A 72,089-nucleotide genomic window follows, 5' to 3' on the forward strand; every position below is an offset into this window, starting at 1 on the left:
AGTTTTGAGTGTTTTCTAGAACTTGTAGATCTCTTTTGAAGATTTTTTTTTTTTTTTTTTTTTTGTAGTTTTGAGTTTTGAAAAGGGAAAGGGATTTATTGTGAGCATTAATTAGTAGTCTCATTTTGAGTTCTCATTGAAAAAGACAAAAAGATTTTCTTTTCATTTACATGTTGAAAGAAAGAATTGCATTCTCAAACTCTTTCTTTTAGCTACATTTTCATTGAAAGAAAAACAAATTTCTTATCATTTTAGGTGCATTTTTAGTGTTTGGAGTCGAGTCTTCATACCATCAAAGTTTCATCTCCATACCTATTGACTTAAAGAACAACCCATAAAAGAAATGCTTAATTAAAATTGATCTAGTAATCTTTTTTATTTCTAGGGCTCTTATCACCAAAATAGCTCAGGCTAGTATCTTGGAGTAGGGAGTAATTAACTCTCCAAGATAGTTAAAACAAACAAGTAGCTACATCTTGCAGTAGGAAATAAATCCAATTGTAATTGATACATTCTGGGAAGCTTTTCTTAAAGGAGTCAATAACGAGATCATGTCCGAACCTTTGAGACAATCAAGTCTATTTCATTGGGAAAGATAGAAGATTTCCACATATTATAAATGGTAAACCTCAAATTAACTATTTTCGAGGAGCCCGGGGTCACTTGTTGGTAAACCTTGGATTGATCATGTTGAGGAGCCTTCAAGGGGATTAAGCTTTGTTACTCTGCCCTTGCGCGTAGATCGGATCGTAGACTGTTCCCCCAGTTGTATTTGTTGTTGTTGGTAACCTTAGTGTCCATAAACTTAAGATTATTTCCTAAGGTGACGGTGAAGGACGAGTCTCACTGTACCTGGAAAAAACGTCGACTAGACTCACTTGGACTCTCTGGGGGGTTCTCTTCACTCGAGTTGGTTTTGTGAAGAAACTTGTGCCAGTCTGTTTCATTAAGCAGGTTGTCGGGGTAACTGTTCCAACTGCCCTTTCTGTATTAGACTTCTACGACGTTGGATTTCATCACCAATTAAATTTTTAGTACAGAAAGTTACTGTTTGTGTGTGGTTTGAACTCTTAGATTTTTTAGGTGTGTGATTCAGTTGTTTGTTTCTTTAGAGACTTTAGGTGGTTATATTGAAATTTTCTTTGTTTGAGTGTGATTATTTTCATCCTACACCAAGAGGTTATTATCCTTCATCGATCATGTCACAACGGTCATCTATGTTTTCCCAATCACCGGAAACATTTTTATACAGCGGTCCTTTTGTTCCTTCAGGGTACCAGTCACTCTCTGGTACTTTTTCAGGAGCAACTCCTCGACCAACTGAACATCAGTTATCACCTTGTAGTAATGGAACTAAAACGTTGAACGTAGAGCAAATTCTTATGATGTCTGGTAGTATTCCAAATCCTCACCTCATGGTAGTCAATTACCGCCTGGGGGGCAAGCTCAAGGTAGCCAGTTACTGCCTGGGGGGCAAGCTCAAGGTAGTCAGTTACTACCTGGGGGCAACCTCAAGGATAGTACATACCTTCAGGACAGTACATACCCCAAGGTCAACCCCAGACTTAGTATACTCCTTAGGATGCTTATCAACCCCAGAATCAGTACATGCCTCAGGGTTATCAACCTCAAGTTCAGTACCCGATTCAAGGTTTCCAACCGCCTTCTGGTCAATCATTTTTATAAGGAGCTGGAAATGTACCACTTAATTATCAGCCCTACATTCAACCAGGTTACAGTCCTCCATATGCACAACCTTTTATGGGTCCATACCCGGGAATGAATATGGTGTGGGATCCATCTCAAACTCAACAAACTATGCAACCTAATGTGCAGTTGTCTAATTAACCTGGACAACCTTTGGTTTCTGGTCCAACCCAGCAACCTGTCCAACATATTGTTCAAACTCCTACACCTGGTTTAGTTCAGCAACCTGGGCCTAGCTCACCTCAAACTCTGCCTCAAACTACTGCTGCAACTACTGCAGCTTCTGTTCAACCTACCACACCTGTTTCTGGAGTATCTGTAGCTCCGGTTTCTACTATCCCTGCATCAGTGCAAACTCCTCAAGTCTCTGTGCCACAGTTAGGTCCTACAGTTCAGACCTCAGTCCAGATTCCTGCAAGACAAGCTGGTCCAAGTACGATTGCTGCAAGTCAATCGCAATTCACTTATCAACCGTACTAGGGACAGTATCAATTTGGTCCTACTATACAAAACCCAGTTTATTAGTATCAACCGTACCCTGGCTATACTTATCAATAGCCTCAACAACCTCGGTTTGGTCCGGTTAATCCTGGTTTTCCAGGAGGTTATAACATTCCTAATGGAAATCCGGTTCCAGGTTATCCTAGATATCCTCCTCCTGGGGCTGGTCTTGTTACTCAAGGTTTTCATGACCCTAACCATCAGTTATCATTTATCGCAACTTTGGATTTACCTGATTTTTCGCGCCTTACGAACGATCCGATTTACTATCTTCCGTATTGGCTGCCAATGCCTAATAAGTTGCCCAGTGATATCCTGAAATTCGAGGGTAAGTCAGGGGAGGATCCGTCAAATCATGTTATGACTTATCACCTTTGGTGTGCATCTAATTCTATCATTGATGATTCAATTCAATTGCATCTTTTTCAATGAACTCTTATTGGTCTTGCCACCAAATGGTACATTGAGTTACCACGAGGCTCTTTTTATAATTTCAGTCAGTTAGCCACTTCTTTCTCAACTCATTTTCAGTTGCCTGTCAGATACGACAATGGCACGGAACTGTTAACTTCACTAAAACAATCGATGTCCACACATATTTCTGATCATATTCATGAATGGCAATGTAGAAGGCGTTTGGTGAAAGTTTTCATTCTGGATCAAATTTTAGCGGAATGGTTTGTTAAATCATTGTTACCTAAAATCACTGAAGATGTAGCTAAGGTAGGAGTTGTCACTGAAGAGCAAGTCATTGCTCAGGCTCAGTACCTTAACCTCGTTTATACGCAGTCAGGTACTTTACACGAAAAAATCCCTGATCTTCCAAAAACTACAACTCCTTCAAGGTCTCATGTTGCTGATGGTATGATTGATTCAATTAGTACTAAAACCAAGAAGAAATCTTCAAAGAATTCTTCTCCTACAATAACTTTACCTAATTCCCCGAAAGGAGATTCTTTCGCTGAGGTTTCTTCCAACATCCATGTCATAGATTCATCTACGACCAAATCCGGTAGTAAAGAGAAGGGGAAGAACAAAAACAATCAAAATTCAAAAGATAAAACGAATAAAAATGAATCTGCTGATGAAAAACGAAAGCCTTGCTATCCTTGTTTCATTTGCGACGAGGATCATTTTACTAAAGAATGCCCACATCGAGCAGAGTTTTCGAAATCCGTTAAAGATTCTCAAACGCTTGCTGTCTTGAAGGATCCTTTTCCTACTCAAGATGGTAAGATGGTTGCTTCTTCCTCGAATACCACAGAAGAACCCATTATGATGATGTCTCATGTCAGGATTGCGACGCGATCGCAAGATTATGATAGTAAAAATCATGTTGGTGGTAAAGAAGCAGAATCTTCTAATTCAAACACATCAACTATAGATCCTCCTGGTTCCGGTCCACTACAGATCGAGAAACCTAACCCTGACTTAGTAATCAAACCGCCTGCTAAAGGTATATTTTGGAAATGAGCTTTCCATCCACATGCGAGAGCTGCCCAGAATTATAACATTATTGAATATTTAGCTATTTCCCCTTCAGCAATGCTAGCTTTGGAAGTGCTGCAATCGTACCCAGCACAGCGTAAATTACTATTGTTTGCTATAGGAGCTGTCGATATTCAGGATTCGAACCTAATAATCTTCGATTTAAAGAATAATACACCCCGCCTACCTCATCAAATGGCTTTCCAGATTCCAGTTTTAGTCAAAAACAGACCTTGCTTTCGGACTATGATTGATGAAGGGGCTTCTATGTGTATTATGTTGATCCAGTGTTGCAGATCGCTCGGTTTTCCCACACTCAATCAGTCTTCGACAATTCTAAAGGCTTTTGATGGCCGAGGGTTCCATCCTTTTGGTATTTTGCAGGATTTACCTATAGGGGTCGAAGGTAAAACCGTAAATCTAGATGTGGAAGTGGTTGATACCCCTCTAGATTACAACCTTCTACTAGGTCGCAGTTGGTCTTATGCTATGACTGTTATTGTTTCATCGGTCCTTCAGCTTATAAAGTTTCTTCATAACAAAAAGATTGTTACTATAGACCAACTAACTCATTTTCCATCCGACCCAGCCTCTACAGATAGTTTTCAGCACATTAGTAAAACGATTATCCCTTACAAAGATGTTGGCGTAGGTTTGACTAAAGATTTTGGTTTACTGGGAACTTTTTCCTTCCCTCCTCCTAACATATCGCCTTCTATTGCAAATATTCATATGATTTCATCGAATATTGTTACTTCTGATGATCCTCAAATCGTACCTTCTGATTATGAGGTGGATTCACTTGATGGCGCGATGCCTTTGAGTCCCTTTGAAATTGCATATCAAGTTGTACAATCATTTTCTGATTCCTGACCTGTCTCGAGGATAGTTTTTTCCTGTATCGACCTCGTTAAAAAATGAAACCGAGTGTTTGGAGCATAGTTCCTTGTCTTGTGTCAAGCTCGTTTAAAAAATGAAACAAGGATGGTCGAGGATAGTTTCTTCCTATATCAACCTTGTTAAAAAATGAAACCAGGAGCTTCGAGGATAGTTTGTTCCTTCTTCAACCTCGTTAAAAAATGAAACCAGGTGTCTTGAGGATAGTTTGTTCCTATGTCAACCTCGTTAAAAAATGAAACTGGGTATCTGGAGCATAGTTCCTTGTCTTATGTCAAGCTCGTTAAAAAATGAAACAAGGAGTCGAGAGAATAGTTCCTTATCTTGTGTCAAGCTCGTTAAAAAATGTATCAAGGGTTTTGAGCATAGTTCCTTGTCTTGTGTCAAGCTCGTTAAAAAATTAAACAAGGAGTTTTGAGGATAGTTCTTTTCATGTGTCAACCTCATTAAAAAATGAAACAACTCCCTTTCCAAATCGAGTCTTTGAGTCTTTCCAAGATCTCGAAAGTGAACTTTCATTCCATCCACCTTGTTGAATGCAATGAAGCTTGGGGGGCATGTACCTCGATTTGAGTCATTATGCTGGGGGCATGCGAACTTATAACAAGCATAGTTTTTCGTTTCAAGCTTGTTTAAACATGAAACTGAATACAAGAAAAGTTCTCTATGGTTCAAGCTTGTGTAAAAATGAACCCATACCTGATTTACATCTCGTGATCGCCATTTTCATCCGCTAAATTCTGCTAGATGAGCCTTGGTTGTTTTCATTCCATCGCCACCATCTCTTTGGCTGATCATATGCTTTCACTTGGTTGTTTTTCCTTTCCTGAGGGACCGCAACGATGAGTAGTTTTATTTGCCAGCTCCTTAACCATTACATGTTTCAAGCAATTCCACCATTGGCGGAACCAGTTGCTACCCTTTATACCAATCGTTCCTCTAGGACGAGTCTTCTTTAAGATCTTTTCTGACTCGTAAAATATGAAAAGATTGCTGAGTTTTTCCCTTTTTTAACTCGTTAAACGGAATTAAAAGGGCGGTCCACTTACAGCTCTTTTCTGATTGTATAAACATGAAAAGATCGTCGGAATTTTATCGTTTCAAGTTCGATACTGGTTATAAAATGACATGTCTTCGATCACTTTTTTACTTTTTCAGATCATAGCCACTAATTATGAAAAGTAATCCTTGATCGTAATGGTCAAGCGATTCTCTCGAGTATTATTTATACTTTTTCGGGCTCGAGGGACACAAATTTACGAAAAAGGACCCCCCCTCTGGAGTTTTCTTTTTCGTGTCTTTTTCAAACTCTCTAAACATGAAAAAGACTCCGAATTTTACCTATGTCAGACTCGTTAAACCCTGACGACATTGGATTCGTCACCATGACGAGACTAGAGTCCTCTTTAAACCCTTTTCAGACTCGTTAAATATGAAAATATTATCGAGCGCTTGTCCCTTCCAGCTCGTTAAAGTATTGGAAATGTCATCCCTTTTGTATTATTTTATCCTTTTTCAGACTTGAGGGATTATTTTTCGAAAAAGTACCCCCACGGAGTTTTCTTAAGTTTTTCTTCTGACTCCCTAAAATTGAAAAACACCGAGTTTTTCCTATACTGGACTCGTTAAAATTTAACAGTAAAGGACCTGTTCAATTTTAAACAGGAACGAACCACTCCTTCTTAGGGTTCAAATTTTAAACTGAGTTGGACTCATTCAAAGGATGAGCTTATAAACAAGCAAATTTTGTCCTCCTCAAGCTTGTCAAAAAATAAAGAGGTACTTGTGAGAAATGGTGGGGGAAAAGAGAGAAAAATGAACCTGTTTGTTACACTTTGTGTTTTAGAAAAGTCGTTAACCACTCTTGAACACGACACTTTTTGTTCACCTGGGTTGGGAAAATCCTTTGCTTAATAATTAATCAAACCACATTGAAAGTCTTCAGCTAGTTTCTGGGTATTAGCTTTGGGTCAATTGTCACCAAACCATCTTCAGTATCGTTATGTGTTCAAGAGGTCAGTTCAAATTAACCATTCATTTGCAAAATATCTGTCATCCATTTTGACCATCCCTGAGTCAGTCCTTGCCAATATATTTCTTTAAAACTTGATCTATGATTTCGTGTTGTGGGCTTGCCTACGATAGATTGCTTTCTATCGACTTGAGCTCATTATCTAGAAACATGATCTAGAAATTGTCAGTACCTTGAAATCAGCATGCCCTAATGGCAGATTTCTCGCGTTCGACAATAGGTTGCATCATTGACCTTCGATCAAAGGATTCTATGACATGTTCGACTTCAGCTCATTTATTCACATTTCATGGATTGTACTGGGTACTTTGAGAGCCATTGACATTACTGGTGGTTTCTCTCACACTTGTTAACAGTTCACATCATTGACTGGTAATCAAGTGGTTTCTACCATGTTCGATTTCGACACATTCATTCACATGGATAGAATCGTACTAGTTCGAGAAGCAGAAATCAAGACCCTGGATCTAGTTTCTACCATCCAGGCTACGAGGAATTTTGTTATTCATTATACAATGGACTATTCATAAACAGATGGCTGCACCCATACCGTGTCTACACATCTCTATACTCTTGATGTATTACAAAATCTTTCCTGTATCAGAACAGTTTAGTCAGTTTTCTAATCAGTTTTGATCTGAGTATCGGAATGCCTACCTCAGCGATGGTATGTTCACATATATATATTTTGCATTGAATGTTTTTACAGGTTCCGATTGGGGTGTCCATAGGATGATCCTTGAAATGATAAAGTACTTCACTCTTCATAGATGACAAACTGTATCTTCATCTATTATAGACTTTGCACTTTAGGGGGCAATCTGTTGCACTAAAAATTGTCACCTTGACATTCTACAATCTGTGTGAGTCCATTACCGCTCATACTTTCCTCCTTTGCAAGTCTTAAGCCTCAGTTCCTCATATCAAGCCTTGAAAATAAGAGAAAGCCCTCAAAAGTCTCTATAACTCTGGTTTCACATTTTCTCTTTGCATTACCTACGGTCCCGCACATAATGGTCATGTCCCGTGCGCACCTGACCGCTCTGTCTCTGTGTGATGGGTGCGGAACCCTGTCAAAGTTAAAAATGCACGAGTATATTCTAAAAACTCACTTTCAGTCATTTCTAAAAGCTTCTGGAAGGAATCTTGAGGTGGCAAGTTCGGTCTCTTAAGGTTCATGCATCCCATACCTTAAGTAGCTAACCCCTTGATGTGAGGAGCTTATCCCTTTGAAGAAGGATTCTATCCCTTCATAGGTGGACCTATAACCTCCTCCTCTGCACTATAAAATGAAGCATTGGGCTGGTTACCGGGGAGGTTAAAACGCTAAATATTTTTGAGGTGAAATTCTGATGGAACTTAGTCTTCTTAGTTGAGTTTTTATGAGGAGAGATTACATACCTCTAAAATCTCATTTGGAGGAGTGCAAGGCTTGTCAAAGTAACGGAAATTCATGTTTCGGACCCCAGGAAGAGCTTATTCAACATCAAGGCTGAAAAGGTTGTAAGTTTCTTCTACTTCAAAGTTAATACAAATAAGTTTGTTTTTCTCAATAAGCTTTTGGTTTATGGTTTATTTTATGGATTCCTTGATCACCATAATAGACATGATTTATGATATCTGTTATGCAGGTGCTATTTGATGTTTGCTTGTTTGTGATTGCAGGTTCTCAAAGGTAACTCTTTCAAATGATTGGAGGATGGCTACTATGAACAAGCGTTGGATCTAAGGTAGGATCTTAACACCTCTATAATATTTGTTTATAAATCGCATATGTCTAGAGAAAGATAGATTTGTTTGTCTGCTTGTTGCTAGACTATCTTCTGATACTAGGGAGATCGGTCTTGTCCACAAGATCGATTTATCCGGCCAACACCCATACTCTATGGGTGGGATGTGTGTCGGGGCATCAACAGGAGAAGGTAAACCACACATCCTGCTCATATGCCATAGGATAAGGCGAACCGCTCATCCTATGCATATGTCAGTCATAGGGGAAAGTGAACCACTCAACCTACATACATGTGCCCGGGTAGGGGAAGGTGAACCACTCACCTTACACACATGTCAACCATAATGGGGTATCGTAGGGGAAGGTGAACCACTCACCTTGTATCCAACGCACTGCTAGGGGAAGGTGAACCACTTACTCTATGGACGCTCATAGCTAGCTCCAAGAAGTACCCCATGCCCCCAGGAGTTCCCAGAGCTCTATGTTCAACTCATACAGGACCCTCATAGGAGGGTCATTCCACGACTCCAAGTATTTCTTGAAAGGTTAAGAATTCGACCTTCTCGAGAGGCTTTGTGAAAATGTCTGCAACCTAGCCACCTGTCCTGATGTTCCCTATTGTCCCATATCCCGGATAAAGTGGCGCCTAATATCAATGTGCTTGGAGTGGTTGTGGAACACAAGATTCTCTAATAGACATATCCCACTCTAATTATCGTAGAAGATCATAGTGGTATCTATCACATGCTCAAATATCTCACTGAAGAGCTTCCTTGTTATGAAACCAGCTCAAGAAAAGATAGAAAAGATAGATCAACGCCTTAGAATTCAGCCTCTTCGAGGGGGCAACCTCCTTTACATTACATAAATGAACAATTCTTGGATGATAAAAATGACAAAACCTCCTTTCTATATATAGGAGTCTAAGGAGTCACAATATAATCCAGCCGACCTAACAATAATAATATAAAGCCACAAAAATAACAATAGAGGCATTCTATGGGGCACATAAATAACAACATGGGGGTAATAGGGGCACAACAATATAAATAAGGGGTATAACTACAATAGTAATGGGGTAATCACTTGTATTATAGGGACCCAACATGCCCCTCTCCTTCAAAAAAGTGTTGTCCTCAACGCTTGAGTAGTTCTAGATACTTCTGCATAAAATTCTCATCCTCCCATGTGGAATCTTCAGCAGATAAGTTCTTCCACTTGATAAGATACTCTGAAATTGATCGATTTCGTAGCTGTCGAGTTCTTGTTTATGTGACTGCTTCCGGTTCCAATATAATTTTTCCTTCCTCGTCAAGTTCTGGCAATATTGTTTGAACTGGGAGCTTGTCGCCTATAACCTTCTTTAAACATGAAACATGGAAAACTGGGTGCAATCAAGAAGCTGCAGGAAGCTCCAATTTGTATGCCATAGTACCAATCTTTTGCAACACCTTGTACGGACCATAATACTTTGGTGATAATTTATTATCCTTCTTAGCTTGCTTTAGGGACATTTGCTTATATGGTTGTAGTCGTAGGAATACCTAATCACCTACATCAAAACTTCTTTCACTGCGATGTTGATCTGCCTGTTGTTTCATTCTATTTTGTGCCAACACGAGGTTATCCTTTAAGAGTTGGAGGACTTGTTGTTGATGTTCGATGTGATGTTCCACTGCTTGAACCTTAGAATTTTCTCTTAAATATGATGTGATGGATGGTGGTTGATACCTATAAAGTGCCATAAATGGGGTCATTTTTGTTGCTATATGGAAGGAAGTGTTATACCACCATTCAGCTAGAGGAAACCATTTGACCTGTCGTGTCTGTTTATCAGATACAAAGCAACGAAGATATCCTTCCAAACATTTGTTTACTATCTCAGTTTGCCCATCAGATTGAGGATGATAAGATGAGCTATGAGCTAACTGAGTACCAAGACAAGAAAATAATTATGTCCAAAAATTTCCAGTGAAAATGGGATCTCTGTCACTTACAATAATCTTTGGGTTTCCATGTAGCTTTTGAATTGTTTCCATAAATGCAGTAGAAACTGTATTGGCTTTAAATGGATGTGATATTGCACAAAAGTGTGCATACTTGGTAAGTTTGTCAACTACCACCATGATGACACTCTTTCCCTCAGACTTGGGTAAACCTGTGATAAAATCCATTGAAACCTCCTCCCAACGTTGGCTTGGAATGGATAAAGGTTGTAATAGACCCGGTGTCTTAATTGTTTCAACTTTATTTTGTTGGCAAACCAAACATTCCGCCACAAACTTTTGAATATCTGATTTAAGGCCATCCCAAAAAAATTCCTTCTTAACCCTGTGGTGAGTTTTAAAAATCCTGAGTGCCCTCCTAAGGGAGAAGTGTGCAATTCCATAAGAATATTTTGTTTTAGCTGGGAATTCTTACAGAGGTATAAGCGATCTTTGTACCATAATGAATCATTTTGCCAGCTAAATGTATCAGACGTACTGGAATCTTGTTGTAGCTTTCGAATAAGTGCCCACACTTCTTCATCATTCTTCCATTCCTCCCTTGCTTCGTTTATCCAATCTAGTTGGATAATGGCGCACAACAATGCTTCCACATCCTCATCCTTTCTTGAGAGTGCATCTGCCACCACATTTTGCTTCCCTTTTTTGTAGATGATTTCAAAGTCATAACCCAACATCTTTGTGACCCACTTTTGTTGCTCTTCAGAGGATAATCTTTGTTCTAAAAAGTATTTAAGGCTATCATGATCCGTTTTTAACTTGAAGTGTCTTCCCATTAGGTAGGGTCGCCATTTCTTAAGTGCATGGAGTATTGCCAACATTTCCTTCTCATAAATAGCTTTGTTTAAAAACTTTCCCTTGATTGGACGACTTTCAAAAGCAATGGGTCTTTCATCTTGCATTAGAACAACACCAATTCCATTTCCTGAAGCATCACATTCCACAATAAAGGTTTTTGTGAAGTCCGGTGTAGCTAAGACCGGTGCTTGGCACATTGCCTCTTTAAGATGTTCAAAGGCCTTTGTTGCTTCCAGAGTCCATGAAAATGCATCTTTCTTCAATAATGTTATTAGAGGTGCTGCTATTCTCCCATAATTCTTAACAAACTTGCGATAATAACCTGTCAACCCAAGAAATCCTCGCAGATGCTTTATGGATGTGGGGATTTTCCATTCCTTAATGGCTTTAATTTTGCTAGGGTCTACCTTAACTCCTTCATGAGATACAATATGACCCAAATATTCCACCTCCTGGACTCCAAAGAAACATTTGGATCTTTTTGCATATAATTGTTTCTCCTCCAATAGTTGTAGCACCCTATCAACATGTTCAACATGATCCTTCCAAGACTTGCTGTAGATTAGTATATCATCAAAAAATACTAACACAAATTTTCTAAGGAATGGTTTGAAAATTGAATTCATCAAACCTTGAAATGTTGAAGGTGCATTAGTAAGGCCAAAAGGCATGACCAAAAATTCATAATGACCCTCATGAGTTCTAAATGCCGTTTTTGGAATGTTTTCAATCTTCATTCTGATTTGATGATATCCCAAACGAAGATCCAACTTGGTGAAGTAAATTGATCCATGTAATTCATCCACTAATTCATCAATGACAGGAATGGGGAACTTATCTTTAATAGTGAGCTTGTTGAGCTCCCTATAATCCGGACACATGCGCCATGATCCATCCTTCTTGTGCACCAATACTACTGGAGTAGAAAAAGAATTTTGACTTGGTTGAATTATACCAGCCTCTAACATTTCTGCAACCATACGTTTAATTTCACTTTTTGGACATAGGGATATCTGTACGGCCTGATGTTTGGAGGAACACTTCCTGGAATCAGATGAATAGCATGATCATGATCACGCATAGGTGGGAGACCTTTGGGAGTCTCAAATACCTTGGAATGATTGTCCAAGACTTTTTGGAGATCTGGAGAAATAGATGATTCCGATGTGGAAACATCTAGCGAACATAATTGTGCAATTACACCTCTTTGCTCCTTTTTTAGAAGCTTTGTCATACCATTAGAGCTGATTATCTTTCCTGGTTTCCCTGCAATACCCCTTAATTCAACTTCCTTTCCTTCCATAGAAAATTTGATGAAAAGTTCTTGAAAATTAAAAGTTATTGTACCCAAGGATTGTAGCCATTGGACTCCTAATACAACATCAGCACCTCCCATTGGAATGGAAAGCATTGGGCTAGTCAATACATATTCTCCCATGGATAGCTTGATATTATGGCACCTTCCAGAGCAATTTATTGTTCCTCCATTTGCAATCATCACTTGACACTCTGGTGCTGGATATAGGAAGCAATTCAATTCTTTTGCTACCCTACAATGAATAAAATTGTGGGTGCTTCCTGAATCAATCAACACTATTACCTTTTTCTTCTTGATTTGTCCTTCTATCTTGATGGTTTGAGGAGTGGTAATTCCCGCCAATGCATTACAAGATATGGTCGGATTTATTTGTTCTTCATCTAGGCTTTGTTCCTGGAGTATATCTTCTTCTTTTGACCTTTCTTGCTCCTTTTCTTCTTCCTCTTCACAATCTATGTAGAATAATTTCTTCTCAGCACACTTATGACCTTTAGTGTATTTGTTATCACAACTGTAACAAAGCCCTTTTGCTCTTTTTTCTTCCAATTGTTGTGGTGTCAACCTTATAGGTTGTGGAAGACTAGGGGCAACAACACTTCCGTCTTTATAATTGTGAGTGGTATGCTTTCTGGTTGCCATAATTTTGCTTTCCATTTTTCTTGCTAACCTGAATGCCTTCTCTAATGAATCAGGTTCCCAAAGGCGAACATCATGTTGGATATTATCCTTTAAAGACCCTATGAACACATAAATCCTATGCTCCTCTGGAATATCTTTTACCCTTATGTTCAATTTTTGGAACTCCTCAATGTGCTCCATTACTGAACCCTTTTGTTTGAGACTTATCAATTGGCCAAAAAAAGTGTTGCTTTTTGTATCTTCATAATGTGCTATCAATTCTTTTGTAAAAATTGCCCAAGTGATAAATTGTTTACGAGAGCAAAGCCATTGATACCATACAAACTGATTTGGTTCCAAATATACAGTTTCCGTACGTACCTTTTGTGTGTTTTGCACATTATTGAGATCGAAGAACTGCTCCATCTGTAATATTCATGTGGCAGGATCATTGCCATCAAACTTCCTCATATCGATTTTTGGAATATGGTGGGTCTTCGATCCAACATTAGAGTCTATGGAATCATGATTAACATTACTTTTGTTCACATCATGAGTTTCCTTTACAACCTTTTCACCATTAGTAAGTATTTCTTGTAGAAAATTTCTCAAATCTGTCTTCAAATCTGCCATGTCTGTCTTCAAATCATCCATGTCTCTCTTCAAATCTGTCTTCGAATCATCCATCTTAGCTTCCATGCCCTTTATCTTAGATTCCACACCATTTATCTTAGATTCCACGCCATTTATCTTAGCTTCTGTTAGCTTTTGTGAGCGTGACTTTTGTTGCACTTGTTCTTGTAATTTTGATATATCATGTAGCATTTCTTCCTCTTCTTCATGAGTCATGCTAGAGCTTTCAGGTTCCTTACTAGGTGTTTGCATTTTCTTTCCTCGGGGCATCAGTTACCGATAATAATGCTTTACTATGCCCTTTGAATTCCGTTAAACCAAGCTTACACGAAAATTTAAAAAAAACTACACACCTTTTTTCACTTTATAGAAGCCAGATATTGAATCTGATGTATCTCTGCAATTTCGAATCATCTAGTTCTGAAATTGTGACCTGTAGTAGCCTTCTACGTCCTCTTTCCTATTGTTATTATTCTGATACCAAATGTTATGAAACCAGCTCAAGAAAAGATAGAAAAGATAGATCAACGCCTTAGAATTCAACCTCTTCGAGGGGGCAACCTCCTTTACATTACATAAATGAACAATTCTTGGATGATAAAAATGACAAAACCTCATTTCTATATATAGGAGTCTAAGGAGTCACAATATAATCTAGCCGACCTAACAATAATAATATAAAGCCACAAAAATAACAATAGAGGGATTCTATGGGGTACAGAAATAACAACATGGGGGTAATAGGGGCACAACAATATAAATAAGGGGTATAACTACAATAGTAATGGGGTAATCACTAGTATTATAGGGACCCAACATTCCTCAACCAAACTGCTTCACAACAGGCCATACTCGCAGCAATGTATTCGGCCTCGGCGGTGCTTAGTGCAACCGATTGTTGCTTCCTACTCATCCAAGATATAGAAGCAAACCCCAAAGAGAAGCAGCACCCAGATGTGCTCTTACAATTCACCACACTGCCAACCCAATCAACATCTGTATATCCATGTAGCCTCAAATTCCCGACAATGTATCTCAGTCCATAGTGTATTGTGCCTTGGAGATATCTTAAGAGATTCTTAGCAGCGATCTAATGAATGTGATGAGGCTCGACCATATATTGATTGAACGTGTTCACAACGAAGCATATGTGAGGATGGGAGTTGACCAAGAACATCAGCCCCCCCCCACAAGTTGACGATACTCGGTAGGTTTCGCCAATTCAGGCCCAACAACACTTCCACAAAGATTCTCAAAGTTGAGTTCCATTGGAGTAGTCACGGACTTGCTGTCCACCATCCCACATCTCTTAAGTAGCTTCACAATATATTTTCCTTGAGAAAGGAAAATCTCACCTCCCTTTTGCCAGACCTCCAACCCTATAAAATAATGCATCAATCCTGGGTCCTTCATCTCGAACTCGGAAGCCAACTCCCTCTTGCATTGATGAATGAGAGGGTCATCATCCGTCAGAAATAGATCATCCACATAAAGGACCAGAATGAGAGTTCTGTCCTTTTCAACCATGAAGTATAGGTTCGGGTCAGCATCGCTTCTTGTAAATACCAACTTCATAAGATAGCTATCGATCCTCTCATACCAAGCCCTAGGGGCTTGCTTCAAACCATATATGGATTTCTTCAACCTGCATACATGTGTCTCACGATATTGAACCTCAAACCCCTAGGGTTGTTCCACATACACTTCCTCAAGTGAACCATGTAAGAAGGAAATTTTGACATCCATTTGATGAAGATTCCATCCGTGTGAGGTAGTAAGGGCTATGATCGAACAGATGGTGGTATATCGGGTAATTGGTGCAAATATCTCATCATAGTCTACTCCTTCCTTTTGAAAGAAGCCTCGAGCTACAAATCTGGCCTTGAATTTGTCAACACTCCCATAAGTTCCATGTTTGATATTGTAGAGCCATTTCGAAGTGACCACTGACTTGTCCTTGGGTCTAGGAACCACATCCCAGACATCATTCTTCATGATCGACTCATATTCCTCGTTCATTGCATCCTTCCAAACTTGTTGCTTTACGGCTTCTTCGAATGTACAAAGCTCAAAATGTACAAGGGTACTCATGGTAGCTAAGTACCCTCGGTACCTATTCGACTTCTTGCATTCATGAAATGTCCCTCTCAGTGAAATATGTTTCTCAACATCTTCAAGAGTATCTTTGAGCCATAAAGGCCTTTTTCTTTAAGTAGTGGGTTCACTATGAGGTGGATCAATGGGATCCATCGGACCTTCAACACTGAGCATCAGTTCATCGGATGAAGGTTCATCCTACTGTTCTACACCAACATCATCATTGTCCCTACTTGGAATAGGAAGATCTCGAATCTTTCTGTTATGAAGCCAGCTCACAAAAAGATAGAAAAGATAGATCAACACCTTAGAATTCAGCCTCTTTGAGGGGGCAACCTCCTTTACATTACACAAATGAACAATTCTTAGATGATACAAATGACAAGACCTCCTTTCTATATATAGGAGTCTAAGGGGTCATAATATAATCAGAGTCAACAAAACAATAATAATGTAAGGGCACAATAATAACAACAGTGGGCTTCTATGGGGCACAATAGTAACAATATGGGGACTACATGGGTACAACAATATAATAAGGGGGTTGTACTAATAACAATAAGGGGTTACAGTAGTAGTATAGGGGCCTAACATGCCCCTCTCCTTTAAAAAGTGTTGTCCTCAATGCTTGAGTAGTTCTTGATGCTTCTGTATAAACTTCGTGCCCTCCCATGTGGAATCTTCAATAGGTAAGTTCTTCCACTTGATGAGATACTCTAAAATTGATCGATTTCGTAGCTGCCGGGTTCTTGTTTCTGTGACTGCTCCAGGTTCCAATATGATTTTTCCTTCCTCTTCAAGTTCTGACCATATTGTTTGAATTGGGATCTTTTGCAAATTTGAATGAGTGGCCACACTTCTTCGTCCTTCTTCCATTCATCCCTTGCTTCGTTTATCCAATCTGGTTGGATAATAGAAATAACACAAAACAATGCTTCCACATCCTCATCCTTTCTTGAGAGTGCATCTGCAACAAAATTTTGCTTCCCTTTTCTATAGATGATGTCAAAGTCATGACTCAACATATTTGTGACCCATTTTTTATGTTCTTCTAAAGATAATATTTGTTCTAAAAAGTATTTAAGACTATCATGATCCATTTTTACCTTGAAATGTCTTCCCATTGGGTAAGGTCGCCATTTCTTAAGTGCATGTAGTATTGCCAACATTTCCTTCTCGTAAATAGCTTGCTTGAGATGTAGCCGTAAAAATACCCAATGACTACATCAAAACATTTTTCACTGCGATGTTGATCTACCTGTTTTTTCATTCGATTCTGCACCAAAGTGGCATTATCCTTTAAAAGTTGGAGAACTTGTTGTTGATGATCGATGTGATCTTTCATTGCTTGAACCTTTTTCTTCTTGATATGTCCTTCTATCTTTAGATTTTAAAGAGTGGTAATTTCTTCCAATGCTTTACAAGATATGGTCGAATTCATTTCTTGATGTTTGATGTGATCTTTCACTTCTTGAGAACTTTTCTTATTGATATGTCCTTCTATCTTGATAGTTTGAGGAGTGGTAATTTTTTCCAATGCTTTACAAGATATGGCCGGATTCATTTCTTGATGCTCGATGTGATCCTTCACTTCTTGAACACTTTTTTCTTGATATGTCCTTCTATCTGGATAGTTTGAGGAGTGGTAATTCCAGCCAATGCATTACAAGATATGGTTGGATCCATTTCTTCTTTCTTGATGTGATCTTTCACTTCTTGAACCTTTTTCTTCTTGATATGTCCTTCTATCTTGAGAGTTTGAGGAGTGGTAATTCTTGCCAATGCTTTAGAAGATATGGTCAGATTCATTTCTTCTTTCTCTGGGGCTGGGTCATGGCGTATATCCTCTTCTTTTGATGTTTCTTGATCCTTTTCTTCCTCCTCTTCATACTCTATGTAAAATAATTTCTTCTCAGCACACATATGACTTTTAGTGCATTTTCTATCACAATTGTAACAAAGCCCTTTTTCTCTTTTTTTCTTCCAATTGTTGTGGTGTAACCCTTGTAGGTTGTGGAAGGCTAGGAGAAACAATACTTCCATATTTATAGTTGTGAGGGGCAAAATTCCTTATTGCCATAAGTTTTCTTTCCACTTTGTAACAAAACCTTTTTTCTCTTTTTCTTCCAATTGATGTGGTGTTGCTCTTTGTATTCTCATAATGTGCTATAATTTCCTCCGTGAAAATTGACCACGTAACAAGTTGTTTACGAGAACAAAGCCCTTTATACCGTAAAAATTGATCTTGTTCTAAATATGAAAATGCAATACATACCTTTTGTAATAGTGGTACACCATGTAGATCAAAATATTTATCCATCTGTAGTATCCAATTTACCAGATCCTTGCCATCAAACTTCCTCATCTTGTTTTTTCTTGATTTTAGGAGCTCGATCTTGAAATCACTGTAACTTTGTACTTTTGGATCTTTAAGTTCTGAAATTGCGACCTGCAGTAGCCCTCTGCGTCCTCTTTCCAATGCCACCTGTCTGATCGAATTTAGATTCTCCAAGAAAGAGTTATGCATAATCTCCTAATATGACCTGATTATATACCTTTTCAGAGGATCGAACTTGTATGAACTGCCACGTGTCACTATTTTGACCTTAGGATCTGAAAAATATACATAGGAAACTACAGTCCGTCGTCTTTCTGTAACTTCTTACGAAATTTCGATCTGATGCTCAAAACACAAGTTATGACTATTTTCCCCAGGTCACCTATTTGGAATGTAATTCGGGAGTCTACAAAAAGGCCAACTTCCCCAGATCATATCTTCACAAATATAGCACGAAAAGCTCTAAAATTCGGACCCGCGGTTTAGAACGATTTCAGTCCAAATGGGTTTTATTTTTAGCGTCTAAAACGTCACAAAAAATAAGTTATAACAAAAATTCCACGATGACCTGTTTGGAGCAGCGAAACCTTAGAATTCAAAGCTCTGATACCAAATGTTATGAAACCAACTCACAAAAAGATAGAAAAGATAGATCAACGCCTTAGAATTAAGCCTCTTCGAGGGGACAACCTCCTTTACATTACACAAATGAACAATTATTAGATGATACAAATGACAAGACCTCCTTTCTATATATAGGAGTCTAAGGGGTCATAATATAATCAGAGCCGACATAACAATAATAATGTAAGGGCACAATAATAACAATAGTGGGCTTCTATGGGGCACAATAGTAACAATACGGGGACTACATGGGTACAACAATATAATAAGGGGGTTGTACTAATAACAATAAGGGGTTACACTAGTAATATAGGGGCCTAACACTTTCTAAGAGCAGAATCTTCATCGAAAGTAACATCATGACTTAGTTCCACTTCCCTTTGACCAAGCACATAGATTCGATATGCCTTTGAAGTTTCACTGTAGCCCACAAATGTTCCTTTCTTCCCAAATGCATCTAGTTTGTTTCTTTTCTCTTTTGGCACATGAAAGTATATGGGACAACCAAAAATTCTAAAATGAGAAACATTAGTTTTCTTACTAGTGAATACTTCTTCGGGTGCCTTGAAGTCCAAAACTTGATGTGGGCATTGATTTTGGACATACACAACGGTGTTGGCAGCTTCCCCCCATAAGAACTTCATAAGACCTTGATCATGAAGCATAGCTCGAGTAGCTTCTATGGTAGTACAATTCTTCCTTTTGGCAACACCATTTTGTTCAGGAGTATATGTGGTTGTAGTCTCCCTCTTAATGCCAAATTCTCTACAATAGTCTTTGAATTCATTTGACTCATATTCGGTCCCATTATCGGTCCTCAGTATTTTGATATTCTGCCCTGTTTAATTCTTGATCAAGGCTTTGAAGGAACAAAACCATTCGAATACTTCACCCTTCTTCTTTAAGAAATAGATCCATGTCTTGTGAGAGAAGTCATAAAAAACATAACATAATACAAATATCCACCCAAAGATGTCATGGGCAACATACCTGATAGATCAGAATGGACCAATTGAAGAATATTAGTGGTTTGAGTCTCACTTGAGGGGAATGGTCCCCTTGTATGTTTTCCAGCTTCACATCCCTAACAAACACCTTCATGGTTTAAGTGGAATTAGAGCATCCCTGTGACCATCTTCCTTACATTGGGTAAGGCTTTGAAATGAAGGTGAGAAAATCTCTGGTGCCATAATTCAGATTGAAGAGAGATGTCACAAATCATTGCTCCCAACAGACTTCCTCCAACCTGATAGAAACCTTCAACCCTGAATCCAAGAGTGAATGCATCTCTTGGGTTCCTTTGCCAAAGAAGAACCTTACCATTAATGAATGTCACCTTGAAACCCTTATCTTCCATTGCAGAAATAGAAACCAAGTTCTTTTTCAGATCAAGTACATATACCACTTCTTGCAAATGAAGAGTTTGACCTTGATTTAAATGAAGAGTAGCAATCCAAATTCCTTTCAAGGGATAAGTGGCATTATCCCCAACTATAATTTCCATATTTGTCTTCTTTTCAACCAATTTAGAGAGGGATTCCTTGTACCCAATGAAGTGCCTTGAGGCACCACTATCAATCAACCAATGGTCCAATGTATTTGGAGGACAGGCGATGGAGAGGGCAGAAATAAGAACAAATTCTTTTTGCTTTGCAATATTAACTTCATCATACCTGGAGTTTCTCAACTTCTTGGGAGGACGACCACCTCCATTTTGAGCAGCAGGAGCATTCCTCTTTCCTTTGTTATTGAACCTGTTGTTCCTTTGATTGCCATTTCTTTTGAAGTTTGTTGTTATTATTGTCACCGTCTCTTGGAGTATCCTTCTTGTGAGGACATTCTCTAGCGAAGTGGCCAAACCTGTTACAATTGAAGCACCTTCCTTTTCTCCCTTCTTTGAATCCCAACTTGAACCTTTGTCCTTGATTCCTTGGACCAACATTGTTCCTTCGCTTAGAATTAGCAGAGAAGGCGGTAGGATTGTTTCCATTTGAGGGCTTATCTCTTTCCATCATCCTTATTTCTTCTTGAGTGCATCTAGCCAATAGTTCATCAAATCCCAAAATCCTATCATTGTTGAGAATGGTAGTGTTGAACACAACCCAATCCCTTGTAAGGCCCCCAAGTGCAATAAGAGATAGCTCTCGATCACTAGTGACTTCACCAATAGATAGGAGATAATTCTTGATCTCGGTAATCCTAATGAAGTAGGATTCGATGGATTCTCCTCTATCCATCTTGATATCTTTCAGATTGTTCTTGAGAAAGAGAATTTGATTTGCATTGTTTACTTTGAACATACCGACAAACTTTTCATACATCTCCTTAGATGTTTCCAAATCAGAAATATAGGCAACCAAAGGCTTATGAATAGGATCAACAATAATATTCTTAGCTTTAACCTCACCTTTCTTGTACTTAGTTTGTTCAACATCAGATGCATTTGAAGGAGGCTCTGCTATTCTCCCTTTGACATAGTCCATGGCATCATTCTCTTCTAATGTCAAATCCAAAGTCATCTTCCATGCATGATAGTCGGATTTGTCCTTGAGCTTGTCCTCGGATTTGAAGAAAGATGTAGCCGTCATTGGGACTAGTTCCAAGTCCTTGTCTAACAACTTTCTTTAGTGATTGGTTTGTTTCACTCTTTCTTGGGCTTTGTCTTCACCTGAACTCTGATTCCATGTTAAATTTAGATAACAATGGTATGTTATATGCTTAAGACAATTCACTTCAATGTTCCTTTAGCAACCCAATGACAAATTCCAATTATATCCAGTAACAATCACATTAAATTATACACATTGACAATAAATGCATATATAACATAAAATCATATGCAGAAGACAAGCCAAGACAAGAGGAAACAAGATGTGGTGGATGCCAGGGACATACCCCAATGTGGGGAAACCATTTGATCAAATATTCTTATTATTCTTCAATAGTTCAGCAGAGAGAGAGAGAGTACAAATATCATAAATACAAGCCCAAAATAGATCTTCCAAATCAACAGTCTGATCCGAACTTAAACAGGAACGCAACAAATTACAGAGATAACCATAAACACAGATATGCAGCGGAAATAATACTTCATTTCATTAATGTAAAATACTGAAATATTCTTACAAACAGTAATGGAAATAAACTAGCTAGGGCGATGGTAGCTTATCTCTAAGCAGACATGTGGTGGCTACATGCCTCTGAACTGTCTTACAATGAGGCTAAAGGGCCTTTTTATTATTGAACAATAAGAGAAAACCCTAAACAACCAAAACCCTAACCCAAGGAGATGTAACACCAAGATTTTGTGGGCCCCGTTGGGGTGAGTTGGACAACCAACTTCCCGGGGTCACGAATTGGTCATATTATCTCCGTTTGACGAGCATGATAGCCCATTAGAAAGATCTCTCAGAGGACTACGACAGAAAAGACGAATTTTTAATAGAAAATTCGCTGGCGATGCTATAATTAAGGAAAATAAAAAACTGAAAGAAGCACTGGTAGGGCTCCAAGTGGAATTAGCAGGTGGCCACCAATATCCACCTGGATCACAGTCAATGCAGCCCTAACTTGAAAGTCAACAGTGGTCAAAGATGCCCCAAATCAACCTCTAATAAACTCGGTCAAAAATAGAATAGTACAACCTCTGGAGAGGGTCAAAGTCAACCCAAAACATATCGGTCAACCAAAACAATCCTTGCTGTAATTTCTACGGTCATATAGAAAGTCAAAGATGCAGTCAACGTGGTCAAACTGTCCCCAATCACCTTGATTTGCGTGCCAAAGAATGCGGCCTAAAAAGATCGATGTTCTAACAAAAAAAACAGAAGTCAACGCTTGGTCAAAGTACCAAAGTCAATGCTGGTCAATGCTACCCTAATCAAAGAAAATTTCGGCCTCCTAAAATTTGCCTTCCTTCCACACATGCGAAGACGAGAGAGCCTCCAATTGTACGAACCAATCAAGAGAGGAGAGAGAAGATGATATGACAAGATCGGTGAGTGTCCAAATGAGAGAAGGGTCACTCCTATTTATACAATTTGTTGAGGGTGAGAAGACACATCTATTGGGCTTCATGAGCCTACATTTGACTGAGGCCGACCTTGACAATTTTTCCATGAGAAGAATAAATTCAAAATTCCATTTCTTCTTGTCAGAATGAGATGATATTTATATCATAATTGAACCTCTCCGAAAGAGGAATCCAATGCAATAATCATCTCCATCATATGAGCTGTCCTAAGGTGGAAGTTGGTCCTAGTTGCCAATTTTAACAGGAGTGCTCAAGGAGGTATTTTGAATTGCCCATATCAATTAAGAGATGCAAGGTGAATACGATACTTTGATAAAGGGGAGGTTTTAGGTCATTTATTATGTACATGTGTAATGTTAAAAAAGATTGCAATGCAAAATTAAAATGCTAAATGTTAATGCAAAGAAAAAAAGAATGGTAAGAGCTACAAGTACTTGGAAAATTGAATTTCTTCCTTTACCTCCAATGTTATTTAACCTATAAGCATTTATCACGATAAATAACATATTTAGGGTAGGCAATAACTCATGGAAAGAATGAAACTACCTATAAAACTTCACAAAAAAGGTTCAATGTTGTTAAAAAACATAATTTGGAAGGAGTTGTGGGGGTTATGGTTTTGATAGTGGTGTGATCAAGATGAAGATTTAATTCTTGAAGGCATTGTTGCTTTGTAAATATTGATAAATGCTTGTATTCTTAGTGCATTTGCATCTTGCCATTGGTATGCATGTATAATGGTCTTGGTGATGAATATCATACTTGGTACATGCACAAATGTCAAACTTGGTGCTTCAACTGTGAAGTGTACATATAGAATGTTGAGTATGCATGCATGGGATGTTGGGCGTGCATGCGAGTGTTAAAGTGTGCATGTAGGGTGTCAAATGTACGTTGAGGTGCCAAGGTATGCATGCAAGATATTGACTATGCATGTGGGACATTGAATGCACACACATGGCATTGAGAGCATATGTTTGTGCTGAAATGCATGTGCACAGGATTTTGGGAGCAGACACACATGGTGTTTTGTGTGCCAGACACTTTTAAAAATTTAAAGCCTTATTCGTTAACCTTGTTTGTCAATATCAATGAATGGTCACTAGAGACATTACCCCTTAACTCCACAAAAATGAGTACAAATTAAAGATAATATTGTTAAATGAGATTAATGTTAGAATATTATGTTTAACAAAAAAAAATATACATACTTTTTATTTATTTATTTTTATTATTTGTGAATTAATTGTTAATTGAGGTTTCAATGAACCATGAGAAATACCTTATCTTTGTTTATAAGCTAGAAAGTTGGGTTCTAAATTACTTATAAATTTAAATAAATAAAAAGCATCTATATCTTTTTGTGTTAAAAATAATATTCTACGCATCAATCTCTTCCAACAATATTATCCTCCATTCTTATTCATTTTTGTAAGATTTAAACCCAAATAAAAAAGACCAACATTATTCCTTTCCAACATGGAAACTAAACATAATTAAAATATACATTAAATATGCATAACCATAACAATACTCAAACCAACACATTTCGAATAATATTTCACTTTACAAAAAAATAAAACGTTAAAAAGGAAAGAAAGGTTCAACCCCATTTCTTCTGGGATAAGCTTAGCTCCCAACATGTTTTGAGTGGTCTAGCGCTGAAGTTCAATATAGCACCATGGTCCAAACTAATCTAATGAAGTTTACTTTCTAAAATATTTCATGTGTTGTAACTTTGTACGAGTTGGAGTTCAGTACGACACTCTCTCCATGTATTTTTACAAAAAGATTAATTTAAACTATATATTTTAACGTTGGGTTAATTACAATTTACTATGAATTTTTAAAATAAATTTCATCATCAATTCTTGGTTTTGAAGTTAAAATATTAATTTTTAATGGTTATTTAATAATTAATTTTTATCAATTTTGTGAAAAAATCAAAAGGATTATGTATTTTTTGTTTTTCCAAAAAAGTGGAAACATAAAAGCATTTCATTTTAGAATGTGGGGCTTTAGAAAGTTATGCAGATATGCTAGATATGCTGACAACTAGCGAGAGGGATAATCTACTTAGCAAGGGGTTTGTGGAAACATAAAAGCATTTCATTTTAGAATATGGGGCCTTCAAAGACAACATGGAAAGTTATGTATGTTTACGGCGAGCTCTTGGGGTTTGTCGAAAAGTTGGGAACATTTATTGTGAGGCTTCACAAAAAAAAGGGCCGAATACATCAAGAAGATAAAGAAACAATCTGTCTCATAAACTATTTTTAGTATAATAGACGTTAACATTCTTTCTAATTTAATATATATAATAATGTGAATAGTTATATTTAATTAAAAAATATAAATTTTCTAACTCCACACTTAAAATAAAAATATTAAATAAATAAATAAATTATATTTAAACCCTAAACCTCCACTTTACCAAACACGTGGAAAAATGGATGCCAACGACTGAACCACTCTGGGGCATCTGGTCGGTGTCAAACTGCTATCCATCCACGAGAAGGGTTCATTCAGGCCCGCTTTTCTATATTCCGCATTAACAATTAAAAATTGAAAGGGCTTTAAATTCAGTGGAATCGTAAAAAGGAATATGACTTTCCAAGGTTAATTCGAGAAAACTTCTGGAACAGGGTTTCGATTCGCTACCCGTTTAGCGTCCAAGTATTTCCTCAATCCACGGCATCTTATTCTGCCCTTCACAGAATATTCGATCACCGTCCTGCTCCACTAAAACCCTAACGGAGTTACGGTCTTCAACCAAAAGCCTACTCCACCGAGCAAAGTCATCCTTTTGTTTGTCTCAGGCCGCCGGGGTCATTCTTTTATCTTAGTTCTCGCGTGCCTTGCCTGAGCTGCGAGAGTCCGTGATTTGAAGGTTTCAGAGGTCTGCAGCTTGAATCCCTTCTGTGCCGTTCTGCTTTGGCGGGTAAGTGTTCTGCCTTTTTTCAAGATCTTTAATTCGAGCTAAGCTTTTGTGTTTTCTGTTCTGCACGCGTACAGAACGAGGTCGAACGCTTATTTACAGCCGTTTCCATGTGAAGATTTCTTATTTCACAGTCTGGTTGTTCGACAAGGGGCGGGGCTGTGGTCATTGCTGTCGATTGCTTTCATCATCCTTTTTATGTATTTAATTATCTTATATTGCATCACCGGGTTCTGATAAAGCCGCAGTAACCTTTTCATTCTTTTTGCTCTAATCTTTAAGGAAATCGTGATCGTGCCTTAATGGGTTTATATTCATTTATGATCTCCAATCATTTTTTTTAATAACCGCGAGTATTCTTCGGTAGCTGCTGCCCCAGGGGGGTTTTGGAGCCGATGTTTTCAGGATCCGACCAGAATAGTGGTTTAGGTTTTTTTTTGTTTGTTTGTGTGGTTCCTTTATAATCTTCTAATCTTCTGTTTATTTATTTATTTGTAATTCCCTGTTAAAGAAGACACCTATCCATTATTAAAGTATTTGATAGTCTTAATCTCACTTCATTAAGCCGAGCGTAATATTGTCGGTTGCGTGTATTTAGTTATCCTGAAGATAACGATTAGATATATTTGTTTAAATCTTCTATCCCTGCAGATTTGCTGTTCCCCCGAGCCCATTCATATGGAGATTGGTTTTGATGCCACTTAAGATTTATATTTTTAAAATTTTTGATGGATTTTGTAATCCAATATTTGCATATCTGTCTTTTCTTGTTCGATTCATGTTTCTTATCGTTCACTTCTATGTTGTGGTGGCTTTGAAACCAGATTATGCATCTATGCCACTTCTGATTTTGTATTTTTGATGGATCCTTTAACCCAATAGTTCATATGTTTGTTTTTCCTTATTGGATTCATGTCTCTTATCGTTCACTTCTATTTGATTGGGGTCAAATATTGGGTTAGGACATTAGTTTTTAAATGGTGGTGGCCTTGAAACGGGATTATGCATCTAGTTCCGATCAGAAATGATGATCTCTGGCACCTCTTTTGACGAGCTTTGACAATTTTCCCATTTTTTGTCCTTTCAGTGATACACCCGTTTCTTATTCCCTTGCCTTTAAATCAATTGTTAGCTCATTTGCCCTTTCCTCTCTTTCAGAACAATAATTGCCTGAAATAGAAAGCTACAAATGACAATTTAAAACATCTCTGGGAGGTCTGACACCTTTTGGATTGTTCTGTAACTGTTAGAATTCCCGTTAGAATTTCCTAGTGCCTTCGAACCTTCAAACACCAACATTCAATTAGAAAACATGGCAATTTTTCCCAGAGGTATGACTGAGATTCTTCCCTTTGTGGGATCTAAGGTTCACAGCTATTTTTATCATAGTTAATGCCGACGACTGTAGAAACCTCTATGAATATCCATTCATAATATAATGAGATATCCTCCATTTCCCAGGATTCCAGAAAGGGTCAATGGTTATCTGTCTCTGTTGTTCTTTTCCTGATGCACTTCAATGGATTTATTTTTCTTCTGCCCTACGATAGCATCTCGGTTTAGATCAAGCTGTCAAAGGATATTCTCCATCTTCTCCTGATTCGGATCCACCTGTTTTCCTTTCAGTTCTGAATAGGATGAGATGCACTCCCTTTCAGGTTTGTTTTCCTCTGTCCTTCTACAGCTTTCTATTTAGATCATTCTGTCGCTTGTCTTGTAGGTCCAAAAAGAATGACTCTTTATTGGCATTGAAGCCCTCTTCCTTTTGACTCCGGGAGATACTTGATTACTTTCGTTTAAATATGCTGCTTATATTGGAGTACTCTGTTTTGTGGATATCTTTTTTGGTTTCTGCCTCATTATTTCTGCCAATAGACCATCCTCATCTTTCCCATATCCTCAAAGATTTATCACAGATTGAGAATTGTATTGTATTCTGTTTTTTGGTGATATATTTCTTCCTCTTCCCCTAGAATCAATATTGTTGCCTGTGATGATCGTTCTTTCTGCACCTAGTTAATGATTCTCCTCTTTCTCTTGCTTGACACTGCTCCTCCTTACTGCAATTGCTTTTCAAACTTAAGACTCACTGAAATTGGGTTCTTTCTGCACCTAGTAAATTATTTTCCTATTCTGCTTCTCCTTACCCTTGTTGCTGTAAAAATGCTACTTCCTAAAATTTTAAACTTGTGCTTTCTGCCTGGAATTTCTGCTCACCCTCATTCTTCTTCATTTGTTCCGAGTCACAGACCAAATGGTATATATTGAAGTCATTTGCAACTAACTTCAACCGGATGCTGATTGTGAAGAGAACCACCTAGAAAAATGGTCAAGTGGCAAATTACCCTCTTTGCCTAACCACCATGGTTGTAGAAAATATTCAACCCTAACAGGAATTTTGCTGAACATCAGCAAAAACCTGATTGCAATGTACTTGTAGAGACCAATGCCCTCAAATATCCTATAGTGAATTATCCAGATAGTGTCATGGATTATAGATATTAGTGAAGATCATGGGCTATGGAGACTCCAATTGTGAACTTTGAGTGGGAATGCATGTCAGTGTCAAAAGCTGTTAAGACTGAATTGAGATTGAACTATTATGGGAATCTGAGTTGATCATCCTGCCTATCCCTAATGGTGTGAGAGTATTGGAGTCATTTGCAACAAAGTTCAATCAGATGCTGATTGTGAAGAGAACCACTCAGAAAATGGTCAAGTGGCAAATCACCCTCTTTGTATAACACCATGGTTGTAGAAAATATTTAACCCTAACAGGATTTTTACTGAACATCAGCAAAGTTGTAACCTGATTGCAATGTACTTGTAGAGACCAATGCCCCCAAATATCTATAGTCAATTATTCAATAAGTGTGATGGCTTATTGGTGAAGACGGTAGGTTATGGAGACTTCAATTGTGAACCTTGAGTGGAAGTGCCTGTCAGTGTCAAAAGCTATTGACTGAATTGAGCTTGAACTATTATGGGAATTTGAGTTCATCATCCTTCCTATCTTTAGTGGTGTGTGAGTATTGAACTGGGCACTCAAGAATGCTTGCTTGGATGTTTGTTTGTCCTTGTATGGTGTCTTGTAGGTACAGGTGAAGGTGGGTTCTCTTTGTACATGTGTATATTTTCATTTGCTCTACATGGATGCATGTGTGTTGTGTGTTTTTGTGTAGTTGTTGTCTCCAAACGCACACTTTCTATCCATAAACCTTAACAAATTGTAACATTTGAAAGATTTAGTTGGAATGGATGCGGTGTGCAGCTTGGGAAGTTAGTTGCATTTAGTGGGTGTGTGTATGGGTGCAACATTATACTTAAGAAATAAAATGGCCAGATTTGCAAAAATGAAGAATAGATACAAGGGCAGATAGTTGTGAATCATGTACTTCCGTTGTTGGAGTTTTTAGGTGTATGTTTGCAACAATATATTTTTAAAGAAAAATGTTAGATTTGAATAATAAATAATAGATATACAAGTGCAAGTAAGTGTAAATCATGTAGTCAGAGGTGTGGTGATGTGTTAGGTGGAGGACCTGGTTGTGGAGTCATCATGGGTGTTGCTAGGAGGTTATTATGCCAATAAAGTTTCCATTTCAATAAAGCTATATTGAAGCCTCTGCCCAAAGTTTTTTACAGTCTTACAATGTTTCTGGCTTGGCAGTTTCTAGTATCCTGTAGCTGTCTGTTTATACTAAAGATGCCTAAATTTCACTTACATCTGTGACTTTGGCCTTAAATTTTCTAATTCTCTAGTTGCTTTCAAAATATTTTAGATATATTAGCTGGATTTGTTGTGTTTGTTGACTCCCATGTCTTTGTGCGGAAGCATATTCAATCACATATAATCTATCTTTGTGCTGAGCACCATCTAATCTATCTTTCTAATTTTAAGCACAAAACTCATTAGCATCTTCTCTGAACCAGTAAAATGCAATTGAACTACAAATATCGGTGAGTCATGTGAGATGGGTTATATCCGAGTTATTGGGCCATCTTCAATTTGTACTAATATATTCTCTTTTTTTTCTGCATTTGCCTAGTTTTTTGTTATAGATTTACATGTTCTTTTAAACTTACCATATCGAATTTGTTTTGCAGTTTTCAGGCGCTCATTGGTATTCTTTTGATTTGGCTGAGAAGAGTTTTGGTGAATACAAAAGTTAGGAAAAATGGTAAGAGATGCATAATGTCTTGAATGGTTTGCCACACACACCACATCTGCGATAATTTTCCTTGATTTTTTTTAAATAATTTTTTGTTTACATTTAAACTATTACCACTAACTACTTTGTCCTGTTATCTGTGTTAATTATAGTGACACAATCTTTATTATAATTTGGTTCCTTAATCAGCTATATTCACCAGCAAAATTTGCCCTTGAAATTGTCTGCATTGCATGTATAGTGAAATTTTCTGGTGCAGTGCATGCACACAAAGCATTTTAGATAGTGGATGAAGCACAGTCAAAACATATCTAAACTGCTTTGAATCCTCCAAAATATTTCACCATGTATACAGGAGCTCTATCCATGCAAATTTCAGATTATTCAAAGCAGTTTGGATATGGTTCAAGTTTAGACAAAGAGACAAACTTGAAAATGACCAAAACAGTTATGGGAGAGAAATCTGTGGACCTGGGAAGAGAAATGGATGGCTATAGAGGAGCACAGAGGCTATGTTGCTTAGGAAACCTCCATTTCCCTAGTTAATTGCTGTTCATTGGGTGTCTTAATTTTCCTTGAAAATCCTGCAACTGCTATGATGAACAATCTGAAACTAAATGTTCTTTCACCAAGGCATAGAATTTTCTTAACAATGGATAAGCAGTAGAATAATCACAGAGATAAAGACACATTCACACAAATATACAGTTATTTTTCCAGGGAAACCTGACTGGGAAAGCTTTTTCCTTGCTGTAGATTTTATTGATAGAGTTTTGAGTAATTAGATCAAATACAAGACAACTGTTTCAATTGAAAACTCACTGTTTTCACTGATACACTAGCTAGAAACACCCTGCCTGTAACCTTGACCTCTACTCCTTGCTTGCAACCTGTTTCTTCCTATTTCCTAGTGCTAGAATAGGCTCTTATGATTTAGGAAAAACCTCCTAAATCCTAGCGCAGATCTGGCTGCAAGAGTACGCTCTCACTGCAAAGCTCTGACATACACAACCTGTGCATACAAGAATGAATTAATTTTGTGCCTTTGTCCTTCTTATAAGTAATTTGCATCAGCTAAATCTGGCAAACTGTATTTTTGGAAGTTGAATCTGTGATTGATGAGTTAACTAGTCCAAGTGACTCATGCAACTCGTCTAGTCTCAATTTTGAACTTGAGACTCAATCACTTGTCTTTTCCAATTCTAACTCGCACTAGAAGACAACAAACTGAGCCTTCCACTCCTGCGCATCAGTCAAACTGCTTGACAAACATGTCCTGATTTTTAGGAACTCGTCCTAACTTTTAGGAACTTGTGCATGCTGAGGAAAACTACTTCTGGTGTCTTTGACTAAGGTACAAGTCAAAGAAGGACCTTTCTTGCTACTATTTTCAACAGGGTGCCTTAGAGCTAAGAAATACTGGTGTGCTGATAAGAACAATCTGAAAAGCACTTTCTTTTCTTACAAACACAAAACTCTCTAATCAATTTGCAGTGGAATTAGGAACAGAAATAAAACACAGTCACACAATTCAAGACAATTTTTTTACTAGGGAACCCAACTTGGAAAACCTTCTGCTTGATATGAATTTTATTGATAGAAAAACTGAGCAATTGATCTCTTACAAAATACAAATGTTTCAATCTGAAAACAAACTAGTTTTCCTGCTTTGAACCAGTCTTGAAATCCTTGCAAGACTGCTGGTCTCTGATGCCCTCTGCCAATCTGTGCACAAGCTTCTTTTGCACACTCTTCCTCTCACAAGCTCCACGCACAAACTTGTGCTTCCTATTGCTTGGTCTCACCAACTCGTGCTCACCAAAACGATGATTAAACTTGTGCCTTTGTTCCTCTTTTTAAAGGCAATTCAAATCGTTAAAATCATTGAGTTCTATGTTTGGAAAGTCAAACTGGTGCTTTTCTAGTGAACAACAGTTAACACAACTTGTTAACTAGTTCCTCCTAAAATTTAGGAGGGTAACTCCACTTGTTCTTTCAGTTTCCAAATTAACTCACACTATAAAATCAAAAACTCGACATTCAATTTCAACACATTAGTTAATGCCCCATGCACTCTTAATTTTTAGAGAAACTCCTAAAATTTAGGAACTCGAACATGCACAAAAAGGGAACTTGACTTTGACTCCTTGAATGAAGGCACAAATCAAGGAATCCCTTTTCTCGCTAATTCTCCTCACTCACTCTTAGTGAGGAAGGTGTTCCTGGAAGAACCTCGTCCACTTACATCAGCCTTCAACTCTACCAAGTTCTTTGTTGTTGCAACTACCCCCTCTAAAAATTAGAAGACTTCCCTGCTTTCTTTTATGGAACTTGCTTTGAAGACCTGTTCTTTCCCACCAAGTTTTGCAAGCCCACCACTTTAGAGATTTGTGCTATATACCATGTGTATCTTTGTGGCTGCTTTTTGATGCTGAGAGACTCAACTCTCTTATGATCTCCCTTAACCAAATCCTCTGTCCACTTGGCTCAAACTCTCCCTATACTGGAAGTCTCTGATTGAGTGGCTGCCTCCACTAGCCTTGGGATATGGTCCTCCTCCTCATCATCCTACTGGTCAGCCCACCTGCAAACTAGCTTAGACTGAAATTGAGATACTGGTTGAGGCTCCATCCCGAGAGCTCTATCCTGCTTTCGCTCAATAATCACTTCTCTACTCTGTGCACTACCTACCTTGCTTCTTAAGGTCGCACTTGTCTCTACTTGCAACTTGTAGAGATTATTCACCCTCACACCTATTTGCTTCCTAAATACAGAAGATAAGTGTTGATGTAAGCCTTACCTCTGTTGAAGATGATATCATATCTCTTGTCCTCAAGGGTAGCTACCGAAACAAGATTGTGCCTTAATCTTGGAACATAGAGAACATATTTGAGGAACCCCTTTCTTCTTACCAGGACACTTAGAAGCAGTGTCCAAACTCATGGCAATCAAATCACTTGATCTTTCTTAGATCCTTCTTCTTGCCCTTTTGACTGGACTCGACCTCGTCTTAGCCCTTCTTGCCCTTTTGATTGGACTTGACCGCTCCTTGGCCTTTCTTGCCCTTGGCCTTGCTACTCTTGCTTGCCAGGGCATAGTTCTCCTCATCCTTTCTCATAATTGATCTCCCTTTTATGGTTCCTCTGCGAATCTGTTCTTGTATGCAGTCAGTCCAAAGCCTTTCCCAATTTGGGAACTTCTCTCTCCTACTAACATCTTGGGACCCTTTCCATGACTTGTGAAGTCCAGGTAAGGCAAAAGTTACAAGATCATGATCAGATACAACCACGCCCACCCCACCCCACCTAGTTCATCTTGTACCTGAGTGGACCTTGTCAAATATGGGATGCTGGGCTCATCTTGATACTCCTCAACTTCTCCCTTAGAGCAAGCATCCTAGTATCATTGGTACCCTGATACAACTTCAGGATTGTATTGTACATCTCAACCATTGTCTTCTCCTCATGGGTATGAGGCACTATATGATCTTTAACCCCTTCTGGAATGATCCTCTTTGTCTTGATATCATTCTTATTATGCTTGGCCAATTATTGGGCGTCTTGTGGTGGTGGGATAGCCTGCCTGCTTCACGAATTCTCCCACACCATTATCTTCCAACACTATCATAATCCTCCCTTTCCAAGCTATGAAGTTCTATGCTCCCTCTAGACAGTGATCTGCTCTCAATCCTTGGTAAGCCACCCTGCTTCCCTTGAGAGCTCTCTAAATCCTGCCACTAATAGTCTTGTAGTCCTTCACAAGAACTGTAATTAGTGCCTCTAAAATTGCCTCTCCTAGTAGACCAAATGTCCTTCTCTGATTTGCACTTTGGCCTCCATTTGACACCTACTAGCAGCCCTCCTCACTGCTCTTAAGATGCCAAACAAATCTCTGTCCAACCTAGACTCTATTCTCTAGCAACAAATCAACATGAAAACATCAACAACAAACCTTTTCTCACTCCTAGATTGGTGCATACTGCTATAGGGTCTGTGGCCTAGTTAGGGTTGCTTGTTACTGCTCCAAAAGCCTTTTCTAAAACTACGACCTTCTTTCCTCTCCAAGCTCCCTGCCTTTGCTGGTTACTAGGCTCCTTTGAGCACTTTTTAGGCCTTGCGGCCCCCTCTAATTTTGAGGTACATGGCTCGCCTTCTCCCAAACAATCACAGATAATGCAGCTTGAATCTGAGGTCGATATCACACTTGTTCAACGCAAAAACCAACCCAAAAATAGTCCTATCCAATTCAACCTTGTTGTTGATCTACTCAGCCCTCTTGACAGTCACAATAAGTACTAAAACAGGTCCTCCTTCCATTAGCTTGCGTTGCTCTTGATTTGTGGCCTACTTCAGATGCTTTCCTTATGAATTGTTGCACACGGATGTGCTATCTTTATTCTGATACATGCTCTGATACCATGTAGAATTTCGTGGAAATTCTATAGCGCTCACATACACAACTTGTGCATACAAGAATGAATCAATTTTGTGCCTTTGTCCTCCTTATAAGTAATTTGCATTAGCTAAATCTGGCAAGTTTTATTTTTGGAAGTCGAACATGTGATTGGTGAGTTAACTAGTCCAAGTGACTCATGTAACTCATCTAGTCACAATTTAGAACTTGAGACTCAATCAATTGCCTTTTCCAATTCTAACTTGCATTGGAAGACAACAAACTGAGCCTTCCACTATTGTGCATCAATCAAACTGCTTCATGAACACATCTTGATTTTTAGGAACTTGTTATAATTTTTAGGAACTTGCCCTAACTTTTAGGATCTAGTGAATGCTAAGGAAAATTGCTTCTGGTCTCATTGACTAAGGCACAAGTCAAAGAAGGACCTTTCTTGCTACTATTTTTAATAGGGTGCCATAGAGCAAAGTTATATTTTTGCGAGATTATTGCAGAAGTTATACAGCAAGATGGGGTTCTTCCTGCCTACCCTGTGAGCATTAGAAGGGAGAATACTCTCAAGGAACTATTAAGCATAGAAGGGAGGTTTCTTCTTCTATTGTGTGGGTAGTGCATACCAATGTCTTGACTATTTGACGACTGAATGGTTACTTGGAATGTTGGGTTGTGAACATCTTACCTTGGGCCTCAGAACAATTGGGTCGGAACTTTGGTGAGTGACTTGTGACTATGTGACCAATTTCCTTTGTCTTGTTGGACTCATAGCCTAGCGTGGGGGTGGCATCTACAGTGGATGCCTACCCCTAGGTGGAAAGTTGCTCACATGCAACTATTTTCTTGGACCATCTTGGTTAAAGTGTGCAATCGCTGCTCTCAAATTTTTGTTTATAACTCTGCAATTTAAGCTTATATTCTATTTATGAATGAAATTTGAAATGAAATCCCAGTTCAAATGAATTGACACATGTTTATTTTTGATGCATTGTTCAGTTGCATGCATCTGTAATTCAAATGGCTTTAGAGTTTATTGGGCTCATATATCTATATTGAGTCATTGGAAACTGAAGTGTGTCCCTAGTACATACCCAATGGGTTGGGTAATCCTATTGTAACACCCCCTCTATCTTCTTTTTGAGCCTGGGAAGATTTCTAGTGGAGAATCTTCCCTTAAATTTTCCTGACTCTTGCAGGCTTGTAAGGTACTAGATGGGTTATCTAGAGTTTATAGTGGACAACATTATCAACCAATCGAGAGCCCCTTACATCCTTGCAAGGGTTCTTTGGTTGACTTGTTCTTATTTTATGTTTTAGGCTTAGGTTAGGGTTTACAACAACATCACATTAGTTTTCAGCCTTTAGTAAGCAAATTGTCTTGGTAATTGTGCCTCTATTTGACCTAAGATTACCCTTGTCATTGTCATCTCTGTAATCTAACATCTGAACAAGGCACACAGTTTGGCATCTATTATGAGTGGCTAATCATACAAATATGGAGATGCTACAGGAAAGGGATCTTACTTTCTCAATACTGGAATAAAGAAGAAAGCATATTACTTAATAAGATGTTGTTTCCATATTTAATTAACTAAGTCTTAGATGTAGAGTATGTGCAAGGCATTCTAAATAGAAACCATTAGATGCACAATAACATGTGATGTTGCCCCATATGATTCTTTTGATTAATGACCACGAAGATAAATTATAGGAAGAATCTTCTCATCAACTGGAAATGGGAATGGCATTTGAACTTGTGAAATGTCAGGAGGGTTCTCTCTATGTATAGAGATCGTGGATAATATGCAAAAGCATGTACAAATATTGGGCCTATCAATTAAATAATGGGGGTCTAAGATAGGTTGTGTAAAATCAATCAATTCGCACAAACCTCATACTTGCCCATATTCCACAATGATGTTAAGCATGACATTACATATATAACCCTGACTTATTGCTGAAATCTTGAAGGATCTTAATATTGCCAATTATCCTATCTAGAGCATAATTGTCCTAAATATTGTGAAGGCTGAATGGCCATTCAAATGACCAAATGGGCAGAAGCTCATTGTTGCCCTCAATAGATATTTGGGTACATTTTAAGATATTGGCAAATCAATCTTTTAACTTGTCACGAATAAAATATATATATATATATATATAACAATATAAATATAAGTAATGAAGATAATTGTAATAATGATTAGTTAATTAGTAATTAGGTTGAATAGGCATGTCTAAATGGGAGATGACTCCATGAAAGAGGCACTTGCCTAATATATAAGCAAGCCCCTCACTCTCATTGTATCATCATTCTTACTCACACACACACACACACACATATATATATATATATATATATATTCCAAGTCTTCTGGAGTATTTAAACTGAAAAAGGGACTTTGTTTGTTCCATTTGGTATCAAAGCAATATGATCCTTTGGTTGCTTCACTGCTGCACAAAGCTCGTTCTCTGATCTAGGTCTTTGACTATCAAATTTGTCAACATCATTGCCGTTGAAGTGTTTTGCTACTAGAATTTGGAGCCCCTGACCCAATGACTCTGCTGTCAAGAGTCAACTGCAACTGAAACACAATGACAACCACCAGCCACAATCGTTGCACCATCGCATCCCTCAACAGTGGTTCTTATCACTCTCTCAGCAAAAACAGGCACCAGAGCCACACATTGCACACAGTTGCCTCACTTCTTCGTTGTTCCACTGCTGTCCACATTGTCAACCGATCACACCACTCTTGACCCACAAAAAACCACTCCTCTGTAACGTGATTCCAAACGAAGATTGTGTACCTAGATGATGAAAATTACTAACGAAGATTGTGTACCTAACTCAACAACCATAGTATTAGAAGGAAATCAAAAAATTTCCACACACCTACTAAGGGAAAGTCCAACTGAAAAAGTTCCCTATCGACATCCGAATCATGAGAGTAGACAACTCAACCCAGTTACGTATTAGGAACATTCAGAACATAAACAACAAACTAATGTTCCAAAGAATATTGATTTAACCTCAATCCAGTCCTATCATGACAATTCGTTACGAAATTCCAATGATCAACATATTCCATAGAAGATTAATCTAGGATGGTCTGATCCCTTCTCAGTGCAACAATTTTGTTTGTCATTTGGAAGATCATATCAACAAAGATCACAGTGCCAAGACGAGAAGACATTCGAAACGAAAAAAGAGATCAAGCCTTTTGCATCCACAACCTTTGAGGACAAAGCTTTTTTGAGGAGGAAGGCAATGTTATGAATAATATATATATAAGTAATGAGGATAATTGTAATAATGATTAGTTAATTAGTAATTAGGTTGAAGAGGCATGCCTAAATGGGACATGGCTCTCCATGAAGAGGTACTTGCCTAATATATAAGCAGACCCTTCACTCTCATTGTATCATCATTCTTACTCATACATTTTAATATGTATATTTTTGTATCTCAATGGAGATCTACATATTCCAAGTCTTTTGGAGTATTTAAACTGAAGAATGAACTTTGTTTGTTCTATTAACAAATTTCCTTTGAAGCAATAATTAGAGAGTAGAAGATGGGCATTGGGGACTAAGGCTTCCTCTTCTCCAGCCCATCCATAACCCAGAGTCATAGCCCTAAAACCTAGGTCTACAATCAATTAAGTAATGGGGTCTAAGATAGGTTAAGTGTAAAATCAATCAATTCGCACAGACCTCATACCTGTCCATATTCCAGAGCAATGTCAAGCATGACAGTAAATATATAACCCTGAAAAGTCCTTGAGAGAGAAAACAACTTCCATTTTAACAGTCACATTCAAGAATTCTAATTATATTATGTGGAACAGCAATTCAGATGCTAGCAATTTGGATACTATCCAAACATGATCAAATTCACGCAGTTAGTTGACATCCAAATAAAGTCCAAGATGTAGACATGAGGTTCAATGCACACAACAATGGCATTAGATGCTTATCTCAGTATAAACTTTGGCAACTGAGTCGGAAATTTAATCTCTGCTTCAAGCAAGGTTTGCCGCTGCTGTAGCAGTGTTTTCCAACATTGTCTTCATTCTCCAAATTCAGGGACAAGTGTTGTTTTTTTTGCTGTCATTGGTTTCCATCAAAATCAGTTTTCTTTCCTTTGCAACTCCATTGGTCTGTCTTTAACAGCAATTATTAAAGAGAGAGACCTTTGCCCTCTCATCTTCTTGAAGAGACCTAGAGCACTAGGCAGACCCTTATTGGCAGAACGTGACTTGATAAGGTCATCATAACAGCTCCCATCAAAGCTGAAGCCTAGCCTCCTGACCACCTTGAGAAGTGTAGAGACCTCCATCAGTCGGTAGGCTTTACAATAACTTTCCAAGAGAGGAGTAAACTCCAATACCAACTGGAACTGCGGCTGCATGCACCCCATCAATAATATCATGTGCCGCATCTTGCCAACTCATTGCAACACAAGCATCAATCTCCAGAGCAATAATTGAATTTTCTATTGAGACAGGACCTTCCTCTCTATGCACCTTGACCAGGCTCTGCTAATTCACATTACTCAAATTATTCAAGCTCACATCAAATTTTGGGAGCTTCTGAATTCTCCCAAGTTTTCCAGGAAACTCTCCAACAGCCTGTTTCTGCTTAGATCCAATATAATCAAATCCTGAAGCTTACCCACATTACTGGGATTTGAACCACTGTCCAAAGTTCCTGATGATGTTGATTCAAAGCAACATCACCAAAAATATATATTAATGTTAGAAGAAATACAAAGCAAACAAAGGAGATTAACTTTCTACTTTTCAAATGAACTTGTATATGAATAGGTGATGGAATAAATCTGAAATGAACTTGTATTTATGAGATGAGATCAAAGATATTGAGTTAATCTCAGGTGCTTATATATTATCACAGTCAGAGTGCTGAGAAAATAGGGTTGAAAGCAACATGAAGAACTCCAGAAGCTTGCTTGTAAGCTAGTTGCTTTGAAATGATGATCATCTGGGAGAAGTTGGAAATTTGTCCTCCAACTACTGTTCAAACACAAGCTCTGTTCATGAGTATTTCTTTAGCATCTCTCTATCTATCTGTATACATGTGTGCACTAACGTCATAAAAAAATAAAGGAAGAGTAATGCATCTTATTCTCAGCTCAAGTAACCAAATAATTTGCCCTGTTACTGAAATCCTGAAGTTAAATTGTTGTGACAAACCAACAATATGGCAAGTGAATCCAAAACAATTATATCTCCATCCACCAATGTTCGAACAAATTGAAGGGTGTTGAATTTGGTAAACTCTTCATTGAAAAAGTCAACATTGTATAATTTTTAGACTGGTACCATTGAAACAAGCAACAGGTGGATTGTTATAGTTATTTGCCCTACAGACAAGGTTAATGTTCCTTAACCGCACAGCCATTATGCTCATTGAAGGATATTTCCACGACTATTTGACCTCAAATAGTGGGTAGTCCCATCTTCACTAAATAGCTCTCCTTGCACGATATTCACTGCTTTGTACTCAAATTGTAACCCACCCTGCAAGCACAAACAGTGCCCTTTTGTAGCCCACAACAGTAACTAGCAACAGCCATATATTGCAAAATGATAAAAAGACAAAGATAGGCACACGATTTTTGGAAAGATAGGTACACGATTTTTGGTCTAGTACTTAAGGTTTAAATCACCACTCTAACCAATATTCCAGTGTATTCAGATTGAGAGCAATCCAGACTCGACGTGAACATAAACTGCATCAGTAAGAGTACAGCTAAAGTCTAGGAGATGTAACACTGGTCCTGGTGTTTTCTTGTATAAATTAGTAATACAACTTTTTAAATAGTAAAATAGCATACACACTGGATCCTTTATAAAAGTCATATAATGTACAAAAGCAACCAGCTAAACATTCTTGCAGACCTAATGAAGATTTAGAGCCCTCATAGTCACTACTTTCAATATATAATATTAATTATCTTGTTTGAATTGCCAATGATAAAACTTATTAAGTTATTGGCAATAGGATCTGTATTGAGCACCTGAAAATTCACTATATGTGCAGATGATTTCATGAGGTGGATTCTAAAAGTATATTCTATATGCTAGATATCCTAACAAATCTTAAAATATGGTACTGTTTTTGTTAGGTTCTCAGATCAATTTGCAATCCTGTCTCCCTGTTGTGTGTTTGCAGGTGAAGTTCACGGCTGAAGAGCTTCGTAAAATCATGGACAGGAAGCATAACATACGAAACATGTCTGTTATTGCCCATGTTGATCACGGTACAACTCTCTCTTGGCTTTGCTTGTTTCCCTCTGACTGAGTATGCATGTTATTATATAAAATGTCTGACTATGAGATTGGTGTTTTTTTGTGTTGCAGGAAAATCCACTCTCACTGATTCTTTGGTAGCAGCAGCTGGTATCATTGCTCAAGAAGTTGCTGGAGATGTCAGAATGACTGATACTCGGGCAGATGAAGCTGAACGTGGCATCACCATCAAGTCAACTGGAATTTCATTGTACTATGTGATGGAGGATGCAGCTGTGAAAAATTTCAAGGGGGATAGAGAAGGACATGAATATTTGATAAATCTGATTGATTCTCCAGGGCACGTTGACTTTTCTTCAGAAGTTACAGCAGCCCTGCGAATCACAGATGGTGCACTGGTTGTGGTAGATTGTATTGAAGGGGTTTGTGTCCAGACTGAGACTGTTCTTCGTCAAGCTCTTGGAGAAAGGATTAGGCCTGTTCTCACTGTGAACAAGATGGACAGGTGCTTTCTTGAGTTGCAGGTTGATGGAGAGGAAGCTTACCAAACCTTCTCACGTGTCATTGAAAATGCAAATGTGATTATGGCTACTTATGAAGATCCTCTTCTTGGTGACTGCCAAGTTTATCCTGAAAAAGGCACAGTTGCATTCTCGGCAGGTCTGCACGGGTGGGCATTTACCCTCACAAATTTTGCAAAAATGTATGCTTCAAAGTTTGGAGTGGATGAAGCAAAGATGATGGAGAGGCTCTGGGGTGAAAACTTTTTTGATCCAGCTACCAAGAAATGGACAACCAAGAATACAGGTTCTGCAACTTGCAAAAGAGGATTTGTTCAATTCATATATGAACCTATTAAGCAAATTATCAATATTTGTATGAATGATCAAAAGGATAAGTTGTGGCCCATGTTGCAGAAATTGGGAGTTGTAATGAAAAGTGATGAGAAAGAGCTGGTTGCAAAAGCACTCATGAAGCGTGTCATGCAAACCTGGCTACCTGCAAGTAGTGCTTTACTTGAAATGATGATTTTCCATCTTCCTTCTCCAGCGAAGGCACAGAGATATCGTGTGGAAAACTTGTATGAAGGACCTCTTGATGATATATATGCAACTGCAATAAGAAATTGCGACCCTGATGGTCCACTGATGTTGTATGTTTCAAAAATGATTCCAGCTTCGGACAAGGGACGTTTCTTTGCCTTTGGTCGTGTTTTTGCTGGGAGAGTTGCAACAGGTATGAAGGTAAGGATCATGGGTCCCAACTATGTGCCAGGTCAGAAGAAAGATTTATATACAAAGAGTGTTCAAAGGACTGTGATATGGATGGGAAAGAGACAAGAATCTGTTGAGGATGTGCCTTGTGGAAATACAGTGGCTTTGGTTGGGTTAGACCAGTTCATAACCAAAAATGCTACACTGACAAACGAGAAGGAGTCTGATGCTCATCCGATCAGAGCAATGAAGTTCTCTGTGTCCCCTGTTGTACGTGTTGCTGTGCAGTGCAAGGTGGCATCTGACCTTCCAAAACTTGTTGAAGGGCTGAAGCGTCTTGCTAAGTCGGATCCTATGGTGGTTTGTACAATTGAGGAATCTGGAGAACATATTATTGCAGGTGCAGGAGAGCTTCATCTTGAGATTTGCTTAAAAGATCTCCAAGATGATTTTATGGGTGGAGCTGAGATTGTTGTTTCTGATCCTGTTGTCTCATTTAGAGAAACTGTTTTGGAGAAATCATGCCGTACTGTTATGAGCAAGTCTCCAAATAAACATAACAGGCTTTACTTTGAAGCAAGACCTTTAGAAGAAGGTCTTGCAGAAGCAATTGATGATGGTCGCATTGGGCCGAAGGATGATCCAAAGGCTCGTGCAAAAATCCTTTCTGAGGAATTTGGATGGGACAAAGATTTGGCTAAGAAGATCTGGTGTTTTGGACCTGAAACCACTGGTCCCAATATGGTGGTGGATATGTGTAAGGGAGTTCAATACTTGAATGAAATTAAAGATTATGTGGTTGTTGCATTCCAATTCTAAGGAAGGTGCTCTTGCAGAAGAAAACATGCGTGGTATTTGCTTTGAGGTTTGTGATGTGGTTTTGCACACTGATGCGATCCATAGAGGAGGTGGCCAGATTATCCCAACGGCCAGAAGGGTTATGTATGCATCTCAGCTTACTGCCAAACCACGGCTTCTTGAGCCAGTATATCTTGTTGAGATTCAGGCTCCTGAGAATGCCCTTGGTGGTATTTATGGTGTGCTGAACCAGAAGAGAGGTCATGTTTTTGAAGAAATGCAGAGGCTAGGTACTCCACTATACAACATCAAGGCATATCTGCCGGTTGTTGAATCATTCGGATTCTCAAGCACTCTCCGTGCTGCAACTTCTGGCCAGGCTTTCCCTCAATGTGTGTTTGACCACTGGGATATGATGGATCTGATCCATTGGAATCTGGTTCCCAAGCTGGCCAGCTTGTGACTGATATCCGTAAGAGGAAGGGTCTTAAGGAGAGTATGACTCCCTTGTCAGAGTTCGAAGACAAGCTGTAGAGCTTTGCTATGTTTGCATGTCGGATCCTGTCAAGATTGAGGAACCTCCGAGTATTAAAACACAGTTTTGTGTGCTAGGACTAGTTAAATTTATGCTATTCAGGTATTTTTGTGATCTGTTATTTATGTTATTCAGGTATTTTTGTGATTTTAAAATACTTTTTACAAGGTACATCCATTAATCTTTTAAATGTTACATAATTCTCCCTTGTCAATTTCACCGTATGTGCGGTAGTTTGAATTGCTTGCATAATTATGTATGTCACAGAAAAGCCGAGCTGAGATTTGGTTAAACGTTGGTTTAAAAACACATTCAGCTGGCCGTTGGTTTAAAAATTGTTGTATATAATTGTGCTCCATCTATTATTCTCCTCTCTAGTTTCCCAATCCATCCACGTAGTATTGTGCCTGCTGTGTCTTTGACGTCTATGGGTTTTCCCTGTTAGTCTCGTGTTGTTATCCATCTGTGTCCAGTTCAAAGAGAAGCAAAACGAATCCACATGCTAACCTGATTAATTTTTTTTGTTTTTAATCGAAGATATTGGTTTTTACAGGTAATGAAATCTGGATTCGGCACGGTTGGATGTTATCAATTGATATGATAATCACCGTTACCCGAGTTTATTAATTATTGTGCTCACAATTATTCAATTGATGGGAGTTTTGTTCGGTTTGCTCTGAATCTTGGGAGTCAAATTAAGTTGTGCCCCACAAAATTTTACAAGGGTTTTATTATTTTCCAGTGTTTATTCTAACAATGTAAATTCTGTGATGTATGTTTTAATATATTTTGTTTGATATTCACTAATCAACTAAAACTACTCTTCTGCTATGCATTTGGAGGTAATCTGTATCTAAATCATTTAAACGGTGCATCTTGGTAGAGGATTAATAATCTGTTCGGAATGCCTTTTCAAAATAAAGACCCAATTACTTTCTAGTTCGCTAAATGGTATGAACCCCATCAATCCCAAATCCAGGTACGCAGATGAATCTTCTGATGAAATTGCAAACAGATTTAAGGTTGTTGATCTCTGGTATTGGTTTCTTCTGGTCGTAGGGTGCAAGAGAGAATACAGATAAAGGGTTAATGAAACCAGAACAATGTATTAGGAATTTCAATTAACTTCGAATCCATTCAAATTCTTGAAAATTATGAAAATTTTATGAAATATTTCTATATTCTTAAGTTCTAATAATTTAAAAATGTTTCATAACTGCCATGTTAGCTAACAGTGCCATGGCATCAGGTGTTTAGGTAGATGAACTTGATAGCAGGGATGTGTTGAGATAGACTGGCCAGGATGGAAATAAGTACCGTGGGAGACAAAAGGTAGTCTGAGCGTTAGAACTTTGGACAGGAAAACTTGGCTCTTAGAAACAGCATAGACTGGAATCTGCTGTGAGTTATTCGTGGATTAGGCAAAAGAATATTGGAAACCAAGGCATGGAGGAAAAAAACATGGTCAATGTAAATATAAACTTACGATGGGTTTTATGATGCGGAGAAATATTGGAGCATTAGAGATGGGGGTTATGCTTAATAATGGAGCGTTGGATACTCGGCATTCAGATCCCCGGTAAGAAGACAATAGGCTTTGCTATTTTGCAGGGAGGACACAGAAATATTCAATTCGTGATGGGCTTGTCTTAAGGACATTTAGAGATCAAATGCATTTTCGTGCCATGAAAACTGTCGATGAAGAAAGCGGTCCGCCACAATTTGTTTACACAACTACTGTTGTGAGCCTATGCCTCGTGGGGGCTTGTGACTATAATGATGGATTTTTGAGTCTCTCAAAAATGCTTTCATTAAAAAATTCAGGGATCACAATTTTCAAAGCACAAGCTCCATTTTTGTGCAGCATAAAATCATTTTGAAATATTCAAGAGTCCATCTCTACAGTCCCCCTCCCTATGAGGGGTGTAATAGGCTGATAGCAAGGTCGGTAGATAACATTAGTTGTAAGTTTCATCAACATGTTCTTTATTTAATATGTCTTTTGAAATGGTTGAATGGCAACCAGTATTGAGCTTTAATAAACATAATTTGAAGGTTTCATTCCTGTGATTGGCTCATTTTTTATTGAATAGTTTGATTACATGGAATTTAATTGATTAATATATTCATTTCTTTTAAGGTTTCAATTTTTAATTGAGGATATATTCATTTCTTTTAAGGTTTCAATCTTTAATTGAGCAGTTCGGTTCTGTAATTTCTTAGTCCATATTTGTTTGTGTAGGTTAAAATTTCTTAAGAGATGCCTGTAATTATTTATAGTAGGATCAGGAATCCTCAAAGCTGCCATTCTTTTCGCTCCCTATCGAAATATTCTACAATCTCAAAGAGAGACCTGACTTCCTACACGGTGACTCTTTTCAATTGCGGTGCTCTTTCAAAGGATGATTTTGATTTGAAACTCCACGAGTTGATTAGAGCGGGCCCCAAGATGGATCCAAAAGCAAAAAGTATATCATGTGGTTGCTACAATGCCTTGTTTGGGGCTATTAGAATCGATGCAAAAATTCTAGATGTTGCAAGAGAGAAGTTTTGGATTAGGCAGGGGGTGAAACAGCATAAAAAACATGCAAAAGCATTTACCACAACAAGATCATTATTCAGAAAGGCTTGATGCTTTCGATTAGTCATTTCTTATTGTTTGTTAATGATGCTGGTTTTCATCCTTATTTTGGGATGCAAATATGATTATCTATTACTAAAACTTTAGGTAATGAACTGAACTAAACTTGCTTTCTTATTAGTCCTATCTTATTGTTTGTTAATGATGCTGGTTTTCATTCGTATTTTGGGATGCAAATAAGATTATCTATTACTAAAACTTAAGGCAATGAACTGAACTAAACTTGCTTTCTTATAGATCCGCTCTAAATCAAATGTGTATATCCCCGTTGCTTTCTTATAGATCTGCTATGAATCAAATGGGGATGATGATTTTGAGAAGCTTAGAATCAGGTAGTGACTTTATAATATGCAACCAAGGAGGTTTGGGTCATCTGCAAACATCCATCAACCCGGCAAGGCAGGGTCTTGAAATGAGCCTTCCATCCATCAACCCGGCAAGGCAGGGTCTTGAAATGAGCCTTCGGCCAGCCCCATCACTCCACCTTCCAACCTAACATCCCTCACCTTTATCTTTTTCTAAGATGTAGAGTTCAGCACATCCAAATCTGACAGTGCCTCCTAAAGATTTGATATGGAACCATCACTTTTTTTGATTTGTTCTTTCTCATGCTTCTATGACTTTTTTTACTCTTTTAAGTGGCTATTTTGAGAATTAGATGGTAGCTTTGGGAGGCTCGTCTCTTTTTTTTGTAATATTTTTTGGGTGTAAGTATTAAGGGGTTTTCGTAGTGCATTATATTAGATATCATTTTTTGGGATTCAACTGCGTTAAGGAAGTCATTAACGAATGACCATTTTCATGAGAAGTAGTCGTAACTGATTAATTTCTCATGATTTTTGAATAGTCCACTTAGCACTCATTGCATCGGGTTGTAAATTTACTCAAATTACTCAAATTTAGCCAATGAACCAACCATGCTTTCTTATACATCTATTATGAATCAAATGGGTATATCTACTTTTGTATATGTTGTTTTGGAGATGCCTAGAATTAGATAGTGACCTTGAGATATGCAATCTAAGGACCAAGTGGGTACAACCTCTTTTTTAAATGTGATTTTGTGAAAATATATGGCAATGTTGAGAGGTGCAATCATGAATCTTTGTTATAAGGCCAAACGTCTATGATAGTCTATTTTGACAGTGTGTCCAGAAAAAATGAAGAAATCTCCGCCCTTTAAAGCAAAAAATGAAGAAATCTCCGCTCTTTAAAGTTAAGAAAATGAAGAAATCTCCGCTCTTTAAAGCAAATTACTTGATATTGATATGTTATATTATATGTTATTTTATTGTATGGGATGGCTTAGAATCTTGGATAGAAAATCAGTTCCCAAAGTTTGATGTCCTAGATATCAGAGAGTTATTTCATAAATCAGAGAGTTTTAAATATTACAAAGTAAATTTGAAACTTTAAAGCTTTTGAATTATTGAACATTTGGATGACTCAACCCTTTTGACATTGAACACAATAGATGACACTAATTTGGGCAATTCTGCTTTGAAGAGAAATAAGTTTGTATTTTACATTTCTAAATGTTTAGATAACCACTAATGGATTCCATTCCTCTCTAAAATCAGCGTAGTAAGTATGCTATATATACCAAATCAAGTCCAAACTTATACAATTGATAAATGATGGCAACCAAGCGCTTGAAAGAGTTAAGATACAGGGTTAGGGTCTTTCGATTCTTTGAGTTAACGAGTTGGTCATTAATTGACGGGCTGTGGCAGTTAGGATCTATTTAGGCCCGAGTCAACAATTCGGATCATATTTTTTTGACTTAACGAAGTTAATGTAGTGGATTCTGAGTGATTTGGAAAACAATTGCATTTTTTTTGGGTTGAATTCCGTACTCATGTTTGAATCGAATTGATAAGTACAGAAATCGCTCGGTAGAAAATAAAAAGGCTTATTGAAGAAGTTTATTTCCTCTCCTTGAACATTTACATGTTTGACTGTATTTTCAAATAGATTGTTATGTAAAAAATTAGTTAATTTTAGGTTTAGTTAGACGAAAGGCCTAAAGGGTGTCCATGGCGTTATATAAGCCTAACCAGGAACCCCATTGTAATCAATTATCATCTGTCTATTCATCTTTTTAATAAAATATTTATACATTTAATTCATCATATTAGAAGTTTTTGCATCATCTGGAATCGGAGCCAACACGAACTGGTAACACCCACAAGTTCCGTTGGCCATCAGGCCCTATGTCTTTCAGAAAAAAGCGGTGCGTGTGGACTATCCTCGTTCTGCCAAGAGTGTGCTGTTACAGAGTTGCAGTTAAAACAACTAACTACAATCTCACACCACAGTGAAAAAAGAAAAAAACGCTGCTGTGCTGTTACAGAGTTGCAGTTAAAACAACTAACTACAATCTCACACCACAGTGAAAAAAGAAAAAAACGCTGCAGCATCAAAAGTAAAACGCTGAACCCTCAGTGCGGTAACCTGTGGTAATACACTGCGGTAACCTACGGTAAGTTGTGAGTTCCTGCTGTTTGATACGCTGAATCATCACCGAAAATCGGCGTCGTGGATTATCCAGCGTGGTGGACTTGCGTTAAATTGAATAAGCACTGCGGTGATATCCGCTTGAGGGCTTTTCTTTGAACGGTCAACGAAACCCCACTAGCAGACATGACGGTCAGCATAGAGTTGTTGGACGTGACAGTTAGCATAGATTTGAAATAGATATAACGTGACATATAATATATATGTATATATATATAGTTATATTATATATTATATATAATACATATAACTTAATTAATTAAATTTATTTTAATTAATTAAAATATATATATATATATATATAAAAGTTAATTTAATTAATTAAATTTATTAAAAAAATTTATGTCATATAATTAAATTAATTAATTTAATTTAATTATTTCAAAAAAATAAAAAAATTAAGCTAGCAGATAAATACACGCCCTGCAAACCCGCTCAATGTTGACGGGTTTTCCAAAAAAATTGTAATATATATAACATATATATAGTTATATTATATATTATATATAATACATATAACTTAATTAATTAAATTTATTTTTAATTAATTAAAATATATATATATATATATATATATATATATAAAGTTAATTTAATTAATTAAATTTATTTAAAAAACTTATGTCATATAATTAAATTAATTAATTTAATTTAATTATTTCAAAAAAATAAAAAAATTAAGCTGGTAGATAAATACACGCCTCTGCAAACCCGCTCAATGTTGACAATGACAATGGCGGATTTCCAAAAAAAATTGTTGGACGCGGAGCATAAGATAAATAGCAACCACGATGAGGTTAGTAAAAAATTAAATGAATTCTAGATCAAGCTTGGGGAGCGAGCTGACGAAATAAAAAATCTTCACGATACGCAAATCAAATAGAAATAAAGATGGAAAATCAACATGTCCAAACAGAAGTAAACATCAAAGACGCCTTAACAATGCTGAAACTTCTGTATAAAAGATGAATTGTATACCTGAACAACTACTAAAAGAAAATGAAGAGAATCAAGAACACATCTCATTAGACTCAACAGAGTCTCATGAAAAAGTTGAATCCCCAAGAAAATCAACAACACTCCACCAAGAAGTGAGTAACACAAACCTTACAAACAAGCAACTCTGGGATACCTTTACCAATCAACACCCTTTTTTGCTCAACCATTAGCAACGTATTAGCGAAGGGCAAAGGTCGAGATCCCTAAATTCAATGGAAACGAAAAAAACAATGTTGCATGGATAAATAAAGCAGAAGAATACTTTGAGATATATGACATCAATGACGATGACGAAAAGCTCAGAGATGCATCCATGAAAATGGAGGGAGAAGCATATAAATAGTATATGTGGTGGAAAAAGACAACACACGTCATTAGCTGGAGGAAATTTAAAGATGCACTCTTCAAAAGATTCTAAGGTGTAAAGGAAGAAGAGTTCTTTTCAAAACTCATAAAATTACGACAAAAAGGAAGTGTGGACGAATACACTCAAGAATGTGAGACCTTAGTAACACGAGTATTTGGGTTATCAGAATCTCGTCTAATTTAGTCATACATCTCGGAACTCAAAACCCATTTACAAGTAGAACTTGAGATGCATGACATTACATCTATAGAAGTAGCAAGACGAAAAGCAAAAACAGCCAAAAAGAAATCCGAACCAATATTTTGGTCAAAAGCGGAAAAAACTTATGCAAGACGAAGGATACCCCAGTGTGTGGACTCAAATAATACAAGATATGTTTCCACCACATCTTCGTGAAGATGAAAATTCTAATGTGGAAATGCAAAGGATAAAAGAGGGTAAATGTAAATGCTGTGGTGAGAAGTGGGACCCCAAACATAGATGTGCTAAAGGTAAAGAACCAAAGAACCTATATAATTGTGAAGCAACCAATGATTCAAACAGTGAAGGTTCTGACATAGAAGAAATAGAAGATGCCCTAGAATTCTCACTAGAATTAGATGACGGGAGTATTCTGCAAGTGTCATTATCAGCCATGACAGGGATATCACAAGCTCAGACCTTAAAGTTAAAAGGACACATAAAGAAGAACAACGTAGTGGTTCTCATAACTCTGGAAGCACGCACAATTTTTCAGACGCAATCGTGGCAAAGAGACTCAATATCTTTTCATTTCCCTTGCCAAACATGAAAGTGATGGTAGCTAACGGTAAGAAGATTGAAAAGGTGGGGAAATGCCATAAGGTCAATTTGCAGATTCAAGACTTTAATCTAGAGTCTCCGTTCTTCACGGTACCGTTAGGAGGAGTAGATGTAGTCTTAGGTATCCAATGGCTACGAACTTTAGGTACTTATGCCACCAACCATCAAGTACAATTTATAAAATTCAAATGGGGAGGTCAAAAGTACAAACTACACGGATTCCAAGCACCAGAAAATCAAGTTGTATCATCATCTCAGATGATGAAGCTGAGTCGAAAAGGAGCACCTGCTTATGTAGTACAATGTCACCAGTTAGAGATGTTATCTGCAAATATGACCAAAGAAGAGTCACCAGAGATACAAGATCTGATTCAGAAGCATGAAAAAGTATTTCAAGACCTACCTATGAAGATGCCGCCTAATAGGGAAATTGAGCATAGAATAGAAGTCAAGGCAGGGTCAGACCCCGTCAACATCAAGCCATACCGATATCCACATCTCCAAAAAGCGGAAATTGAGAGATTAATCCAAGATCTTTTAAAGTGTGTGACTTTGATCATCTTGGAGTATCTGATCAAGTGGAAGAACTTACCTGAAGAAAACGCTTCTTTGGAGAATGAAGCATTTTGTCAACAATATCCGTTGTTACATGTGCTTTGAGGACAAAGCATTATTTCGAGAGGAAGACAATGTTATGTTAAAAAACTAGTTAATTTTAGGTTTAGTTAGACGAAAGGGCACGATCATAAGATCATGTCTTTTCCCAAAGGGTGTCCATGGCGGTATATAAGCCAGGAACCCCATTGTAATCAATCATCATCTGTCTATTCATCTTTTTAATAAAATATTTATACATTTAATTCATCGTATCAGAAGTTTTTGCATCATAGATATAAAATAGTATTGTTTGGATGAATTATTTTCAAATAGATATAAAATAGTATTGTTTGGATGAATTATGTTGTGTCTTCTTTCTTAATTAACATTAAAATTAAAATATAGCGAATTTTTCTTTTATATTAGAATTCACTGGTGTTAAATTTTTTGGGTTAGTTTGTTAAACATTGAAAATTAAGTATATCAAGTGTTTTAAAGTGATATCATGTTTTCGAAAATGTTGAATTAGATGTCTAATGATAAAATGCATTCTTCCTTGTAAGATAAGGGCGTTGAAGAGTAATTTTCGAAAATGTTGAATTAGATGTCTAATGATAAAATGCATTCTTCCTTGTAAGATAAGGGCGTTGAAGGGTAATTTTGAAAGAAGGAAATGTTAAAATATGTTCAAGGATTTGGTATCATCATGATTAAGACAGAAGTGTTTGTGGTGTTCTGAGACCTCATTGCACTCAAACAAAAAGGAGTGTGTAAAGTCACAAAGTTTTCCAGCTCCATTAATCTCATAAGAGCACTACAAAGATACAATCTATATCAACTCAAAAGTGAATAAACAACCCAACAAAGGGGTTTTCCATGGTGTAGAGCAACTAAGTGAAGGGAAATGGACCATCTCATCACTTATCACTTGTTCTTTCCCATGAATAGGCTCAAATCAAAGGTGAATAAACACACCAACAAGGGCCTTTTTCTCTATGTGGAGCAACTAAATGAATGGGAAGGGATTATCTAAGTGCTTATTACATTTCCCTCCCTGAATAGTACTCAAAGGTGAATAAACAAATTGACGAGGGCTTTTTCTCAAGTGTGGAGCAACTAAATGAAACATAAGAGATAGAGGTTAAATCAGGTTTTAATAAAATGAAAAATGAGATTACTTTTATATTCAAACATGTGAAATTTATATAATATCACCTTAGATCCATCTTAACTGGAGATTTCATAGATGTTTAATCAAGGTTTTAATAAAATGAAAAATGAGAATACTTTTATATATAGAGATGTGAAATTTATGTAATATCACCTTAGATCCATGTTAACTCAGATCTATCAAGCAAGAGACCAAATCTCTTTTCACTCAAAAAGATGTTTGCACCACAAGGGAATCACTAAAAATATTTTGTGGAGATTTCATAGAGGTTAAATCAAGGTTTTAATAAAATGGAAAATGAGAACACTTTTATATAAAGAGAAGTGAAATTTATATAATATCTCCCTAGATCCATCTTAACTCAGACCTACCAAGCAATGAGAGGGATCAAATCTCTTTTCACTCCAAAAGAGGTTTGCACCACAAGGGAATTGATCCCTCTTGGCGCGCTTGGTAGATCAAGAGTTAAGATGGATCTAGAGAATTGATCCCTTTAGGTGTAAATGTTTAACAATTAACATTTATATGTTGGCTAAATTAAAAAAATAAATAAAACGTTAAAAGTAATAAAAATTGTTAGTGTAATATAAAACCACATTATGTGGGCTCAAATAATAATAAGAAGTTAAAAGTTAAAGACAATTTGTTATATTTTGATTTTCTTATTAACTTTTGAATAGACTTTGTTACCATATCATGAGCCAATACCATGGTTTATCAAAACCGCTTGTCCAAAAAACATAACTTATTGTTATAAATATTTTATAACAATATGACATGATTCTTAGTCATGGATATTCATTCCCAATTAACTATGGATATTATTGATCCAAAATACAAGTTTAGTATTTTACTACTAATTGAGTTTCTTTTTTTAGATACTTTCTTAAACACAATATCATGGAATCAAATTAGAGGGGGGGAGGGAGAGAGAGGGGGGGGGAGATAGTGACAAAGTTGGAGGGCAAAGAGAGAGAGAGTGATGGGGGGAGAGAAAAAGGGAGGTGGGAGAGAGGAAGGAAGATAAAGAGGGGAGAGAGAGGAGAGAGAGGAGAGAGTGAGAGAGAGAGAGATGGAATTATAGGGAGGAAAGAACAAACACAGTGAGATAAAGGTGAAGAAAGAGCGGGAGTGACAAGGAAGAGATGGGGAGAGAGTGAGGGAGAGAGAAAAGAGGAGATGAGAGAGATAAGGAGAGAAGGGGAAGAGAGAGAGGGCGAGATAGAGATGGAGGGGACAAAGAAAAGGAGGGAGGGAGAGAGATATTGACAGAGTTAGATGGAAGAGAGAGAGAGCGATGAGGGGTGGGAGGAGCGGTTGAGACTAAGGGAGATGGGAGAGAATGACAAAGAGAGGAAGGAAGAGAGAGGGAGGGAAGAAGAAATACACAAAGGGAGAAAGGTGGAGAGAGAGATAGAGTGATAAGGGAGAGATGGAGAGGAAGTGAGGAAGAGAGGTTTGGACTTTTCCTTAAGTTTTGCACTCAAAAAAGAGGTTTGCACATCAAGAGCTTTGATCATTCTCCATGCTTGATAGATATGGGGTTATGATGGATCCAATCAAGTACTAAAAAAATGTGGTAAAAATATTTCACTTTCACCCTAAGAATTCATCGAAGAGTTATAAATAAAATAATTTAATATGTATATTAAATAATATAATATTATATCAACTTTATAGATAAAATAATTAAAAGCATATTTTTTTTCTTATATTTCTTTTATAAATATTTCAATATAAAACTTAAATAAACTTTTTAAATATTAATATTAATATTAATATTAACTAACTAATATATATAAAAAATATTTACTCTAATGAAATATTCCAATACAATTTAAACCATAAAAATTATATATATATATATATAAAATAAAAAAATTTCCAATAAAATTTAAACCATAAAAATTACAATATTATATATATATATATATATATATATATATATTATCAAAATATTTCTCACTTTTCATAAATTTTTATTTTTATTTATTTATTTTTTATTTTCACATAATCAGTCGCTATTTGTATTCCAAAAAAAGATTGGGAGACTGAGCTCTTGTGATACGAAGTTTTAAGCTCAAAGGCGAAGCTAGGAAATGATTGGGAAGACAAAATTCCTCTTTGCTTCTGTCATTTCTGACTTTTGGAAAACAAGATTAAGTAAAAATTCTAACAAACTGAGACAAAAGTAAGCAATATCTGCAACAAATCTTTAATCTATGCTAACATGGCTGATCTGGCATGCTGTTGAATCTTCTGGTTTGCTGTCAACTTCAACATTTCTGAGACTTGAAGAACTGGTGCTGGGTGCATTCTTTTTCTCCATCATGTACTTCAGGATTTCGATTGATTCCTGGACATGACTGCATTTATTGGCCAGATCATTAAACTGTTCCTGGAGCGAGGAGACTCTGTGTAGAAATAGATTGATATCTGCTTCATATTTCTCACTGGTCAGTCTGGCATGGGCATCTATTTTGGCGTCTAGAAGTATTTGATGTGCACGAATTTGTTTTAGTTCTGCCTGTAGATCAACACAATGCATGCAATATTTAGATCTTGTCATATCGTGGATGCTGGGAACTGTCTTAGTGCTTTGCTTGGGATGAGAAAGACCTGGAACGTTTAAGGAGTTCTGTCTAGTTGACGAAGATAAAGAAGAACTAAAAAGGAGATCGTCTTGGTGAGCAGAAGAACTGAGGGGATAACCCTTCTGAGACGAAGAAAGGGAGAAAAAAGGAAGGCGCCGTGGAGAAGGGATGAGGACAGAGCGCAGATCAGGGGAATGCAGGCGAGGGAGAAGTAAAGAGCAGCAACGAGCTGGGGAGACAGCAGAGACCGAGGTCCCAGCCAAGCCAGGAATCGAGGAACAAAAGCAGAGGATCGCGTAAAAAACCAGTGAATAAAACTGAGCACTGGATTGAGGGGGGATGCTCGAATTTATAAGATGAAGACCACGGAAGTGGAGGCATGGGATCACGAGAGAGGGAAGGAGGGAGTCACGAGAGTGAAGGAATCGAGTCAATCGGGGCAGAGCAGAAGGGGTGACGGGACTGATGGGAGGAGAGAAGATCTTAATCAGAGATTTGACGGAGGAAGAGAGATGCAGATGTTTGTCAGAGAATCCCATGAAGATGCTGCGAAGGACAGGGTCAGATGAATTACCACAGATCATGATGAGGGAAAGGATTACGGGATATGATGATGGGATTCTGTATTATTGCAGAGAAGATTTCCTTTGGGTTTGCAACAAGCTCTGTTGGCACGAATGTCAGCTTCTTTGTTGAGAGAGCAGAGCACATGGAAAAATCTAAGTTCCATGTTTTGACGGGTTAGAGCTTGACACCTATTAATTGTTTGTTGAAGGAAGATATTGGATGCCTTTTGATTGCAAACCATGAGATTGATGATTGTGGCAGAGTCTCCAAAAATCAGTGCTTTTCTAATTCCAAATTTTTGGAGTTGATTTAGACCTTGATAAAGGGCAAGAGCTTCTGCCTTGTTGTTGGATATGGAGCCCAGTCCCCATTCATAAATGGCAATAATGCTACCACTGGGATTGTAGATGACTCCACCTGCACCTGCTGTTCCTGGGTTGGATTTAGAAGCTCCATCAAAAAAGAGATAGTGGAGATTGTTGTCTCGGAGCGAGCTTGAAAATTCTTTTTATTTGTTTTTTATTTTCCAACTATGATTGGGGATGCTGGAATTACTTTCAATTTGATTGCTATTACTTTTATTTAACAAATAGCCAATAAAATCCCTTTCCTTAACACAGAGGCCAACAACATCAATTTTCTTCAGATTTTTGGCATAAATGGTTTCTATCGTTAAACTTTTTGCCTTGCTGTAGAGATGCCTTATGATGGTTTCCTTGTTTTGGAAGATCATACGGTTCCTTGCCAACCAGATTTTCCACAGAAGGGCATAGGAGAGGGCATCCCAAACCCGTTTGGCTATATTGTTCTTCTTATGCTGCCAAGGGTAACTCTTCTTCCATAGATTTAGAACTTTGCCAATGGAGTTTTGAGAATTCCATGGAAGATGATCATTGGGAAATATTCATTTCCAGCAAGAAATTGCAAAAGGGCAGGTGATAAAGAGACGCTGGATGGTTTCTTCTGCTTCTTTACAATTTGCGCATCGTGAAGGTTCTGCTATACCTCTCTTTCACAGATCATCAGTAGTGAGAATTTTTCCTTTCAAGAGGGTCTAGATGAAGAATTTGATTTTGGGAATGGCCTCGGATTTCCAGACAATTTTCCAATGAGTCCAAGCAGGAGCAGGATATTCTTTGTTACATAAGTATTGGTGGCCAGCTTGAATTGTATAGTTGGAGCCTGTAGGATCCCATCGAAAACTGTCGATGTCATTTTTTTATTATGGGGGCAATGCTATGGAGATGAGCTTGAAGGATGTCAAAGTTCTCCTTAATATCTAAGGGTATGGGTGGAAAAGTCAATCCCATCCATATCTGTGAATGGGTGTCCCATTCCGAGATTTGGTCCAGATAATGAATTCCTTTATTGTAAAGAAAGAGAAGGATTTTATCTGTACCTGGTTGACTGCTGATAGATTGATTCACAATAATTTTGTTTGCACCAATTTTGATACTACTGCCTCCCTTGGGGACTTTGGAAGTGTTTTGGGCAAAAAAAGGGATTACTTTTTGCATAGTTTCCAAATTTTTGAACTGTTTCTAGTGGGTATTTCGCAGTCCAAAAGCTGCTGTCTTGGACAGCTTAGAGATTTGACTTCTAGAACTCTTTTCTACCATGCCGGTTACTCGTTGATTAGTCTCCACATGATCTTGCCTCCAAAATCCAAATTTGAGACCTTGGGAGATCTGATTCCGAGTCTTCCATAATCCTGGCTTTGAATTACTTGCTTCCAGTTAACAAGAATGAACTTCTTTTTTTCGTTTTCCCCCACTTGCCAGAGAAAATGGCGGAGAATACTTTCCATTTTATTATGGAATATGGATAGGGCCTGCATTAGAGTGAATTGGTAGAGTGGAAGAGATGAGAGCCATGATTTTAGGAGAACAAGGCGGGCTGCCAAGTTAAGCCATGTAGAACCCCACTGCTACGTTAACAAGATTGAAATTCTTTTTTTCGTTTTCCCCCCCCTTGCCAGAGAAAATGGCGGAGAATACTTTCCATTTTATTATGGAATATGGATAGGGCCTGCATTAGAGTGAATTGGTAGAGTGGAAGAGATGAGAGCCATGATTTTAGGAGAACAAGGCGGGCTGCCAGGTTAAGCCATGTAGAACCCCACTGCTGCACTTTCCTCTTCATTTTGTCTACAGTTGTGTCCCAGATTTCAGCTTTTAAGGGCCCAATGCTCACAGGCATTCCCAGATAGGTGAAACATTCCCAATTTGATTTGCAAGGGACCCCAAAAGTGTTAGCTATATTATGAAGGGTTTGGGTTGTTGCATGCCAACCATAGATGCAACTTTTTAAATGGTTGATCATGCCTCCTAAATAACTCATATATTTGTCTAGAAGAGTTTTGAAACGACGAGCTATTGTGACAGATGCCCTTCCTCTTAACAGAGAGTCATCCGCAAATTGGGAATGGTTTATGTTTTTGACTCCGTTCTCGAATTTTATGCCAGTGATGAGACCGGTTCGTCTCTTATAATCTAAATCTTTGCTGAAGGATTCTGCCGTCAAGATAAATAGGTAAGGGGAGAGAGGGAAACCTTGTCTTATCCCTCTCGAAGATTGAAAGGGAGGTCCAGGTATACCATTGACAAGGGGGGCAATCCAAGGCCCTATGATACAGACTTTGATGAGATCAAGGAGGGGTTTAGCAAAACCCATTTTCTTAAGGACAATGATAAGAAAGGAGTGCCTTACCCTATCAATAGCGTTGGTCAAATCCAGCTTTAGGATGAACCTTTTTTCTTTTCTGGAATGACTGGAATGGATTGCTTCTTGAACAAGGAGGATTGAATAAGAGATTTGCTTGTTGGCTAGAAAACCACCTTGGTTTTTAGATATGAGCGAAGGAAGAAGAGGTTTGAGACAAGTAGCTAAGGTTTTTGTGAGGATTTTGTAAGAGGAGTTGCAAAGAGAAATGGGTCGGAAGCGGGATAAGGTCGTGGGGCGATTCTCTTTGGGCATGAGGGTTAGGTAGGTTGTTAAAATTGGCAACCAGGGCAAAACTTCATGTGGGTCATCTTATTCATGGCTGATAATATTTTTATTAGATTCCTCTCGTCGAGAGGTGTAGGATTGATATAAAGATCATCCGATTCCGATAAGTATTCATGGAGATATGAATTTATTTTGATTATGGAATTATTATCAAGCCGACCTACAACTCATGTAGGCTCAGAAGCCCAACAGTCGCATCTATTCAAACACCAACGTTGTGTATAAATATAAGAGGACTTTTTCCTCATTTTCACTCACTCTTCTCATCACATATCTCTCTCTCTACTGTGCAGAAATGAGTCTCTTCTCTACTGCGCAGAAATGGGTCTCTCTCTCACACATGTGAAGCCAGAAGCTGTTGACCCTGAAGCTGCAGCTGCAGATCCAAATATTGACTTGTGTGGCCTAGAAGATCTCCTCTTTGGAACTGCGCTGTAGGTCCATCTGGATCTCCTCTGAAAGCCACAACTTTTTGTGGTGGAATGAAGTTAATCCGACGAACGGTTTGCAAGATATCAACTGCCCTAGTTTGAAGCCGGAAACTACTGAAACTGAAGCTGCAACTACAAAAGTAAAGATTGACCTGCATGGCCTAGAATATCTCCTCATCTAAACTACGCTGTAGGTTCATCTGAACCTCCTCTGGAAGCCGCAACTTTTGGTGGTGGAATGAAGTCAATCTGACGGTCGGTTTGTGAGATATCGTCTACCCTAGTTTGATAATGAAGCCGCTAATGCTGAGGCTGCTGATCTAGGGTTTGCTACTACTGCTGATATGAATCAGATTTATTGTACTATTTCTCTTTGCTGAATTATTGAAGATAAAAGAAGATTTGATCAAAGGGTTTCCCCACACATTGTGGGGTTTGTCCCTGGCTAGCCGCCACAACTTGTGTCTCTTGTCTTGGCTTGTTTTTTGTCGATCGTTTAATGTTCTATCTGCAATTTACTTTATGTACATGTGATTGCTAATCTGTGGAATATAATAAGAAAAATAAGTAAACTGTTATAAGCATAGAACATACCATAATTTAACATGGTATCAGAGCTGAGGTGAAGACAAAGCCCGATCAAGAGCAAGAGCAATCATCGAAGAGAAAATTGCAAGGCTATCCTAAAAGAACTATGGGGTCCTCAACACTCTTTCCTGCCGAAGACAAGCTCCGTGAGAAAGATGACTATCACGCATGGAAGATGTATATCGATCTAACCGTAGAAGATCCAGGAGTGCTGGACCATGTAAGAGGCAATATTATTGAGTCTCCATCAAATGCATCCAGTGCTGCATGGAACAAATGGAAAACCGAAGAAGACAAAATAGAAGATCATCCGGGACTCTATCGACAAGCCCTTGGTGGCCTACATCTCTGAACTGGACACCTCCAAGGAAATCTACGATAGACTGGGAAATGGCACTCACGACTCTTGGAGGATTACCATCCAAATGGTACGTGTTCAAGACTACCCTTCTGAACTATAATGTAATTCCTGGTTTCAAGGAATTAATGGCTAGATGCATTCAAGAAGAAACAAGGGAAGAAGAGCAAGAAATGCCCATGCCTAAAGGTCCTCCTGCTGCATTTTCTTCTCATGCTAAGAAAATAAATAATTATGGTACTAAATCAAAAGGAAAGGCTGGACCTAAGGGTGGAAGAAAAGGACAATGTTACATCTGCGATAAAGCAGGTCACTATGCAAGGGAGTGCCCTGATAGAAAGGACTCACATCGGGACAATGATCAAAATCCATCTGATGGAAAATCAAAGGAATGACAAATTCGACAGCAAAGGTAAGAGGAGAGCTGGGGATCGAGGAAGAGGACAACCATTCAAGAAGGCTATAAAGTCTAGGATGTATTGAATGCACCTGACCTAAAAAAGAACCTAGTGTCCATCTCGGAAATGGAAGACAAAGGCTACAAGGTAACCTTCAGCAATGGCAAGGTATGTATATGGAAAAATAATGTTAAAGATGCCTTTACTCTTGGGTTTAGTGTTGATTCATTATATCAGGTCGATGGAAGTCTGCTAGGTGTCATGTCTTGTGACACAACTCTTCAGTTCGAACTTTGGCATCAGAGGTTTTCCCACCTTCATTACAAAGCTCTACCCGATGTAAGATAGATGGTAATAGAGGGATTCCCGAATTCCAAGTAGAGAAAGAAGGTGTATGTCCGGGATGTGCCAAAGGAAAGCTCGAAAGGGGACCATTCCCCTCAAGCCAAAGCAAGACCTCCGATCTATTACAGTTGTTTCACTCAGGCATATCTGAGGCTGGCATTAAGAGGGAGACTACTACACCACGTACTCCTGAGAAGAATGGTGTGGCGGGAAGGAAGAACCGCACGATTGTGGAAGCTGTCCGGGCCATGCTACATGATCAAAGACTTCCGAAATTTCTATGGGCTGAAACTACAAACACTGCCGTATATGTACAAAATCGATGCTCTCATCAAGCATTGGGTTCTAAGACTCCTGAAGAAAATTTCACCGGTAAGAAACATGATGTTTCTCATTTTAGAATTTTTGGAAGCCCTGTATATTTTCATGTGCCAAAAGAGAAAAGAAATAAATTGGGTGCATTTGGAAAGAAAGGAATTTTCGTGGGCATTGTGAAAATATTAAAGGCTATAGAATCTATGTAGCCGGTCAAAGGGAAGTCGTAATTAGTCATGACGTCACCTTTGACGAAGATATGGCTCTCAGCAAGGTGAGCAATCTTCCAACTTTGAGGAGCTCTCAAGAAGCCAACCCTAGGGAACTGAAAGAAAAGTATGATGGATCAATGCCTGATGTAGAAGAACCCATGGATCCACATGAGCCTTCCTGTTCTAGGAAGAGGCCTTCATGGCTTAGGGGGATACTTGATGATGCTGAAGGACATGCTGCACTCCGAGGAACCTTCTGTGAAAGTAAGAAACCTAATAGGTATCAGGGATACCTGACCATCATGAGCACGATCATACAAAATGAGCCTCCATCCTTCTCAGATGCCGTCAAGCATCAATTATGGAAGGATGCTATGACCAAAGAATATGAGTCTATTATGGAGAATGATGTCTGGGAAGTAGTTCCCAGACCCCAAGACAATACCATTGTCAATGGCTTTACAAGATAAAGCATGCAACAAATGAAAGTATGGAAAAGTATAAGGCTCGTTTTGTTGCTCGTGGTTTCTCCCAGAAGGAAGGTATAGACTATGATGTGATATTTGCACTTGTTGCCAGATATACGATCATCTGCTCGATCATAGCCCTTGTAGCTTCACAAGGATGGAACCTACATCAGATGGATGTCAAGACCACGTTCTTGCACAGTTCTATCAAAGAAAAGGTCTACGTGGAGCAACCCGAAGGATTTGAGATTTATGATTGAAAATCTCATGTATGCAGGTTGAAGAAGGCTCTCTATGGGTTGAAGCAAGCACCCCGAGCATGGTATGAGAGGATCAAAAACTACTTGATGAAGCTGGGATTCACTAGGAGTGAAGCCGATCCTAACCTTTACTTTAAGGTTGAAGATGACAAGCCTCTCATACTGGTGCTGTATGTGGATGACCTCTTTCTAACAGGTGCAGACCCTCTCATTCACAAATGTAAGAGGGAGTTGGCTTCTGAATTTGAAATGGACCAAGGACTTGAAGTATGGCAGAAGCCAAGCGAAATTTTCCTATCTCAAGGAAAATATGTGGTAAAGATATTGGAAAGATTTGATATGATGGACTGCAAGCCTGTGACTAGCTCGAGGATCTTAACTTTTAGAAGTTATATGGTAGTGATGTCGGACTAGATTTGGGAAATCATATTTGGTTGAGCCTCACTGTATTGATGCCAAGAATATTCTAAGATATCTTCATGGCACAATTACTAATGGATTGAGATACACTACCGGAAATATGAAACTGCATGATTATTTGAATGCTGATTAGGCAGGTAGTGTGGAGGATCACTGGAGCACTTTTTAGTGCTATTTCTCTTTGGATTCTGCTTCAATATAATGGATGAGCAGGAAGTAGAAGTCAGTTGCCATAAGCACCACCGAGACTGGATACATATCTACGAGTATGATCTCGTATGAAGCTGCCTGGTTGGGGAAGCTCTTCAGTGAGCTGTTTGAACACATACCATTGTGATTCTCTGTAACAACCAGAGGTGGGATTCGATTATTGAGGAATCTCGTATTTTTTGATTGCTCTAGCAGATAGACATCATCTGGGATATGGTAAGTCGATGAGCAAGGAGGCTCCATCGCATTAAGATGATGTACAGGTCGATACACCTTGTCAAAGCCCCGAGGAAATATCTAATCTGTGATTTTCCCAAACGACTTGGAGTCGTCAAGAAACCCTTGTACAAGGGTCTTGCATGTTGCATACATTGAGCTCTGGGAGCTCTGAGGGCTTGCGGTTCTTACCGGAGCAACATATGACCACAGGGTGACTCACCCTCCCCTAGTGGTGCGCACTGGAACAAGATGACTCATTCTCTTGTGGGACAAGATGATTCGCTCTCTTGTGGAACATGATGATTCGCTCTCCTGTGTAGTAGGATTGATGTGTTCTCCTGTGAGGCCTGGATTGATGTGTTCTCCATGGCGATTGTAGCAGGATTGATTAGTTCTCCTGTCGAGGCATCCTATCCATGTAGTCTGGGACTCATGGGAAGTACCTCTCATCTGATAAATGAGCAGGGAAATGAAGTTAGGGACCATAGTAGTACCGATGGACGCATCGTTGTATCTACCGTACTCCCTACACTAGGATGACCTCCATTGACCTGGGATCAATGATACTGGTTTGGGACCAGTGGTAGGAGTTGTACCATACTATGATGCTAACTTCGGGTCAGTTGAGACTGGTCTAGGACCAGTGGTACATACTCCAAGACTGACTTCGTGTTAGTGCAGTACTGGTCTGGGACCAGTGAGAGTGGTATATACTATGACGTTGACTTCGGGTCAGTTGAGACTGGTCTGGGACCAATGGTACACTCTCTGAGACTGCGATACTGGTCTGGGACCAGTGGTAGGAGTTGTACCATACTATGACACTGAATTTGGGTCGGTTGAGACTGGTCTGGGACCAGTGGTACATACTCCGAGACTGACTTCGTGTCAGTGCAGTACTGGTCTGGGACCAGTGAGAGTGGTACATACTATGATACTGACTTTGGGTCGGTTGAGACTGGTCTGGGACTAGTGGTACATACTCCGAGACTGACTTCGTGTCAGTGCAGTACTGGTCTGGGACCAGTGAGAGTGGTACATACTATGACGCTGACTTCGGGTTGGTTGAGACTGGTCTGGGACCAGTGGTACACTCTCTGAGACTGCGATACTGGTCTGGGACCAGTGGTAGGAGTGGTACTTACTATGAATCTGACTTCGGGTCGGCTGAGACTGGTTTGGGACCAGTGATACGCACTCTGAGACTGACTTTGAGTCAGTGGAGGATGATACTGGTCTAGGACCAGTGGAGTTGTACTCACTATGACGTTGACTTCGGGTTGGTTGAGACTAGTATGGGACCAGTGGTACATATTCTGAGACTGACTTTGAGTCCGTATGATACATCCTTGATCATTTCTTCTTCTTCATAATTCAGACAAAAGCAGAGCAGAACAGAACAATGCAAGAGCAGAGCAGAACAGAGCAAGACAGTACCGATCAGTACAGGGCATAACAAGACAAAGCAGAACAGGCATAATAGAGCAGAGTAGGGCAAGGGTCAGGCTGTATAGGGCAGTGCACTTGATGGATGAATAGTAACGACCGATAGACAGATTGCAGATGAAGTTCTCCTTGGTTGAGAGGGAGTGTTAAAATTGGCAACCAGGGCAAAACTTCATGTGGGTCATCTTATTCATGGCCGATAATATTTTTATTAGATTCCTCTCATCTAGAGGTGTAGGATTGATATAAAGATCATCCGATTCCGATAAGTATTCATGGAGATATGAATTTATTTTGTTTATGGAATTATTATCAAGCCGACCTACAACTCATGTAGGCTCAGAAGCCCAACAGTCGCATCTATTCAAACACCAATGTTGTGTATAAATATAAGAGTACTTTTTCCTCATTTTCACTCATTCTTCTCTTCACATATCTCTCTCTCTACTGTGCAGAAACGAGTCTCTTCTCTACTGCGCAGAAATGGGTCTCTCTCTCACACATGTGAAGCCGGAAGCTGTTGAACCTGAAGTTGCAACTACAGATCCAAATATTGACTTGCGTGGCCTAGGAGATCTCCTATTTGGAACTGCTCTATAGGTCCATCTGGATTTCCTTTGAAAGCCACAACTTTTGGTGGTGGAATGAAGTTAATCCGACGAACGGTTTGCAAGATATCGACTGCCCTAGTTTGAAGCCGGAAACTGCTAAAACTGAAGCTGCAACTGCAGAAGTAAAGATTGACCTACGTGGCCTAGAAGATCTCTTCATCTGAAATGCGCTTTAGGTTCATCTGAACCTCCTCTGGAAGCCTCAACTTTTGGTGGTGGAATGAAGTCAATCCGACGGTCAGTTTGTGAGATATCGTCTACCCCAGTTTGATAATGAAGCCGCTAATGCTGATGCTGCTGATCTAGGGTTTGCTACTGCTGATATGAATCAGATTTATTGTACTATTTCTCTCTGCTGAATTATTGAAGATAAAAGAATATTTGATCAAAGGGTTTCTCCACACATTGTGGGGTTTGTCCCTGGCTAGCCGCCACATCTTGTGTCTCTTGTCTTGGCTTGTTTTCTGTCGATTGTTTAATGTTCTATCTGCACTTTACTTTATGTACATGTGATTGCTAATCTGTGGAATATAATAAGAAAAATAAGTAAATTGTTATAAGCATAGAACATACCATAACTTAACATAGATGGAGTTGGTATAGCCTCCAATTTTCCCTTTGCACTGGATCCATTTCATCATTTTGGTAAGATCCTTTTTAATAATACCCCAGTGAGCTCTGTAGAAGCAGATAAGAAAGCCATTCGGTCCAGGAGCTTTGTCTGGTTGGAGAGCCCAAATGGCTCCTCTTATTTCTTCTTCTTCTATCTCCTTACTCAAGTTGTCATTTATTTCTTTGCTGATCCCACTTGGAAGGGATTGCAACAGGTCAGAATAGTTTTCCTCTTCCTTAGTTTCTGTTAGAAGTTCTCTATAATGATTTGAAGTTGCCTGTTTGATAGCACCTTGGCTAGTTTGTAGGTTGCCTTCTCTATCAACGATAGATGTAATGTTGTTCTTAATTTTCGGGCTATAGTTTTCTTATGGAAAAAAGCTGAATTTTTGTCTCCTCCTTTCAGCCATAATTGCCTAGACTTAATTCTCCATTTCTGCTCTTCTTCTCTATTGATACGATATAGCTGGCAATAGAGTTTATCTTCACGATCTTTATCTTCCTGTTGAAATCCGCGCCCCTTAATTGTGCTATGGAGATCCTCTAGTTTGGCTTCGGTCTCTCTTTTCTCTTTTTCCAGCTCAGTGTAGCTTGTTTTTGCCCAGTCTTTAAGTGCATATTTGACTCTTTTAATTTTGCTTCCTTAGATATATCCTGGCGATCCTTCTATGTACTGCTGCCAAATACTTTGAATAATACTTTTGATTGTTGAGTTATCATTCCACAGAGGACTGTACTTAAAGGGAATAGGTCCCAATGAGCAGTGGGTTTCAAGAATCAGAGATGTGGGGTAGTGATCTGAAGCTGTGAAGGGATGGATGAAGGCGTAAGCTGCAGAGAAAGTGGAGAGAAGTGAAACATTCACCAGGATTCTATCCAACCTTTCCATAATATTGTTTTTCCCTAGCTTGCGATTATTCCAAGTGAATCTGCGGTTTTTTGGGACTACATCAATAAGGTCGCGGTCTTGCATGATAGTCTCCACCTGGTTTCTGTAGGGATTTGAAGAGAAGTAGCCTCCTCGCTTCTCATTGGAGTGCAAAATGAGATTTAGATCTCCCCCCAGAATAATGTTATTATTTTCTTCTTCATCTATATTTTCTTTGAGAGTGCCCCAACATTACTCTTTGTCTCTATAATGGTTTGGAGCATATACATTATAAATGACTATCCTTTGATTATTTGTAGTGCTCTCTAGAGCAGTCTTTATCCAGTGTTGATTGATTGTTTCTGCTGTGAGACTCCAAGTGTTTTGGTCCCAAAGCGTTGCGATTCCCCCAGAGGCTCCTCTTGATTCACAAACGCTGCCTTTGTATTGTTTATGGTATGCTATGATTTTTTTCATTTCTTGCTGCCCTTGCTTTGTTTCTTGAACTAATACAACTCTTGGTTTCTCTTGATTTATTAGATCTTTTAAGGCAGTTATTTTGGAGGGGTGCCCTAGTCCCCTACTGTTCCAGGAGAGGACTTTCATCATTTCATGTGGGGTTATGGAGAGTTGCTAGCCCTCCCTGCTCCTTGTTTGCTGTATCTTTTTCGATCTGTCCCAAAATGTAGGACTCTATGGAGTTCTGGGTGCCCATGGCTATATCCTTCTGGGTATTTTCATCTCTCTACTGCTTGGCGGATTTCCTTCCTGGCCCATTTCTCTTTTGAGTGTCTAAGGTTGCACCATGCTCCTTTGAGTTACTTCTGGTGATTCTAGATGAGGGTGGACCAGGAGGGAGGGGGGAGGAGATAATCAAAGGGAGAGGAGATTTAAGGGCATCGATTTGAGCCACGGGGGGGGAGGAGGAATTGTCCTCTGGGGGAGTAAGGATATGGAAAGGGTTGGAGGACGAAGGAGGTGGTTGGGGATGGGGCTGGTCCAGCGGTGGAAGGGAGGAATTAGAGGGGGATGAGGAGGATGGAATGGGAGGATTACGAGTAGAGCCAGCTTCAGGGTTTGACTTGGGGGTTGGGGCTGCTTTCTTTTTCTTCACTGTTTCCCAATGTTCATCTTGTGAAGTATTATCTACATCAACTAATTTAATACAACGATTAGCAAAATGTCCATATTCATGACATACCTTGCACTTGAAGGGAATCTGTTCGTAGTCCAATTGTTGAATGTGGGTCCAATCGTCCACCTTGAGCTTGATGGCCTCTGGAAGTCCTTTGCCGAGATCTACTTCTATGCATATGCAGGCACAAGCCTGCATATTGTCTTTTGGTTCACTGCGGTCAATGTATCTGCCCACAACATTCCCAATAGCTCGGACCGATTCGTCTCCCCAGCAATGGAGAGGGAGATGTGGAAGTTGAACCCACACAGGAACAACGCTCGGAATATCCAACTCGGGATCGAAATCCGAAGTCCATTTGTTGAGATATAGCCCTCTTGAATCCATGAAATAGGGCCCATTCCTGAATATCAAGTCTTTGTCTTCTCTAGTTTCAAAATGAAAGGTGAAGTACCCTTTTCCACAAAATCGAATGGAAATTTTGCCTTGTATTTTATCAGACCAATTCCTTTCAACCCATCTTTGAACTGTTTTCGGCGATGGCCAGAGCCCAGTAAATTGCCCAATGAGTCCTCGTTCTGCTAGTGCAAGAGCAGCCATATGAGGCAGAGCTGGGGGGAGATTGACTTCCTGCAAAACATCGAGCTTCTTCACGAACTTGGAGATTGCCGGGCGAGGCTTTTGTGGAGGTAAGGACTTAACCAGATCTAAGAATGCCTATTGAGCAGCGGCCACCTTCGATGAGGCTTCCGGAGGGGCCATGTCAAAGAGCCGAAGGCGAGGCGCGTTCAAGTCGGCTTGACCTAGCAGAGGTAGCAGGGGTGCGCCATTTAGACCATGAGAAATAACCCACGCTTAATAAATTTCTTATTATAATATATCTATACTCATTTAAAATTCATTTCTATTTCATTCTTTGTAAACTAGTTCACATCAATTTCATCATTAATTAATATAATCCATAAGGTCTTTGATTTCTTTTTACCAATTTTAAACGTACAATTCTTGTTTCACTCTTTTATTTAGCGTTATCCATGTTCACATACTAAGACTTCTACAATTTTATATCTAGAAACTATCACATTGGACTTTTTAGTATGCGAATGAATTTATTAAAAATTTTAAAATTAGTTTAGAAAAATAAAGGAAATAATTTAATTAAATTTAATAATTAATAATGGAAAAAATATTTTTAAATAAATTAACTAATTTAATTTAGTAAAATATGAAAATATTATAATTAAATAAACTAATGCAATCATATAAATTAAATGGTTGGTAAAGTATCAATCTATAATAAGTATCAAAGCACTTCTTTCATGATATATCACACATTCCTATATTAAAAAAAATAAAAAACATAAAAATGAGCTAAATTATAACTATAATTTAAATTATTATTAATTAAAAAATATGTAACAATAACTATGCAGATTGATGACCACTTTACCATGGAAATTCTTAACTTGTAAATAACTTCTATTATAATTTCATAGACCAATACCATGGCTTATCAATATCACATGCCCAATATAACATGTTGACATGACATTTTTCTAAATTAATTAATGTCAGATAAATTAATTAAAGAGCATAATTACATTGGAGATAAATCTTAACTCTTGATCTGTGAATATTCTGGGATATTCCATGGAGGAAAGCTTATAATTAACATAAAAATTTGGAAGACTTATAATTAACATAATTAACCTAATAATTACTACTAATTAGCATAAAATTTTGGAAGACTTATTTTGAAACAGACAGACTATCAACCTAATTACAGATGAAATAAATCATAAGATTTATATATGAACCCTATATTACAGTAAGCATTTGTCGAGCCCTCCTGGTGCATGGCACCTATTGCTAGCTCGCGCCACATTATATGCACCACTACTCAACATAAAGACTACCAAAGACTACCAATTCACCCATAAAGTGTATTTGACCTTTGTTGGGTGATCAATTGCCCTTGCCTCTGCATCAGGACTTGGAACTAGAAATGGAACCAGACCCTAGACCTTGAATGGGATTATGACGAGCTGCTTCTCTGCATGCAAAGGTATTATCTCGCACAACCACTATAGACTCATGTAAATGATGCTATTTCCACCTTGGTTTCTTATGTTGCCTCAGTGTCTTTCTTTTCCACTGTAACTAATATTCTTTTTCCTAATAAACATATCCACAAAACTTGCCTATCCCCCTTTTTACCTTAATTTAAGCCAACCTACCACTATTACACTAGATACAACTATTCATAAATTTCATTAACAAGCAGATTATAATATGTCTCAAGAGACTTGAACCTACATAGTTGAGAAAACAATTTTTTCACAAAACCACTTCAATTAAGACATTTTGAGAAAATTTTATTATTATTATAATTATACAAAAAATAGAATTATTAATAAAAAAGAAAATATATGTTTAAGTAAAACATATTTACAATTATTTTTCAAATATCCTATTTAATATTAATGGTTTATAATTTAGTTGTCAAATATTATCTTGTTTAGTCATACCAACATTGTGTGCATAGGATAGGATTTGGGATTTTTTTTTGTCTTGCATTGTCTTTTAAAATTAGAAATGATGTTTATGATTTTTATTGCCAAGCTAGGGGTTGGCTTGGTTGGGTGAGTGCCTAAATATGGCTAGTGAGGATCACAATGTTGAAAAAGTGCTTAAATATCCTAGCCTACACCTCCAACATGGTGCGAGAGCATCAAAAAACTGTAGCCTATGGTGGAGTTTTGTAAGATGTTAAATACATTAATAATTGCCTTTAGTAGTTTTTTGCTAAAGCAAGAGACGATCCTTCTATTAACTTAGGAAAAAAATACAAATTTTACACAGGATACAACAAACTCCCACAAAGGGAAAGTGTAAACATAGAGGCTCAGACTTCCACAAAGGGAGAGTGGAGATACTCCAAGAATTGAAAAAATCTCTGAAAAACAAACCGGAACAAAGTCAGGACTGGCCAGGAACCAAAAGCGGACAACACAAAACTCACCAAAAAACTGACACCTAACGATCCCGCGGTCAAAAGTCAACCCGCCTTGAGTCCAAGTCCGTGGAAAACCTCAAGATGCATGATCAAAACTGACCGTTGATCTAAAACTTTAGATCCAACGGCTGGTGGTCAAATCGCACGGCTTAAAAGCCCGCAGAATAACGCGCGATGAAGGTGGTTTAAATTTCCAATCCTCCGCCACGTGTAGCAACTTGAGTGGAATCACTGGCTTTTGCAAAAAATCGACTTTGGAATAAAAAGCAACGATGAAGGGGGTAAACCACTAGCGGTTTTGTCCTTTCCGGCCCACCAACATGCACACCAAAAGGTGGCCGTAGATCTGCCTCCTCCGGATCTGATGGCCACAAAACAAATCGGACCGCACATCCACTCACGGAATACCCAACAAAGAAGGCAGTAAACACTGTTCTCCCCCCTCCACGCGTCGTAGGCTGAATGGCATCGCTTGTCATCTGAGAAAACCATAGAGAGCGCCCTGAGTAGGTGGTGTATTCCAAGCAGTTATTGACCCCGGTAATTTCTTCCATTGACCTCCGCCGCATTGAACGAGGAAGACCTGGCCAGAAGGGAGGCCTCCTACAAGGAATGCCATAAGAGTGGAGTTGACGCTCTGTGGTGCTCGTCTCACAAGGAATCCCTTCTCCTAAGAGCAGATAACTACTGTCACAATTTCTGCCTTTTTTTTCCTATAAGTACTCTTAGAGAATCGACAATGCCTATCCTCTGATAAACTGTTCGAAGTGAACTTATTCATCATTGACATGAGATAAAATACCGTCTCTTGAATTTTCCTAAAACTATTGTCTATCATTGAGGGCCCGGGATGAGCATTCCTTCTTCATCCTGTCATCTGTTACCTCCTCCCACCAGCAGCACAAGTCAATATGTTTGTTTCGAACCCCCTCATTGGCAAGCCAGTCTGCAACTTTGTTGGCTTCCCTGCGGACATGCACCAACCTAAGAGTACGTAACACTCTTAGGTGTGATTGGATTCTTTGGTAGACTTGCAGAAGCTGCCAGTGGCCTGAGATTTTCTCAGGTGCAACGCCAACATTAACCCTCTTCACCGAATTAATGACTAGTTCCGAGTCAGCCTCAATGATGACATTGTGAATGCTGTACTTGAGCAGAATTTCCAAGCATAGTTCCATCGCCATGAGCTCAGCCATATTGTTGGTGGCTTTTCCTAGATAACTATGGAAGATGACCAGAATGTTGCCTTCCTCATCCCTCAAGACCCCTCCATAACCTGCTTCACCTGGATTCCCTTTAGAGGCCCCATCAATGTTAAATTTTAAAAAACCATGAGAAGGGGGTTGCCAGGAAGCTTTTTCAGCAGAGATATTCTTGTTGATCTGTATAGAACACTGAGGGAGATGGACATTGAGCTCTAACTTTTCTAGGATTCTAGCCTCTCTTTGTCCTATGAGTTTTCCAGTATCAGCACCTCCCAGGATGCGCACAGACTCTCTGAGTTGTTTAAGGATTAGCTTTAGAATGCTGCTCACCGGGCTCGCCTTATCCTTGAAAATCCTGTTATTGCGCTCCTTCCAAACATTCCAGATTAAGAACCCTGGGGTCAGCGCCCAGGCGGAGGTTATTATCTCATTCTCCGAAAAGTTTTTCCTCCAGTTTATCAATGTAGCAATGATGTCATTTACATTTATGTTTTTTTTGCTCAAAGACATCACCAACCCAGTGCCAAATTATTGTGGTGAATGAGCATC

General features: G+C 38.4%; 1 protein-coding gene across 1 annotated transcript; it reads left to right on the top strand.

The window, feature by feature from the left end:
• The first annotated feature begins 25,458 nt into the window (after positions 1-25,458).
• Positions 25,459-43,380, top strand: LOC149206536 (elongation factor 2-like). Its single transcript, XM_089395454.1, is given in 6 exon segments — positions 25,459-25,763; positions 29,868-29,941; positions 40,538-40,625; positions 40,726-42,640; positions 42,642-43,042; positions 43,045-43,380. Coding segments are annotated over 5 exon segments (2,523 nt in total). The 5' UTR covers positions 25,459-25,763; positions 29,868-29,938; the 3' UTR covers positions 43,161-43,380.
• The last annotated feature ends 28,709 nt before the right edge of the window (positions 43,381-72,089 follow it).

Source organism: Pinus tabuliformis, chromosome 1_2, assembly GCF_031772625.1.
Source record: "Pinus tabuliformis cultivar Carrire ecotype Pingquan chromosome 1_2, CPIR1, whole genome shotgun sequence".
Taxonomy (NCBI): domain Eukaryota; kingdom Viridiplantae; phylum Streptophyta; class Pinopsida; order Pinales; family Pinaceae; genus Pinus; species Pinus tabuliformis.